Below are 72089 nucleotides of genomic sequence, written 5' to 3'. Positions count from 1 at the left end.
ACTCTTAGGTACCACATCTCTCCTGTCAGATTGGCTAAAATGACAAAATGGGAAAATTATAAATGCTGGAGAGGATGTGTGAAAATTGGAACATTGTTACGTTGTTGGTGGAGTTGTGAACTGATCCAGCCATTCTGGAGCAATTTGGAACTATGCCCAAAGGGCTATAAAAATGTTCATACCCTTTGACCCAGAAATACCCCTTCTAGGGTTGTATCCCAAAGAGATCACACAAGTGGGGAAAGCACCCATATGTACAAAAATATTTATAGCCGCTCTTTTTGTAGTACCTAAGAATTGAAAATCAAGGGGATGCCCATCAATTGGGGAATGGCTGAACAAGTTGTGGTATATGAAGGTAATGGAATACTATTATGCTATAAGAAATGGGGATGATACAGACTTCATAACAACCTGGAAAAACCTACATGACATAATGCTGAGTGAGCAGAGCAGAACCAGGAGAACATTATACACAACCACAGATATATGGATTCCGTGAGAACCAACCCTGACAGACTTTGCTCTTCTCAGCAACACAAGGTGCAAAGACAACTCCAAAGGACTCACAATGGAGAATGCTATCTACATCCAGAGAAAGAACTATGAAGTATGAATGCAGATTGAGGCACACTTTATACTCGTCTTTTTCCCCCTTTTTTTCCTCTCTTTTGTTTTTGTTTTTGGGTGGTTTTTTTTTGGTTGTTTCTTCTTTCTCCTGATTCATCCCATTGGTCATAATTCTTCTTCACAACTTGACTAGTGTGAAAATAAGTTCAATGTGAAGTTATATGTAGAAGATATATCATATTCCATGCCGTCTTGGGGAGGGGTAGGGGGGGGAAGGAAGAAAATCTGAAACTCAAAATTATGTAGAACTGAGTGTTGTAAGCTAAAAAAAAAAATTAAAAATATAGTACCCCCTCCAAAAAACAGTCAAGCGAATTTTTACCAAGACTTGATTGGTTCAAGAGATAAGAACCAAGTTCTTAATGCATTTTCCTGGTCCCCTAAGGAAATAAAAGGGACAGTTCATGAGCAGGGAGGGTCCTTCAGACTTTGCAAATGTTCCATGGCAAAACAACATGACCACCATTAATAAATTAATAAATACAACTAGGAGCTAGTTTTTTTTTTAAATAGCTAAACCATTAGTTAATTTGATTTCATAAAAGACAGCAGAAAATAATATTATCAGTATCAAAAAGGAAAAAGGAAAACTCATAAAAATGAAGAAATAAAGGAAATTATTAGAAAATATTTTTCTCAACTATATGTTAACCAAACTAACAATTTAACTGAAATGGATAAATATGTACAAGAATATGAAATGGTCAGATTAACAGAATAAGAAACATACAATTAAAATAATTCGATCTCAGAAAAAGAAATTTAAAAAGCATTTATTAAATACCTACCAAATGCCAGACACTGTGCTAAGTGCTGAAATTGAAAAAGAAACAATTGAAGGAAAAAAAGGAGTTGAAAAAAAAAGAAACTTAACAGGACACAAATGAACTCCCAAAAGAAAAAAAAAATTTCTGTGCCAGATGGATCTATGAGCAAATGCTTTCGAATATTGAAAGAACAATTAATTGCAATATTATATAAACTGTAAAAATAAAAAAGAGAAACTCTAAGTAATTCTTTCCCTGATACAAACATATCCTGAATACCTAAACAAGGGAAAGTTGAAAGGAGAAATAAAACTAGACCAAGATCCCTAATGGATATTGATGCAAAAAAATTGAATAAAAATGTTAGCAAAGAAATTATAACATATCAAAAAGATTGTTCTCTATGACCAGTTATGATTTATACTAGAAATGCAAAGTTGGTTCAATACTAGGGAAATGATTATATACATAATAAACAATATTAATAACAAAATCAAAACCACATTAATATATCAATAGATATAGGAATAGTTTTTGAGACAATAGATCCATTTCTGGTAAAAAGAAAAAACCACTAAAAATCATACAGATAAGTACATCTTTCCTTAATATTATAAACAGCATCTGTATGAAACCAAGAATCCACATTATATTTACTAGAGAAAAGCTAGAACCCTACGTTTTGGAAAAGATTGGTCTTACAGCATAAAAAAGCAAATGTTCAATAAACCTAAAGACCCCTACTTCTGGGATTGAGACAATAAAGAATGGTAAGAAAACTAGAAAACAATCAGGCAAAAATTAGTTTTAGACAAAGTTCTCACATCATATACCATAATGAGGTATGAAAGGATATTTAAAAACCACATCATAAACAAATTAGAGAAAGAATGAAGAAAGTGCCTTTTGTAACTGTGGATAGGGGATGAGTTCATAACCAAACAACACACACAAAGATTCATGGTAGGTTAAATAAACACTTTTGATATTATATAAAATTGGAAAGTTTTCATGCAAAAAATTCTATGTAGTTAATATTAGAATGAAATGAGTTAACTGGAGAAAATATTTGTAGGAAATTTCTCTGATAAAGGGCTAATATTAAAGATGCATAAAGAATCATTTCTGACGGAAAAGTATAACAGCTGTTCCCCAGTAAATAATGGTCAATGGATACAAAAAAGCAATTCTCAAAGGAAGAAATCCAGGTTGTCAACAGTTGTATGAAAACATTCTCTGAACCACTAGTATGCAAATGAAAAAATTTTGAAGTTACATTTTATACCTGTCAGCGTAGCAAAAAGTGAAAAAAAAGAAAAGGAAGAATTGCAGTTGTTGGTGGGTCTGTGGGAGGATAGGCACATTAATGCACTATTGGTGGCGCTATAAATAGGCCTATTTATTTTTTTGGAAAGCAACTTGGAAATATGCCCCAAAAGTCAATAAACTGACATATCCTTTGATATACCAAGCCCACTCCTGGTTCTATTCTCTGAAAAGATCAGAAAAAAAATAGAAATGACCTACATGTATTAAAAATATTTGTTGTAGCTCCTTTTGTTTTAGCAAAGAACTGAAAATTGTGGGAGTGCCAATTAATTTTGGGAACTTGATAAATATGTTATAGTTCTCTTACTAAATGTAATGGAATACTATTATATGGTAAGAAATGATGAAAAGGATGATTTCAAAAAAATCTGGGAAGACTTACATGAACGGGCACAAAATAAATGATCAGAACCAGGAGAGCAATACATACAACAACATTATCAGGAAGAACAACTTGAAAAGACTTAAGATCTCTGATTAATGACATGACCAACCATGACTCCAAAGGACCTATAATGAAGGATTTTAGCTACGTCCTTATAGAAGGGGAATACACTAGAGGCATAGAATGAGACTTTTTTGGACATGGTAATGGGCAAATTTATTTGTTTGGCTATGATTATTTGCTCAAGGATTTTCTTTTTCTTTGACTGGGAGTGGGGAAGTGGAGAGAGATTCTTGGAATAGTGTTGCCCAAAAAAGGAAGAAGAAAAGAATAAATGGGGTCATTGAAGAATTTTTTTTAAATGCACAGAAGAAAGCAGAAGGAAAATCAGAAGGAAATACAAACAATACAGCTTTGAAAATAATATGATGAATTTATAACAAGTTATATATAATAGGGATTGTGATTTCACATACAGTCCTCTTTTTCTGTTCTACTTTATATATGGAAATGTTGCTGACTATTTTTGTTTGTTAAGCTTGGGGAAAAACGACATTTTAAAAAATGACTGGTGATGAAATATATTTCCCACCTCTTAGCAGAGAAACGATTCATTAAAGGTCCAGAAAGAGACGTGTGGTCTCAGACATGACCAATGCATAGGTATGAGGTGGGTGTGTGGTTGTGGGCATGGGTGAAATTTGTGTATGTGTACTTTAAACGAGGGAGGACTTCTAATTGGCAATGGGGGAAGCTATGTTAATGAACATTCTTAAATATGAAAAAATAACATCAATAAAAAATTTTTAAGTGCACAGAAGAAAAAATGCAGAAGGGATACTAGTAGAACTATTTGTTGTACTTAGTGTATGTGTGAGTGTGCATGTGCTCATGTGTGCATGTGCACACACACGCACATATATATATATATACTTAAATTATGATATATATGTATATAAATTCTTATCCTGTTTTCTCAAATACTTCCATGCCTTTTATCTCTATGCTTATATTGTCTCTCATACCTGTAATGATAGGCAGCATAGAATCTTTGCTAGCTGTCAGACCTTGGACAATTTTTAAAAAGATAGATTGTGTATGTATGTGTACACACACATATATATGCATATGTATGTATGTGTATATATTTATATTTATTATATATACACAAATGTTTTACGTATACACACATACTCTATCTTTTTTAAAGGGCTCTATATGTTCTATTTTTATATAGTACTCTTCCTTGTTATTGACATGCCTTTTTGTTAATGATGAAAAATTAATATTTCTTAAAGATTAAATATAATGTCTCTGCTCACAAGGAGCTAAATTCTAACAAGACTATAAGTATCAAGACTAAATGCCAAGAAAAGAGAAGAATTATTTACGTTGAATATGTAATTGGAATGATCCTTATCCCAGGGACCATTACTAAGACATCCTCCCTTCCCTTGACCCTACTACCACCTCAAGCTATAAGCCTATCTCTCTCCTTCCATTCACTGCCAGAATTATAGAAAAAGTAATCTCTACTTGCTGACTCCATTTCCTTTCCACCCATGTTGGCCTCAGATTCCTTGGAATCTGGCTTTCATTCCCACCACTCCAGTGAAACTTTCCTTTGGAAATCTCCAATCTCCTTATCACCAAATACAATGGCTTTTGTTTCACTCATCCTCCTTCTTGATCCCTCTGTAGTATTTGACACTGTCCAGTACCATAACTTGATATACTCTCCTCCCTTGGAGCACATGACTCAAAACTTTAATGATACTCTTCCCATTTCTTTGACCTACTTTTTTCTCCTTCCTTAGCTCTTCTTCCTTCTCTCATTTCCTAAACCTTGGACGTCTTTTTCTTCTCATTACTTACACTCTCTTTCTTGGCCATGGAGTGTACTTACATTGCTTCAATTATCACAAAATATGTAGTAGCTCGAGACTCATATCTAATTGATATAGATGTTCATTGTTTGTTGTAAATCTCTACCTAGTTAAGTCCTACCTATTGCCTCAAATTCACTAACTTCTAAACCGAGCTCATAATATTTTTAAAAATACTTTCACTTGGGGCTGCTAGGTGGTGCAGTGAGTAGAGCACTGGCCCTGGAGTCAGGAGGACCTGAGTTCAAATGTGGCCTCAGACACTTGACACATATACTAGCTGTGTGACCTTGGACGAGTCACTTAACCCCAATTGCCCTGCCAAAAAAGCAAAAATAAATAAAAAAATAAATATTTTTAAAAAATACTTTCACTTTTTGGTTAAGCTCAAAACATCATAGTTATCTTCCTTTCTCCCTTGAATTGTACATCTTAATTCATTGTGAAGTCCTGTCAATTCCTCTGAAATCTATCTATTCTTTCCTTTCTAATTCTATGGCTCTATTGTTCAGAACCTCACTTATTTCAATTTAACAAACATTACCTAACACAGATACTAGGTGCCTGGCACCCTGGATACAAAGACAAAAGATGAAAGAGCCTCTGCCCTCAAGGAGTTTGCATTTACTGAGCTGAGTCAGCATGTATAGAGCTTCATATAATAAAATAACTTTAGGAGAGAAAGAGCAGTAGCAAATCAGAAGAACTGGAAAAGTTTCTTCTAGATGATGCCAAACTGACCCTTGAAGGAACCTTGAGACTCTAAAGATGAAGAGAATTGAGAGTACATTCTACACATGGGAGACAGTCTGTATCAAAGCATATAAATGGGGGAAGAAATGTTGAATTCAGTTAATAAGTAACGTGATTAGCTTGAACATAAGTGTATGGAAAGGAGAAATTTGAAATAGGAATGGAAAGATAGGTGGTAGTCAGATGGAAGAGGACTTTAGTGCTAGAAAAAGAAATTTTTATTTTATGATACAGGCAAAGGGGAGCTATTGAAGATTTTTGAGTAAGTGAATGACATGATCAGTTTTCTCAGGTGTGAGAGTACTTATAGGACCTATCTCACCAGATAATTTTGAGAAAAGAACTTTTTTTTACAATTATTGATGAATTGTACCTGTCTCTGGGCAGAGAGAAAAAGATAAAATTTGGAATTCAAAACCTTCTTTCTAAATGTTAAAAAATTGCATTTATGTGTAATGGGTTGGGAGGTGAGGCCAGGACTTCCAGAAGCCAAGATAGCAGAGTAAGCAGTAAATCACTGTAACTCTCCTATAGTCACCCCCAAACAATCATAAAATAGCACCCCAAAATAAATCCTGGTTAAAGCAGAAACAGCAAAATGATAGCATAAAACAATCTCTTAGCCCATGAAACTTGGAAGATTCACAAGAAAGGTTTGTCTCATTCTGGTAAAAGAGGAACACAGTCCAGGACAGGAAGCTTCCCAGCAAATCAGCAGCAAGCCCCACTTCAGCAAACCAGTGGGAGATCTTGAGCCCCAGGAAAACACCAAAACCAGGACCCCTCCATGTGCCAGAGGATAACCAGGGGGACTAGCAGACTCCAGCTCAAAGAACCATCACATGCTTCAGCACAGCCCCAGGCAAACAGGCAGCCTCCATAGGTGAGACTGCCATGTCCTTCACATAGCCCAGGGAAACACAGAAACACCACCCCCCACCCAGCCTCAGCACAAGCCATGAGTAGGACCCCACCTCCACCTCAGCACCAGGACCCCTATGGCCTCCAGCAGCAACAGCCACCCCCCAGCCTGCCCCCTCTGCAGAGTACTAGATGTGAGGGTCCTCTGTGGGCCTCAGGGCAATATTAGCACAGCACCAGGTAAACAGCCAGGGCCTGCAGCCACTAGCCCAAGAAGCCTGAGACAGTGCCCCTTCCACCCTAGGAGCAGAGCTCAAATTTAAAAAAAAAGAAAAGGGAAAAAGTCCCCCCCACCCAAAATGAGCAAAACAACAATAACAAAAAAAAGAATCTGACCATAGAAAGTTATTGTGGTGACAGGGAAGATCAAGACACAAACTCAGAAGGGGACAGCAATGTCAAAACACCTATGGGAAAAACCTCAAAGAAAAACAGAAAGTGATCTCAAGCCCAGAAAGAACTCATGGAAGAACTCAAAAAGGAGGTTAAAAATCATATAAGAGAGGTAGAAGCAAAGTTGGGAAAAGAAATGAGAGTGATGCAAGAGAATTATAAAAAAAGAGTCAATATATATTTCACTGCAGCCTTTTACCTTTACCCTGTGTGTATCCCCCTGTTTCAAATGTGTTTCTTGTAAATAGCATATTGTAGGATTATGGTTTTTAATTCATTCTGCTATCTGCTTCCATTTTATGGGAGAGTTTATCCCATTCACAACTAAACACAACTAAAAAATTTTTTAAAAAGAGTCAATAACTTGGAAAAAGAAGTCTACCGCTTAAAAAGTAGAATTGGCCAATTGGAAAAGGAGATACAAAAATCCACTGAAGAAAACAACTACCTAAAAAGTATAATTGGCCAAATGGAAAAAGATGTACAAAAGCTAACTGGAGAAAACAACTTCTTAAAAGTTAGAATTGGGCAATGCAAAGCTAATGTATCTATGAGACATCAAGAATCAATCAAAAAAATAGAAGAAAATGGAAAATACCTCATTAGAAAAACAACTGATCTAGAAAATATATCCAGGAGAGACAATGTCAGAATCATTGGACTACCTGAAAGCCATAATCAAAAGGAGGACCTGGCTAGCATCTTTCAAGAAATTATCAAGGAAAACTGCCCTGATATAATGGAACCAGTGGGAGAAACAGACATTGAAAGAATCCACCAATCACCTCAGGAAAGAGATCCCAAAATAAAAAAAAAAAAATCCAAGGAACATTATAGCTAAATTACAGAACTGCCAGCTCAAGATAAAAATACTACAAGTGGCCAGAAAGAAATAATTCAAATATTGGGTAGCTACAGTCAGGATTACACAGGACTTAGCAGCTTCAACATTAAAGGATCAGTGGTTATGGAACATGATATTCTGGAAGGCGAAGTAGCTAAGAGTACAACCAAGAATCACCCACTCAGTGAAATTAATACTCCAAAAGAAAAAAAATGGTCATTCAATGAAATAGAAGGATTTCCAGCTTTCATAAGGAGAAGATCAGAATTTTTTAAAAAATGAGCTCCAATATCAAGACCCAAAAGAAGCCTAAAAAGGTAAAAAGGGGAAAGAAAATATAAGGGATTCAATGGAGCTGAACTGTATATATCCCTACATGGTAAGATGATACTTGTAATTCTTAAAAATTGTGCCACTAATAGTACAGCTAGAAGGAATATACATAGACAGAAAGTACTAGTATAAAGTGAATTTGAGAAAATAATTAAGGGATGAGAAAGAAGAGTACACTAGGTACAGAAGGAAGGGAGAGGTAGAACAGAGTAAATTATTTCAGGTGAAGAAGTATGAAAGATCTACTACAATGGAGGGGAAGATGGGAGGGTAGATGATGGGAATTGCTTGAACCTTGCTCTCATCAGTATTGGTTCAAAGACAGAACAAGATAGAAAGATCAGTTGAATGTAGAAATCTATATTACCTGACAAAAAAGAAGGAAGGGAGAAGAACAGCCCAGAGGAGATGGTAGACAGAAGCAAAACACTGTTGAGGAGGGAAAGGGTGAAAGGAGAGAGAGGATGAACCAGAGTAAAAATAAGACAGAGGGAAATAGATGGTTAGTAACTAGAACTGTGAAAGTGAACAGGATAAAATTACCCAGAAAAAGAAATGGATAGCAGGGTGGATAAAAGGCCAGAATCCTATAATATGCTGTTTACAAGAAACACACTTAATGAAGAGGCACACATGCAGAGTAAAGGTAAGGGACTGGAGCAGAATCTATTATGCTTCAGCTAAAGTAAAAAAAAAAAACACAGAGGGAGCAATCTTGATTTCAGACAAAGTAGAAACAAGAATAGACCTAATTAAAAGAGATAAGGAAGAAAACTATATCTTGTTAAAAGGTATGACAGACAATGAAGTAATATCAATACTAAACATATATGCACCAAGTGGTATAGCATCCACATTCTTAAAGGAGAATTTAAGTGAGTTACAGGTTCATGACCAAACAAGAGATAGAGAGCATTATGAAATGTAAGATAGATAATTGGGATTATATTACATTTAAAAGCTTCTGCACAAACAAAACCAATGCAACCAAGATTAGAAGGAAAGCAGAAAGCTGGGAAACAATCTTTATAACAAGCATCCCTGACAAAGGCCTCATTTCTCAAATATATATTTGAACTATATTCTGTCTACCACCTACTCTGGGCTGTTCTTCTCCCTTCCTACTTTTTTGTCAGTGAAGATAGATGTCTACATTCAACTGATTTTTCTCTCTTCCTCTCCACTGCAATAGGTCTTTCATGCCTCTTTATGGGAAATAATTTAATCCATTCTACCTCTCCTCCCCTTCTTTCTACACCCAGTCAAATTTATAAGAATATAAGCCATTCCTTAACTGATAAATAGTCAAAGGGTATGAACAGGCAATTTTCAGATAAAGAACTCAAAGCTATCTATAGGCACATGAAATCACTTTTGCTTAGAGAAAAGCAAATTAAAAAACAACTCTGAGGTACCACCTCACACCTATCAGGTTGGCTAATATGACCCAAAAAAAGGAAAATGATAAATGTTGCAGATGATGTGGGAAAATTGGGACACTAGTGCACTGTTGTTGAAATTTTGAACTGATCCAAACATTCTGGAGAGCAATTTGGAACTATGCCCAAAGGGCAACCAAACTGTGCATATCCTTTGATCCAGCAATACCACTACTAAGTCTGCATCCCAAAGAGATCATAAAAGGGGGAAAAGCCTTACATATGCAAAAATATTTGTAGCAGCTCTTTTTGTGGCAAAATACTGGAAATTGAGGGGTGCCCATCAATTGGGGAATGACTAAACAAGCTGTGATATATGAATGTGATGAACTACTATTGTACAATAAGAAATGATGAACAGGCAGATTTCATAAAAACCTGGAAAACCTTGTACAAAATGATATAAAGTGAAATGAACAGAGCCAGGCAAACATTGTACACAGTGTCAGCAATGTTATATGATGATCAACTATGAATAACTCAGCTATTCTCAGCAACACAACAATCCAAGACAAGTAGAAAGAACTCACAAAGGAAAATACTATTCCGTATAAAAAATTGATGGACTCTGAATGCAGATCAAAACATAATTTTCCCACTTACTTTATTCTTTGTGTGTGTGTGTGTGTGTGTGTGTGTGTGTGTGTGTTTTGATCTGTTTCTTTTGGTATAACTGTGACTAATGTTGAAATATGTTTTACATGATAGCACATGCATAACTTATATCAAATTGATTATCATTTTAGGAAAGGGGGAGTGGAGGGAGGGAGAAAAATTTGGAACTCAAAATCTTGCAAAAATGAATGCTAAAAATTGTCTTGATACATAATTGGGGGAAAAGTACTATTGTGATCACCCCAAAAACATGTAATTGGGGGAAAAATGAATTATTATTTTTTAAAAAAACTTGAATTGAGCAAGTGGAAGCTAATGACTCCATGAGACATCAAGAAATAATAAAACAAAGTCAAACTTAAATAAAAAAGAAGCAAAATAAAAAAATAAAAAATAAATAAAAGAAACAAATGTGAAATATCTCATTGAAAAACAACTGACCTGAAAAATAGATTGAGGAGAGATAATTTAAGAATTGCTGGACTACTTGAAAGCCATGATGAAAAACAGAGACTAGACATTATTGTTCAAGAAATTATCAAGGAAAGCTGCCCTGATATGTTAGGTCCAGAAGGTAAAATAAAATTTGAAAGAATTTACCAATCACCTCCTGAAAGAAATCCCCAAATGAAAATTTCCAGATATTTCATAGCAAAATCCCAGAGTTACCAGTTCAAGAAGAAAATATTGTAAGCAGCAAAAAAGGAACAATTCAAATATCATGGAGCCACAGTCAGTATAACACAAGATTTAGCAGCTTTCACATTAAAGAAGTGGAAGGCTTGGAATATGATATTCCAGAAGGCAAAGGAGCTAGGATTACAACCAAGAATAGGTTGTCTAGCAAAACTGAGTATAATCCTTCAGGGGAGAAAAAAAATGGATATTTAATGAAATGGAGGATCCCCAGGCATTTCTGATGAAAAGACCAGAGCTGACTAGAAAATCTGACATTCAAACACAAGACTCAAGAGAAGCATAAAGAGGAAAACATGGAAGAGTAATTATAAGGAACTCAGTAAAGACACACACATACACACACACATACATACACTCAATTGAGTATAGAAATCTATCTTACTTTATGGGATAATAGGAGGGGAAGAGGCTAAGAAATATTGACTGGGGTAGATGATAAAAGGGAGGGCAGATTAAGGGAGGAAATAGTCAAAAACAAAAGAGACTTTTGAGAAGGGACAGGATAGAAAGAGAAGGATAGACAAAAGAAAATAGGATGGATGGAAATGCACAGTTAGTCAACATAAATGTGAATGTGAATGGGATGAACTTACCCATAAAATGGAAATGGGTAGCAGTATGGATTAAAAACCCAAATGCAACAATATATTGTTTACAAGAGACAATTATGATCTCAGACAAAGGAAAAGCAAAAATAACCCTAATTAAAAGAGAGAATCAAGGAAACTACATTTTGCTAAAAGATGCAATAAACAATGAAGTAATATAATCAATTTTTACAGTGAGTTTCTTTGATAAAGGTCTCATTTCTCAAATATGTAGGGAACTGAATCAAATTCATATGAAAAGATGGTTTTCAGAAGAAATCAAAGATATCTATAATCATATAGAAATGCTCTGCATCACTATTAGAGAAATACAAATGAAAATAACTCTGAGGTACCACTTCACACCCTCAGAAATGACAAATGGTGGAGGGGATGAGGGGAAATAGGTACACTAATAAAATGCTGGTGGAATTGTGAACTAATCCAACCATTCACAGAACAATTTGGAACTATGCCCAAAGAGCTATAAAACTGTGTATACCCTTTGACCTACTACAAGGTCTATATCCCAAAAAGATAAGAAAAGAAAAAGAAAAAGAACATATATGGACAAAAATACTTATAGCAGCTCTTTTTGTGGTGGCAAAGAGTTAGAAATCTGGAAACTCCCATCAGTTGGAGAATGGCTGACAAGTTGTGGCACATGACAGAGTACACTTGTGCTATAAGAGATGATGAGGGGGTGGTTTTAGAAAAAAAAAACATGGCAAGATCATTATGCACATTGACAGCAATGTTATAATTATGGTCAACTGTAAAAGACTTGACTACCTTGATCAGTACGATGATTTAAGACAATTCCAAAAGCACATGATGAAAAAATGCTCTCTACCTCCAGAGAGAGAATTGATGAACTCTGAGTGCTAAATGAAGTATGATTTTCTTGCTTTATTTTTGTTTTTTTTCGTGTGTGTGTGTGTGTGTGTGTGTGTGTGTGTGTGTGTGTGTGTGTATGGCAATATGACTAAAATGGAAATATGTTTTGCATGGCTTCATGTGTATAATTAATAGTATCTTGCTTACCTTCACAGTGTGTGGGGGGGAGGGATGGACAGGTAGGGGGAGGGAGAAAATTTGGAACTCAAAATTTAAAAAGAAAAGAATGTTAAAAATAAATTAGCGATAAATTTGCAGAAATATTTCATGTTCTGTTAAATTGAATATTTTGTATTTTATACAATATTCTCCATTTCTTATAAATTCTCAGATTTGTTTAGAGGCAATTGTGTGAAACCAGTTATTTCTAATCTGTTTTTATTTCCTTTTGTTCATTTTAAATTTCATTTGATTTTTAAATTTTTAAAATTTTATTCATTTGATTTTCCTGTCTTTTCTTGATCAGGTTCATTAAAAGTTTGTTAATCATCTTGCTTTTCAAAGAAGCAGCTTTTTGTTTTATAATTTTGATAGTATTTTTGCTTTGTACTTTATATATGCTTTTTTTGTTTATTTTATTTTAATTGCATACTTTATTAATCCCTTCTTTTGTATTTTGTTAATTTTTGTTTTGTTAATTTTTAATTTTTTGTTGAGGACTGCTTTAGTGGCATATTAAATATTCTAGCATGCCACATCATCATTACAAATTCTTTCCTTATTGTTATTAATTGATATGATTTAAATTTTTACATACTCATTTTTCAAGATGTCATCATTATTTTTCCATTTAGGTCTGTATTTTTACTTCTGTTCTCTGCCTCACCTGCCATTTGATTACATCATGCTCTGCAAATGTTGTGTTGAGTATTTCTGTCTTTTTACAGTTATTTATAATTTTACTATGCCCTTGCATAGCAAACAAGATCAATTATTGTAAATGTATCCAGTGGTGTTAAAGAATATGTACATATTTTTAATGTTACATTCAGAAGATACTGAGTCTTTCAGATCTAACTTTTCTAACAGTTGTTTCAGTTCTACATTTTCTTTTTTTAATCTTTGTTAAATTTTTCTAAATTTGAGAGAAGAATATTAAAGTCCTCAATAATTTTTGTGTTATTACCTTTATCTTTTTGCAATTCAGTTAACTTTTCTTTTATGAATTTATGTTTTGCAATTTAGCAAATATTTAGGATTAATATTGCTTCATTATCTATGTTATCTTTTAGTATAATTTAGTTTCCTTGTCTTCTCTCAATATTATATATATATGTACATATATATATATTTGCTTTGTCTCTTAACATGATTGCAACTCTTGCCTTTTTCAAAATAACTGACACGTAATTTTTTTCAGGATCTCATTTTTATTCTCTATACATTTTTGTTTTATAAGTGTATTTCTTGCACATAGCAAATTGATGGAGCTTGCTTTGTTATCCATGTGGTCACTTTAATTTTCTTGGATTGTTTAATTCACTTACATTTACAATTCTGACATTTATTCTTGTGTTTGTTGCTATGTACTACTTTTATAATGGTTTTTAGGAAGAAAAGGGACAAAGAATTTCTATCTCTTTTAAATTAGCACTTTATGCCTGTGACTAGTTTTGTTGCTAATCTATTAGTCTAAGAACTCTTCATTGCAACTTTCTACCTGCTCCTTTTTATCTACCCTGTCCCAAGTTCCTTGCTTTTACTTAAAATGTTAACATCTTTTCCCCTCTCATTTATTTGTTTATTCATTCGTTTATTTTGTGCCTTCTGATTTTTTTTAATTCCTTGACCAGTTGAGCATTAAGATCAAGAACTGGCTCCCCTCTCCTGTTTCAAAATCTTAAATTACATTCTTTGGCTAAACTCTTTTCAAAAGAGATTTTTCATTGCTTTGTCCTCTTTATTTCCTTCTAGTCTATTTTAAATTCTGTTTTCCAATTTGTGGGCTATACCCTTGCTTGTATGTTCCATATTTCATCTGTCCCTCATGTATATAGAGTTTCTGGAATATCATATTTGTTAATTACACTCCACCCTATCTTTTTCCCATTGTACTTCACTCCAAGAAATATTAATTCATGATGGAAGCAGTGGCAAATGGAAGCGATGCTGTGTGGTGGGAATCAGTTTGTATTCCAAGTGATGAGGTCCAGCCCTATCACTTGCCTGTACCATCATCACTTATCACTCCTAAGCTTAGGTTATCCTATCTCTGATTCTATATCTCCTGTAGGACACAGTGTCCTGGCTTGCCTTGGTTACTCACATATTACTTTCCCTAAGTAGAATGTAACTTGGTGAAGTTCAACCCTTTCTAAAAGGTGGTGTTGCAGTTTGCAAATTCCTTCAAGATTAAATCTATTATAAGTCAAGTCCCAGGCTCTGGCCACATACGCATACCCCTTCCCCCACCCCCCACCACGGGAATGTTAATTAGCAACACCCTTTCTTTGCCATCCTAAACAGGACACTCCTTTCTCACCTTCTTCCTAGTTCCTCCCCTACATTCCTTTTATCTTTTTTCCAACAATTTCCACTCTTGTTGACAGAATGGAAAATTTACTATGAATTCCATATTCATCTATGGACTATGATAAGGGTGAATTCTCAGTTTCCCACTCTCTTACAGTCCCTCTTCCCATTTGTGAATCTTCCCACTACTCAATTCTTCCCACAAATGATATTGATTTACTCATAGGGTATCATAGAATTTGTCCCATGAAGAATTCATCTCTTTCCTCTTTCTTTCTGATTCTTCATCTTCCTTTTAAATCTTTGACCATATAGGTCCTTTATGTCTCTTGTTAATCCCTTTTTGCTTTGTCTTTTAGCCCTAAAATACAGCCTTTAAAAATAGTCTATAAACACTTGAGTGTATTTTATTAGTCTTCCCTTGATAATCATACTTATTTACATACCTTCTGTTTCTTTTGTTTAAGATATTTGCAAGTCAAATATCCTGTTTTCCTCTGTTTGGTTGTGTTTTTTTTTTCCAGAAATGCCTCAAATGCCTCTGTTTTGGTGAATATCCATATTTTTCATTGATGATTAGTTTCAGTTCTTCTAGGACATATTATTTTAAGTTGTGGCTTGAGCTTCTTTGCCTTTTGGAAAAGACGATTCCATTCTCTTCTTCAAGTTTGCATGACTACAAACTTAAAAAATTTGAATACTGCCTATTCAAATTCCTTTCTTTTATATTTGAACATCTCCTGACTGTCTGAAAAATTTATTGTTTGTTATTGAAATTGTGAAATTTAGTCACAATATGTTTTGAATTTTCAAACACCCCTAAGGGTTGTCTCTGGTGGTGATCTGTGGATTTGATCAATAAATGCCTTACTGTGTGTATTCAAAAGCTCTGGACAGTCTTCTTTTATTTTTTACTGCCTGTACTATGCTATTCAAATTTGTTTATTTGTCATGTTATTCTTGGAAAACTATTAACATGTATGTCTGTGTGTTTCCCAACTTCAAGGTAGGGTTTTTTTTTATTTCCATAAAATTCATGTGTTATTTTAAAGCTATGCCTTTTCAGTCAGGAAGAACAGCATCTGAGTACATCCTCTAACATATACTAGATATCTGACTTTGAGTGAGTCAAGTAACTTCTTGGTGACCCTAGGCACTTCTAGACTGTAAGTTGGAGAACCATTACAGACCTTTGTGAATAGAGGGAAGTTTCCTCATCAGTTGTTCGATAAGTATTCGTTAAATTCTTACTATCTACAAAGAAAGGCAAAAATGGCACTTGCTTTCAAGGAATTCACATTTGAATTGGGGAGATAATAATAATTAGTATTTGTATATCACTTTAAGGTTTGCAAGGTACTTGACAAATATCGACTCATTTTATAAATAAGTAGGTATAGCTGCAAGTCACTTTACCCTGTTTGCCTCAGTTTCCTCATCTGTAAAATGAATTGGAGAAGGAAATGGCAAACCACCCCAGTATCTCTGCCAAGGAAATCCTCAAAGGAGGGGTTACAATGAGTTAGAAATGACTGAAAAATGACTAAACCGCAACACGGAGCAGATAGTAGGTGGAAGACAATTTCAGAGAGGAAAGCACTAGTAGCTTTGAGGAGTTAAGGGGAACTATATCAGAAGGTGAGATTTAGTGCTTACACAGTACCTGGAACATTATCAGTGCTTCAAACAATGTTTATTCATTGATTGCTATGAACTGAGTCTTGAAGGAATCCAGGAAAAGCAGCAGAGATGAGGAGGGTTTCTTATCTATACCAATGAAATCACAGATTCATTTCCTTTACCCTTCCCCCAGTCCCCTGAAAAAAAAATTAGCTCATTTTTCAAGGATCTTTCTAGTTCTTGATCAGTATTCAACATTTCCCTTTGAGTCTTAAATATTCATACTATGAATTAACTAAGCCTTTTGGGTGCCAAAAGTGAGAACTGTCTTTTCCATTCTCATCATTTCTAGCACAATCTCAAATTAATTTGAATGTGTTGTTTGTGTAGACTATGATCAAATACCCCTAGTATTTTCTTCTGTGGAGAGCTATGATTTCCTTGATGTGGGTGAGCCCTGGTTGAGAAAATTCCCTGTACCAAGTACAAACTGACAGCTATCCAATCAGTCAGCTAACTAGCATTTATTAAGTATCTACTGTAAGCCAGGCACTTTGCTGGGTTCTGGGCTATAAGGACCAAAAAGAAAGAAACTCCCTACCCTCAAGAAGCTTACATTCTGTTAAGGGAAACAAAGTGGATTTATATAAGATGTACTCTTAGAAAGTTGTCTGGGATGCTAAGAGGTTTTAATTTGCCTGGGTCATGTAACTATTATGTGTCAGAAGCTAGACTTGAACACATGTTGTCTTGTTTCCCAGTCCACCCCTCTGTATCTCCACTGTCTCTACCCTACTGTATACTTTCTAATTTCATAGTTCATGGATCTTAGAATTAGAAGTGACCTCAAGAAATCATCATCTAATTGAAAGCAGCTACCAGTTTCAAATGTAATTTAGCATAGGGTCTGTGGGTGAAAACTAGATTGTTTTTAAGCATGAAAAAATATGCATATGCTTTCAAGAATTTTTTGTAGCCTTGAAGTTTCCTTTCGTGTGTTATCTTCCCCCATTGGAATGGAAGCTCCTTGGAGACAGGGACTGTTTCTTTTTGCTTCTATTTGTATCTCCAGCACAGTGACTGGCACACAGTAAGTGCTTAATAAGTACTTGTTTCCTTCCTTCCTTATATAATAAATGGATAGTTATATATTTCAAATTATTTTGGAGTGTAATAATTATTCATTTATATTGTGGAGAAATAAGAAATTCACATTTCTTTTTCTTATATGACTATAAGGTTCTACCCAAAGAGAAAAGGAAAATTACATGATGTTTAATTTCAAGGTTGTCTTTATCATTACCTTTACAATAATTAAATTTTCCTTTCGTAAGTAGCTTCATTTTGTGCAACATACATGTTTCTAAGATATTGAGTGTGAATTGAGTCACATTTAACCTCCATTAGAGGACTTCAATGGTCATATAGCCATGACTTTTGTAAAGCAATGGTTTCTTTAGCAATGGAAAAAATCATCCCTTATTCCTGATTCTTTTTTTGTGGGATATCTTTATTCACCCCAAGGGGAAGTTTTAGCACAATAATAATTACTTTTTAAATTATTTATTTCATTTTTAATTTATGAAATAAAACACCCATTCCCCTAACATAGTATTGATTGCACATGAAACAGCAAATCTCTTATATATAATTTTCTATTTTAAAAAATATATAATAAAGTTATCATGTACATCAGGGCTGTCCAACCTTAGGTTATCTTAGGGCCGCATTAAAATAAAATAATTATTTGAGGGCCACACCCAGAATAAAAAATACAGTACACTAATAGGAAGTAGGGGAATGCACATTAACAATATGACAGGCAAAGGTGCAAAGCGTGAAAGCAAACACAAAGTGACAACACAATAGTGTAAAGTAGGTGCATACTGACTAGTCCTGGTCACACAGATAGATTGAAAATTCTGTGAGATATGTTCCATCCGTAACACTGCTTAAAAAAAAAAACAAAGAAAATGAACATCAACAAGATTATTTATTAGTGATGGAGTTAAAAAATCTAATACACATTCCATGCAATTTATTTTTTTTCGCTCATTTTGGACAGCCCTGATGTACATTTTTTTTTCTTTTCTTTTTTTTTCTTCCCTGTGCCCTAGAGATGGCTACCATTAGACACAAGTGTAACATATATATATATATACATATATATATATATACATGTGTGTATACACACACATATATATAATATATATGTATGTGTGTGTGTAAAAATCATTCTATATATACTTCTATTTATCAGTTCTTTCTTTGAATGCAGATAGCATATTCCTTCATATGTCCTTTGTAGTTAATTTGGATGTTTATAATAGCCAAATGACTTATTCACTCAAAGTTGTTCTTAAAGCAATAATGAACCAAAATTAGAACATGACAGATGAATTGTATGGGGTATATGGACAAAGAGTTAGGGTAGGGGGAGTGTAAGGCATAGTAAAGAAGTAGGACATGTTGCAAAACCAAGGAAATGATTTTTATTAGCTCAGTGAATATTCCCCACACTTTAAATGGTTCTTATATAGGACTTCACTGCTGTAGATGTAGAGAATTCTTTCTATTGATGCAGATTGGCCACTCATCTGTAACTTATAGTCTTAGATTATTTCTAAGTAACTCCTTCATGATCACCCAACAAATGTTTGTCTGAGGCTGGACTTGAAACCAGGCATTCCTGACTCTAAGGCTAGGCCTCTGGTCACTGCAAGGACCATTTTGGCCTTTCTTGGTAATCCCAGCATTTTTTGTGGTCCCTGATACATAGTGAGTTCTTAGTTAAGATTTGTTAATAAATAATTGATCTTTTAGCCTTTCATTCTAGCCATGTCATTTTTAAAGTTTTTTTTTTCTTTTTGAAATTGGGTCTTGCTATCTCACCCTGGCTGGAAATACACAGGCTACTCATGGCGCAGTCCCACTAGAAAGGGAGTTTTCACCTGCCCCATTTCATACATGGACCCAGTTGTCCTTCCTTAGGCAACCTCCGGCTTACCATATTAATGCTCAACTTAGTGCAGAAATATGATTGTCTTAGCTCACTTCAGCTCAGAACTCCTGCACTCAAGAGATCCACCAGCCTCAGCCTTTCCCATAGTAGAGATTAGAGGTAATAGATGACACACCTGGCAGGATTTCTTTTCATATGACTCAATAGGGAAGTAAAAGAAATTTCTCAAGAAAACTGTTGGATCTTAGATGTTTCGAATGCTCTTGGAAGATTCTTTTAAATATATTAATTCGTTGACCAAACAGTTACTAAGGATCTACCATTACTGAGTATTGTCCTAGACATTGGGAGAAACTCAAAGTTTCAATAAGATGGCATCTGCATTTATAGAGCTTAGAGTCAGATATATAATCTTCACACTGATTATATCTAGATGCGGCTATTGATGCAAACTGAAGTAGAATCAACTGAATCTGATAGTCAGAAATAATCTCCTAGTAATCTGACCAAGCATACCATCAACAACAACCCCAACACGTGATCAATTCAGCTTGAAGATTTCCTTTAAGGCAGAACCCACCAACTACTTGGGCAGACCATTGCACTTTAGGATTTAGATTCCTGGGAATTTTTTTTCCTGACATCAAGCCTAAATCTGCCTTTTTCTATCCTCCATCCATTGCTCTTAGATTTAGCCTATGGGGCTAAGTAGAACAATTTTAGTTCTTCTTTCACATATTTCAAATATTCTTTCAAATATTTGAAGACAGCTACCCTGTCCCCCTCAAGCCTTCTCTTCTCCAGGCTAAATATTCCACATTACTTCAACTTATCTTCACATGATTCGTTCTCTAGTCATCATACCAACCAATCAATAAGCATTTATTAAATGCCTACTATGTGCCAGGCACTTGTTGGCCCTCTCCTGAACATAGTCCAGATTTTTCTATATTTTTCTAAAGTGCAGTGCCCAGAGCTAAAAACAAAATGCCAGATGTGGCCTGACCAGGGCAGAGTATATATATATATATATATATGTGTGTGTGTGTGTGTGTGTGTGTGTGTGTGTGTGTGTGTATGTATATGTGTGTGTATGTATGTATGTGTATATGCATGTGTGTGTGTATATATAAATATATATGTGTGTACATGTGTGTACATAGAGAGAGAGAGGGAGGGAGGAAGGGAGATATTAATTACTTCCCTTATTCTTGATGTTATTTCTCTTAATGCAACTCAGGAGAGCATTTTTTTTGGTCTGTTTTGCCATACTTATATTGAACTTGTGGTCCATTAAAAACTCCAAATCATTTTCAGAACAACCATTATCTCGTCTCATTTCATCCACTCTGTACTTGTGAAGCTAATTGTTTGTAGCCTAGTATAGAGTTTTACATTTATCTCTATTAAATAATATCTTATTAATGCAGTCAAATTTTCTAATTTGTCAACATTGTTTTGCATTGTCATGAAATATGTTAGTTATCCCTCTAACCTTAATGTTATCTGCAGTTTTTTGAGAAATATGCCAGCTATACCTTCCTTTAAGCTATTGATAAAAATGTTTAACAACACATAGATAATAATTTTTTTGCTTGAGATATTTCACTATAGCTATTCCTCCAAGTTGAAATTGACCCAAGTTGAACTGATGCATTCATGACTATGGATTAGGTCTGGTTATTCAACTAGTTTTCAATACATGTAACTGTGCCTTTATTTACTCCCTACTTTGCCATATTATCAACAAAGATAGCATGATAGTCTTTGTTAAGTTACTTGTGGAAATTGAGACATCATGGTGTAGATTGGAGTTGAATTAAAGAGAGACCTTGGTTTTAAATACTATCTCAAACATTTAAACTTGTGAAATCATAACAGGTCACTAAACTTCTGAGCATAGTTTCTTCACCTATTTTCTCATCTGTAAAATGAGGGTATTAATTGTACCTATCTCTCAGGGTTGTTGGGAGGATCAAGTGAGATACTATTAGTAAAACTTGAAATCCTATGTAATTTTAAAATTATAATTTGTTGTTGTCATCTCCTCAAAGAGTTGTTGTGAGGAAGAACATATGTAAATGTGATATCTTAGGAATCTAACTATTTTAAGTCTAGGGCATCCCCTTGATGTGTTTCCAAATTTTGGCAGTGGTAGAAATGGAGTACAAGGTTCTATAGTTTGCATATCCTATATTCTTCCCTTTTTTTGAAAATCAAGACAAAAATTGCCTTCCTCCAATCGTATTATACCTCTCCTATCTTCCACGGTCTTTTAAGGATCACCAACAGCAATTACATTTGTCAGTTCTCTCAGTTCTTTGGTGTCTGATGACTTGAACCATTGAGGAGCATAAGAAATTTTCTAGTTGAGTATTTCAGTTTTCTTACAGTCAACTACCCTTCATTCAATTTTGCTTTTGCCCCAGTATAGCTAAACATAACTCTTTTTTTTATACTTAGCATCCATCTCCAGTCTCAGGTCATTCTGGGCTTTAATGCTCCTGCTACAATTCTTAAAGGACCAAACTCTTCTTTTGGATTCATCTTCAGTTACTTGTCCTTCATTTCATCTCCTACACATGTCTTTTTAAATCTCAGTTAATTTATGAGTTCCTTGTGCATTCCAATTAATGCCTTTAGACAGCTTTAGACAGCATCCCTTTATCTTGCATACTAGAATCATTTTTACAGAATTTTACCCTTGAGAACTTTCCATCTTTCTGGAGCAATTTCTCCCTCAGGATATTTCATCTTGTCTAAACTTTTCTTGATCTCTTTGAAATCTGCTCTCCTCCAATCTGAGAAGCATGATATATTATGCCCAGCTTATTTCTCACTCTCTACCACAGATTTTATAGTGGAAATGTCTCTTAATCCTAAGGTTTCTATCATTTTTATTCCAACAATCAGTTCTCCCTTGTACAAAAGAATTAGGTCAAGAGAAAACTGTTTCTCCTTGTTTCTTCCTTCATCCTTTTAAGGATGACATTACTGTCAAAGATGTCACACTCTTATCAGCTGTTCTACTTTTAGTATTATCTATTAAGTTGATGTTCTTTTTAAATTTAGTATGACCTATTAAATTGACACCATCTATCCCTTCGTTATCATACTGTTGTTGCAGGTTGTGATCTATTTCTCAAAATCATTTTTCTTCTTTGTATGTAATCTACAGTGTGTCTCCAAAAGAATATTCCTCTGTTTCTCCTTTCATGAGGAAGGCATCTCGGTGGAATAGTGGATAGGGGGCTGGGCTTGGAGTCCTGAAGATCTGTATTCAAATTCAGCCTCAGACACTTACTAACCATGTGACTTTGAGCAAATCACTTAATCTGTTATTCCCATCTGTAAAATGGGATTAATGATAGCACCTACTTCCCAGGGTTGTTGTGAGAATAAAGTGAGATGGTATTTATAAAGTGCTTTGCAAACTGCAGTCTTATGGACATACTAGCTGTTATTAATCTTTACCAAAATGTTCACTATGCTCCTCCAAATCCTGTGTTGGTAGATTTCTTAGCCTCAATATATCTTCTTAACTTGTGGAGCAGGTACAGCTCTGCATTAGCACAGGAAGTTTTCTCATTGGAAGTTCTCTATTCTAATAAAATCAGAGGTCCAGTCCAAATGTTCTTGATTTACAATGCTATTCCCCCTCAGCAATTATCTAGCATGGTCTTTCTGAATAAGTCATTCTCCTAGAGCAGCATCCCATATAAAAGTCCTAGCCTACCAGGCTTCAGTTATATTTGTTAGATCAACTTTTCCTCCTTGCAACAGGATATCTGGTTCCTTCTGTTTATTACCCATACTTTGTGCATTTATATATAGATGTCCAATGCAGTAGGGTTTACTGCTCTCTCTCTCTTCTCTCTCCTTTGAGTCACTGACCTTCAGCTGCTATTCTTGTTCTCCTTGTGTCCTGCTACTCTCTATGCTTTGCAAAACCCACACAGACACTCTTGTCCTTACCTCTTCCATTTCAGTTTAAATCCTGGTTGATTATATTTACAAGAGTCCAAGCAAAGAATTTTTTTATCATTTTTGGTCAAGTATGACCCATTATTCCTGTACTGTATATTAAACTATGATCCAGAAATAAAAATTCTTATAAAATGCTATCTTTTTAGCCAGCTCTTTACTTCTGAAGCCTTTATCCTGTTTTTTAAAAATTAATTTATTTATTTTTAGTTTTCAACATTTGCTTCCATAAGATTTTTGAGTTTTAAATTTTTCCCCCTCCTTCCCCTCCACCCTCTCCAAGACAGCATGCAATCTAGGCTCTACAAATACATTCATAGTAAATATATTTTGACATTACTCATGTTGTAAAGAAGAATTAGAACCAAGGGGAGTTACCATGAGAAAGAAGAAACAAAAAAAGAGAGCAAATTATATGCTTTGATCTGCATTCAGACTCCATAGTTCTTTCTCTGGATGTGGATGGCATTTTCCATCATGAGAAGCCTTTCTCTTCTGAACCCCCCTGCTCCCAATTGGCAATACTGTTGAAAACATGACCAGTGACCCCAAAGTCTTCAATTTTTTTTTAACCCAGGTCTTTATACTTCTTAGGTTTCAAGTGTCTGGTGGCATCATTATTCCCAACATAAGTAGCAAGAAATGACTAATAGTCATTAGGATTGACAATTCTTCAGAAGTTATCTGTCTCAATTCATATTAATGCCCAAGAAAAAGTAAAAACAGTCCCTGCCCCCAAAGAGCCCACATTCTAATGAGGGAGACAATGTGTAAATGGATACATACTTAGCGAGTAGATGGAAAGCTGTTGTTGCTCATCATTCTAGTAGAGGACAAATGACATCACAAGGCTGATGTCTTGACTTTTGCTTGTGGATTGGATTAAGTGAGGCAGAGCTGCCCAGTCACTCTCTCTCCTCATTCTCTCCTCCAGAGTCATTGAAGTCCAGTGACAAGGCAGAAGTCAAGACTACTGGCAATGAGGGATTGGAAAAGTCATCCTGCAGAGGGGGGCATTGGAAGAAATCCAGAGATTCTAACAGAGGTTAGGAGGATGAACATTTTGGGCATCAGGGACACAGGGACAAGAAGTAGAGTATCAGGTCTGAGAAACAGCAAGTAGTCTAGTATGTCCGTATAACAGAATGTGGGGAGCAAAATGTGAGAAGACTTGAGACTATAGGAAGGGATTGGGTTGTGAAGAAATCTAAAGGACAAACAAAGGGCTTAGTCTTTAATCATGAGTGGAATAAGGGAGCCACTGTGTGGGAAAGGGAGAGGCCAGAGAATGGTCAGAACTATGTGATAGAGATATCATATTGGCAACTATGTGGACAATAGATTGGAGTGAGTGAAAGGAGGCAGGGATACCAGTTAAAAGACTATGGAAATAGTTGAGGTGAAGAAGTAGGATAAGCCTGAACTAGGGTGATGGTTTTTATGAACAGAGAGAAGGGAATGTGTATAAGAGATGTTGTTGGGGTAGAAAGACAAGATTAGGCAACTGATTAGCTATATGGGGTGAGTGTTAGAAGTCAAGGACAGGAGGAAGGCTATGAATCTGGATGATTCCACTCTCCATCTGCAGAGATGCCTGGTTTCAACTCCACAGAATAAGATGCCCCTCCCAGGATAAATTGATCACTTCTAACCTCATCACCATGATGCTAACTCAAGTCTTGGATACCACATTCCTCCATCTCCTTTCTCATCTGATTGAAGCTCTGGAGGGTATGGTACTAAATCCTCCCAAATCCCACTATTGATCAATATGGGACTTTGACCTGCTCCATTTCCATTCTGGGTCAGTTTGCCCTTTGTAGGCAAAACTGGTGCCCTCTCCCCCACTCCACAGGCTCACAATATTAATGCCAAACTTAGTTGAGACATCTGATCAGCTTAGCCTTCTGCAGCTCAGAACTCTCAGGCTCAGATAACCCAACATCTCAGCTTCTTCAGTATCTGGGTTTACAGATGTGTGCCACCATACCCAACTATGACTTGTCTTAGAAATTCTTAGAAGGAAGTCTCCTGGTTCTGAGATTTTGGAACTAGGAATCAGGAGGAACCCTTCACTGGGCTCTCAGTATAAAAGAAGTATGTGACATAGCTCATGCTTTAAATTTGCTTACAAGAAGGGGACAACATGTGCTGGACTCAGATTCAGGAAAGCCCTGGGTTCTTGCCTTTGACACTGATTAACTTTGTGACTACAGACAAATCACTTAACCCTTCAGAGCTTCATTTTCTAATTCTGGAAATTGGGAACAATAACTCTTGTAGTACATACATCATAGGGCTATTGTAAAGATATTGAGAATGTATATTTACAAAAAACCAAGAACACCTTTGAAAAGCTTGAAACTCCATATGTCAGCCATTACTAAGAAATACACATGTGTAATAATTAGTGAAGGGAACAGCATTACAACTTGGTAGAATTAAATGGTTCTAATTAAATGGCTAAATGGTTCAGCTAAGACAATTGGAGAGTAGGGTAATATATAGTGCTAACTGAACGGTTTAGACAACATGAACAAAAAGTGTTAAAGGGGCCATTGGGAAAGGATTCATGGAGGAATTAAATCCTAAGCTAGAGCCTTGAGGGACAGGTAGGATGTGGACAAATGCAGTTGGAGGAGGGCATTCCTGACAAGACCAAGAGTTGGGGAATGTGAAGGTTTGTTGTTCTTTTATCTTAAGCTAAAGATCTAAGAGAGAGAAATGTATCAGAGTGTTTCTTAAACCCACTTCAGTGATTTCGCTTTAATAAAAAACATACACAAGTGCACCAGTTTTATGAAAAAAAAAAAGCCAAGGGCCTCATATAATTTCAGAGCTTGAAATAAAAATACGTTTATTTACATATTGAAAATATATGTAAACTTGAAATAATTCTTAGGGATTGTTTCCAAATAATTGAAAACACAATGCAAAATGATTTAGACTAAATATGATGCAATGAAATTTGTTTCATATCCTTGTTGCAGTAAATTTTGGAATAGAGAAAAGTTTGACACAAAATGACAATGGCCTAAAAATAGACAGCTGGCATTTTTCTCTGGTTTTTCTGTGCTTTTCTCAGTCCCAGGTCATTGCAGGGATTTAGTGGCAGAAGGAAAGCATCAGAGTCCCCTTCTTATCTGCCACCTTAGCAACACATTTTTTTTCAGCTCATTATGAATTTCTCTGACTCTCTTTTCCCTTTTTAAAGAAGAAAATACCCCCATAACTAAGCACTAAGACATTGTATCAGCTTCAAGATGCTTCCTGACTTGAATCCCTGGTAACCTTTTTCCCTACTCATTCTTAACATCCATCAGACAAAAAATAAGCACACTTGTATATATGTGTACAAATGTGCACACCACAGTACAAATCTATGTCCATATTCAAATGTACAAATTTTGGTATTGCAAAATGTTATTGGAATAGTTAAAACTGCAGCCCCAGTAGTGTAAAGGTAGAGGAAATGGCTTTGAATCTATTAGAGGAATCCCTCAGATAAAGCTTCCATCTTTCCAGCCAAGTTCTGAGCCTTTGGTTCCTATCAAATCTTTCCTCAGTCAGCTGTTGGACTCACAATTGAGTGATGTGAGGCACTCCCTTTCAATCAGGGCTAAGTATTCCCAGATCCGTGCAGAAAATCCTGGGTTCTTTCTTGGATACAGCTGAATTCTCAGTTCAGCAATGGGCAACCAAAAAAAATTTCAAAATTAAAATGCTAACCAATCAGTATTGAAATGTATTTTTAAGACATTTCGATATGCTTGCAGTGTACATAACGAAGAGGTAAATTTTATGGTGATACAGCTATGGCTGGAAATTGCTTTTTATTCCAGTATGGTCTGGGACTTTGAAAAATAGCCATATCTTTCCTGTGTTAAAACTTCATGCTTGTTATCAACCCAAAGGTAATTTGGGGTGGGGGGGGGATGATATGGGAAAAGCTGAGCCTAATTGTTTCCGAAGATTTTCTGCTATTTAAGGATGAAAAATGGAGAATTCTCCCCCTCTTTAAAAACGGACTTTGACCTTTGGGGTGTTCACATAATTCAAAAACCGTCTAAGCTATAAACTTAAGGCTTGGCAGCATTGGAGTTTTCACTGAGAAAACAGAGTCAAGACACATTGAAGGAAGTGCTTAAGTATTTTAAGTCCTCCGAAGTCCTCCAAGAGTGTGGCTGACCATTCCTTCCTGGTTCTTAGGTAGGGGTTTCCACTTGGGGCACCCAAGCCGGTTGTGCACTGCGGCGCCGCAGCAAGACAAACTTACCCCTCTGTTCCATTCTTTCTTGGAGAAAAGTTTCCCCCTAAAAAAGCTCATTCAACCATTAAAGATCATCATTTTTAGCCTCTAATCGATTACCGGTATCATGCGTTTTTTCATTCCTCTTTTTTTTTTTTTTTCCAATTCATTCGGACCTGACACTTTCAAGCAGCGAAAGAGCTGTCCTAAATCGTTTTTGTTTTGTTTTGCTTTACATAATTGAGATCCAGGTAACCCCGCTTTTCCTCTCGGCTAGTGTTCAGACACAAGTCCGGCGATTTGGGGCCGGGTTTAATTTCTCTTTTCTTTCACAAGCCAGTTTTGAGTTCCGTTCCTAGGACACTGGGATTCCCTATTCTACTCCCTTTAAACCAGGGTCTGGAGTGGGGCATGAACGGTCCAGAACACGTGAGTGTGTCTCCGTATGGAACATGTGCTGTGCCTCCCCACTGCTGCTGTATTTCTAATGTTTTCTCTGGCCTAGGTCCAACCCCCATCTCTAGTTTGTGTGTGTGTGTGAGTGTGTGCGTGTGTGTGTTCCACCCTGCCTCTTCTTTGCACCCCCCTGTTCCTTCTATCTCCCACCCCACTCCGTCCAAGACCCCCGGCCCTTCCTATTTTAGCGGTCCGTGCCGGAGGTGGGCACTATCCACTCCCTCCCCTTGGCGCATCCTAGTTGAGTACTTGGGCAGGGCTCACCGAGTATTCGATGCCCGGGCAGCGCAGCGAGCACACGGACTGAGGGAGACTCTGGGGCTCTCAGTCTCGGTCTTCTCCGCCCCCTACCCCATCCCGCTCGGATTTGTTTTCAATGAGAGCTCTTGTGCTTCAGCAGCCGCTCCCGCCGCCAGAGACACCCGCAGCCTCGCAGCTTTCCTGAAACACTCGCTCCTTTTCCATGCCTTATTTGACTTGGTTCTGACCCGATCTGAGGGCGACAGCACTCTGAGCCCCCAAGCTCCTTCCCCAGCTTGCTTTCCATCTGCAGGAGGTCTCCCCCACCCCCTTTAAAAATTATTGTGAAGGAGGCGAGTTGGGGGGCGGGGAGTGTAGAGAAAGGGACATCCCGCTTAACATCGCAAACGACACAATTAGCTAAAGGCTGCTACTTCCTCAGAGTGGCTTCTGAATTGCTCCTCGTAGCCACGATCCCCTGCATTTAAACTGCCAATAGAAGAGATTCTCCCCCCACCCATTCAGTCCTCCCCCTCTTCCCTTTCCATCTCCTCCTCCTCCCCTCCTCCTCCTTTCTTCCTCCTCCTCTCCTCTTCCTCCTCCTCCTCCTCCTCCTCCTCTACCACCACTACCACCACCATCACCCTCTTTTCTCCTCTCCTCTCTTTTTTTTGGCAGCACCAGGACGTCCGGTGCGAATGGTGGCAGCAACAGCCGCATCAGCACGAGCAGCAGCAGCAACAGATCTTGTCTAAACCTGCCCCCCCTTTCCCTCACGCCCCTATCCCCCACCTCCTCCTGAAAGGTGCTGGGAGGATTTTTTGGAGCTGAGGAGGAGCGGCTGCAGCAGCAGCAGCGGCAGCAGCAGCGGAGGCGGCAAACAGCAGCAGCGGCAGCGGCAGCAGCGCCAGCAGCGTCAGCGGCAGCAGCAGCAGCAGGAGCAGCAGCAGGAGCGGCGACAAACAGCAGCAGCGGCGGCCGCGGCGGGAGCAGCAACAGGAGTCAGAATGAGTACACGAGGCGAAGGAGCCGGTCAGCCTTCCACTTCCACCCAGGGACAACCTGCCGCCCCAGCGCCTCAGAAGAGAGGACGAGGTCGACCCAGGAAGCAGCAACAAGTCAGTGGGGGCGGGGGTGGGGGCAATAAACCCAAATCCACCTAACCCTGATCCAACTCTTATACACCTCGTGTGCTGGACCCAGAAATCCAGACAGATAGAGTCTCCAGACTGAGAGCCGGGAAGATAGAATTAGGTGACCGGCGCAGAGCCCTGAAGTTCCGCCCTCTGCTCTGTCTTGGAGCCTGGGGGAATCGAGCGGGCGGCCGAGTCTGGAAGAGGGTGTAAGGGACAGAAAAGCCCTCCGGGTGACGGCTGGCTCCTCTGCTTATGGGAGAGGCGCGCGGGGGGCTCTGGGGGATGAGGAGAGGGAGAGTCAGGAGGAGAAAGGGGGCCTCCGGGAGCACATCTAGGGCTGGGTGCGGAGGGTAGGGAAGCACTGGGGAGAGGGAATAAGGAAGGTGAAGAGGTATTTTTAGGGAAAGCGTCTCCCTTGAACTTTCGCTATTGTGCCAGGCTTTGCTGCGTCTGGGGCTTCCCCACGTAAATCTGTAACCCGGAGCCTCCCAGAGCCGACCAACCAGCGCTCTTGGGCTCGTTTCGAGCTGATTTTGAAATTGCAAGAAGAGAAGGAGGTGGCAGTGGTGGTGGCGAGAAGGGACTGAAGGGCTTCCCAGGGCTGTCTCTCTCCCGGCTCAGTGCGGGCTGCCCTTGAGTCCGGGCGCTTAGAGACAGAGAGAGGAAGAGTTCCGCACTCTCCATCCCAAAGACCCGGAGGGGAGCTGGAAACGAAAAGCAGCCCTGTTGCACCCCCTCCTCCCTCCTGCCCCCCGCCCAAGTCACCTCTGCCTCCCACTCCCCACCCCCAGTGGCCTGATTCCATTCACCTCCCTCCTTACAAAGAATGAGTAGGGACCGAACTGGCGCTGGGGAATCTGCAGTCTCCTCTCTGTTTCCAAGAGCTCTTTAATAAGGCGGCCAGACTCACCAGGTTGTAGGGGCCTGCAAGGGTTAAGGTGACCCCAGGAAGTTGCTACAGGGGAAGCCCCCTCACGCCCCGGCAAGGTCCTAAGACCAAGGACAGAATTGAAAAGGGCCTTTTTATAAACTTAAGAAGGTTCAAAGTTATTAGGTTGATTTCCCTGCCTTCTCCCCCCGCCCCATTAACCTTTCCTCCCCCCCAGTCCCTAACCCACTTTGCGCAGAAATGCATAAATTAGATCTTGCTTTTCCAGAGTAAATCGGTGGGGGGTGGGGAAGGGGCGAGAGAGTGGTGACTGGGAATCTAAGCACAGTTGATGGGTTTTGTCTGCGGATGCAACCAATTAAGCGTGCAGCTTTGCTGGGCGTCGTGGAGAGGAGAGGGCTAGAGGTTTTGTTTGCTGCAATTTCCATGCTTTGCAAGTAACGATTGGAAGGGAAGATGCCCGAGGCATCCTAAGATCCCGAACTTTAAAACGCTTAACTTGGTAAATTCTCTGGAAACCCATTCGAATGGCAAATCGAACGAGGAGAAAATATTCTGCTCATAGCAACCCGAAGACCCTTTCTCAAGGTGGGGAAAGTAAACGGTTTTTGCCCTCTTTCTGTTCTACTTCCGAAAAACGTAGAGAATACCCTTTAGAAATCGAAAAAGCAGAAGCAAAGATGGAAACCGCACAGCCCCTTCCCCACCTCCATGTTTTCCCCGCCCCGTCCTAAGAGAACTTTAGGGGTCTGTTTTACACCTCACAAGAAGTTTCCTTTCTGTGCCCCCAATTTCAATCTTATTTTTTCCCATACACCCACCCACACAATTCTCCACTTGTAATTTCCTAGGGGACAAAAGTCCGAAACTTTGAGCGAGATCTGGGAATGTTGATATTTTAACTTTGTATTAATCCAAGTTCTCCCCCCCAAAAAAGAAAAGGAAAAGAAAGAAAAGAAAAGAAAAAAAGAGAAATGTATGTCTCAAAATCTACATGTGCCTACTATCGCTCCAGTACTCTATTGAATTTTGGAAGCATCCCTTCCCAGTTTCCCTAAATATACACATGCAAATTTAAAAGACTTTTAGTCCGATTTAATTTAACCACGGGCCACCCTTAATCAGTCATGCCACCTAATCTGAATGAAATGTTCACTATTCAGGACCAGAAGAGTTTCCTAGACTTGATGATTCACTGGATAAATATTTATGATCTGTACTATTCAGAATTCATATACCATTAATGAGTTGATTAGTTACTATAAACTAGAAACCTTAAAAAAATTTAAATGGATAGGGATATTTTTGTTGTTGTTTTTTTTTTTTTTACTCTATGGTATCCCAGGCCCCTTTCTGTCTCACAATCCCTACTCTTCAAACTATCTCCATAAGGAATTTCCTAGGAGGAAAGTTTCCTAAAGAAAATGTGTTGTTTACTTTCTAACAAAAGACAGATTTTCAAAAGACTATGCCAACTATCCGAAGGAAATGGAGAATTGAAGCAACTATCCCGATATTTCAAACACCCACCTACCCCACCCCCACACAAACTGCCTTAATTATCTGGACATTTCAGGAAAAAGGATTATTTTGACCTGAAAAATCTAGCTAATTGCTCCAATCCTTCCCAGTGAACGTGCAAGTTGGATTGTAGTGAAAATAGTATGAATGTAAGTTGTAAGTATGAAAACAACTAATTTGTAGTCTGTAAGAAAAACCCAACTAAAAACTGCCTTTCAGTTTTTCAGAATGGGGTTATAATATGAGCTGCATATTTCTGTTATATGATGTGTATGTAAAATGGATAACTGATATTTGTGTTAAATGATTTCATTTTCAAGAGTTACCAGTGCAGGATTGCGAGAAGTCAACATCTTCAAGCACTTAGGACATGCCACCAAGTCATTCCTTTGTTAACTTTTAGAGTTGAAATGACGTCTTGTTTTCATATGCAAAGCAGAATTTCCTCTTTAAACACTTAGGTTCTATGTATAGTTATTTCCTCTTTCTGTAAACTCTGTATCATCATTCATTTACACATGAACTGCATGTGGTCTAAAAGTTCAGTTGAGCAGTTCAGGTTGATAATAGAATTGGAGGGAAATTTACTTTAGACTTTCTTGCCACAACAATATATTTCTCTGTGTTTAGGAGCCAACAGGTGAGCCCTCTCCTAAAAGGCCCAGAGGAAGACCTAAAGGAAGCAAAAACAAGAGTCCCTCAAAAGCTGCCCAAAAGGTGAGATTTCCAGGGAAATATCTCCCGATACTATCATTTTCTCAGCAGCAACAGTTTCCTTGTTATCTCAATCATTCAAGGTCCAAACCTGAGGATTTGTTCCATTTGGATAACCCAAGATACATTTTTCAGGTTTTACGTTAGTAAGATATAAGATGGGAGTTAACCTTGTTTTTCCCCCAGGAAGAATCTAAGGACAAAACATATGAAGACAAATTGGTTATTTTTTGTATTTCTTATCTATCAATCAATCTATTTATCTATACAATAGTAGACTATCAAAAAGGAGAAAAGATTTCAGTGTAATTATTAAGATCTATATTAATTAAGGTAATTAAAAAAACAAATTAAACATTTTGCTCTGTTCTGGAATTTAAATTTTTTTCCTTAGAAAGAAATGAAGATTAATTTCCTGTATCCTTATTTACAATACCACTTCAAACCAAATCCCTCTATTAAAGCTAAGTGCTTTGTCAAACATGTGGCAATTCAAAGTAAATCCAATTATGTGTTGATGGAAATAAGTGTATTTCTTGAAATTTACAGCTTTAAAATGTGATGATAATGTAAACTGATTGTGGGTTACAACCATGGTGACTTACAATGGATATTGTTGGATAATCTATTTCAAAGAGCTTCCTTATTTTTTTTTTGTTTTAAATGATGATTGGGACACTTTAACCATTTCAATAAATTTTAACAAATACAATTTGCTGCAATTCAGAAGTCCATTTAATAATTTGTGATGTAGTACAGTGCAGAACCCAGTGAAGTCTAAGATTCAGAATCCCTTAATAAACTCTAAATGACAAGTTCAAACAATAGTTTCTTCCCATTGGCTGAGTTTGATTTGCAAAGATGATGCATTAGAGTCCATGCAATTGCACTGCATGTTAGAGAACTTTGGATGAACAGAATGAGTTGTGTGCAGCCTTGAAAATAAATACAAGAGTCAGGTTTCTGTAGCATGTAACACTAAAAGGTCAGGGCTAGTCTCCTAACTTAGAGGTATGAAGAGTACTTGAAAATAAAAGCTCAGTATGTTTAGGAATAAGTTATGATACTTGATGTAGGTAGCTATCTGTCTCCAGTAGATCTCTGAAGACTGAATGAGAAAAAGAGAGAGAGAGAGAGAGACAGAGACAGAGACAGAGACAGAGACAGAGATAGACAGACAGGGACAGAGACAGAGAAACAAAGAGACAGAGAGAGAGTTGGAAAAGAACTAGGGATTCATGTCAATGTGGTTCATTTTTCTGTGTGGTTTACTTTGTGCCTGTGGGCATTGACCATGTCATATGTGATAGTTTCAATGTTATACATTTCCATAGCAACTTGTGATAAATATTAAGTTATTGAGGGGGCAAATATGGTTTCATGTCTGTTTTATTTTTAACTGTTTTGAATAGCTAGATGAGGGATCATATTTATAGTATGTGTGTTTAAATTCACATTTGTTTCCCAGAATCTAGATAAAGAGTGAGCCATGTTTTGATCAATAGATCTGAAAGTGACTGATGATGCAAGTTCTCATAATTTATATTGAAAACTAAGAAAGAATAGGTTGATAACTTGAAAGAATTAATTTTCTTTTAGTTACATTTTATTTGACATTAATGAAAATTAATTTTAGAAAAAAAAATTTTAAACAAAAAGACACTTTAATTTTATAAATAATAAGTCTAATGAAATGGGATGCTATACCTTGCTATGTTTGCAACAAAGGATTAAATTTTGAAGCAATTGTGTGCTTTAAAAAAATCACTGTGAAATCCTCCAGGAAGAAATCTTTACATTTTTCCTACGTGAGTGATTTTAAAGTTCAATAGAGGGAGGGGTAATTTTTATTCCAAATCTGTTGGAATCAAAGTGGAATTAAAAAAAAAGGTTATTTCATGTTTTTGAATTGGAAGTATTCACCTGATAACTAAGAAAACTCAAAGCCCTGATTAAAAAGAAAACCAAGAGGCATATGCCTCATTTGCCTTTTTAAAAAACACACTAACAAAACAGTACTGTCTGTGCTCCTGAGTTATGTCTGACTTGCTTTTAGTTTCTTTCATGACAAGCCTTTTAAAATGGGCATACATCCTATGCTGTATTCACCAGTCTTTGGTCGATCTACAGATGTCTAGAAGAGTGGTTGAAATTTTCAGAATTGAAATATGTCTCCAAATGCAAATTTTTCTGCCTATTTTTCTAAAGAAAGTGTCCTCTTAAATCTTGTAATCTTACACTATCAATCCAAATTATACAATTATCCCACATAGTTCACCTATGAGAATTCTGATCATAAAGGTGAATCAGAAAACTTGCCTACAGGTTTTCTTATTTTAACTTGATCTCACAAATTGAGTTTTCATTGGAGGAAATATTTCCTTGTAATTTGTAAAATAATAAGTCACTGTGCTGAAACTTAAGGTTTTAACTGGCTGTAAAAACAGTATTTATTAATTTTTGTCAGATTCTTTACAAAGGAACTTAGTTGCTAAATGTATGGAGCCAAACTTTCTTGAAGAATAGTTGTGTTTTTCCAAGTAAATCCATTGAAATATACAGGAGAGTTCATACCATGTAAGGTATAGATAGACCACTAGAATTTACAGACCCTAACAGAAGGCTCTCACGATTAGCTACTTGGGCTGTGTGTGTGTGTGTGTGTGTGAACCATTGCACATCATCATGAAAAATATATCACAAAAACTGGTAGGGGATCTTAACAACCACACCAACTTTATAAATTATTATTATTATATTGTCAACAGTAAGTGCCCTTAAACTGGTGGAAGAAAAGCTTACACTAGGATTCTGATTGTGTTGAGTGTTTAAAAAATCTTGGGGCATGATGTTTCTCTACTTGTGGAGTTTGTGTTTGGTTGGGCTTAGTAAACTGGCCTTGGGGCATTTGAAAACAAACTGTTCTTGTTAGGAAATTAGCAATGTGAAACTTGACAATGCATGCAGAATGTTGCAAGACCAATTGGACAACCCATAAAGTAGCAATTACTATAATTTCAGGTCAGGCACATATAAAAATTGACTTAAACATAACAAATAAAACTTGTTCAGAAATAAACAAATACAACTTATAATTTTGACTACTGAGGAGAGGGAGAGAAAAGAACAACTGATATCTGTTTTAAAAATGAAGGAAAAGAAAATGGCCACGTGTGTCTGGACTAGATGTATGCCAGTTTACAGTATGCTGATATCCCTCAAATAAGGGCTCAGGGTATTCTCCTGAGCAAATTTCATATTGGTACTATTTCAAATTAATCAGATGAAAAATGACTGAAACTGATTGTCTTCCTTTTTTAAACAAATAATAAGTAAGCAACAAAAAATATTGTGTTTTTAACTTTTTATTGTGGTTTTCATTTTTTAGACTGAGGGAATTAGTTTTCATTAGTTTTTCTCCCAATTCCCTTATAACTCTTCTGTGCCTCTCATGTTGGTACTTTATAGAAATACTGATATAATGTTTCCCTTGTTTAGAATGGAGAAAGCAATGTTCTTCAGAAGTTGGGGGGGGGGGGAGTTGGTTACTTTTTTAATCACAATAAAGAACATCAGACAGTCACTTGTAAATGTTGTATACAAATGAATGATTTTTTTAGATCAAAAGCTGATGGTCACTCCAGCATTTTTGAAAACCTTTCTCTAAGGTTGAATTAAATTTTATTTGGAGGGAAGGTAAATATTAAGGAGGCTTCAAGGTGAGAGAAACCAATTGGACTTTGATATTATAATCAGTTCTATTCTTTGGAGTGCAATGGAGAATGGAAGCCATGCTTATCCAGGTAAAATGTATGCTTTTTCTCTTTTGTAGAGTGTTTAGTACAGTGTCTGGCATGCAGTAGGTATTCCATAAATGCTTATTCCTTTCCTTTCCCCCTTTCCCTTGAATTGTCTATACAACTACCTATGTCCTGACTGCTAGTGTAGACTAAGCCCAAATATCAATTACACACTATAAAGTTAGACTTGTGCTTTTGGTTATTATTCATTCCACACTAATTCTAGATCTTGAACTGTCAGAATTTTATAAATCGCGGTATTTTATAAATTATTACCAACCCTGAAAAAATGTTTTAGGAGGACAGATTTTTTTTTCTTCCTAACTGGTCACTTCAGGCAAATCTTAAAATCTATTTGATTACTACAATCAGGGAATATTTCAAAGGATAGAGAGGCAAGCAGCAAAGAGAGAAGCCAGAATCTTGTTTGTTAACAAATTAAGAAAGATAACTTGGCACTTATAATAATTCTGTTCCATCCCCAAATATGGGTGCTGTGCTATTAAGAGTTTTAGTCTTATTCTTCCAGAAAGTATAGGGAATATTAATCTTACAGTGTGGGGGGGTGGGAGGGGAAATGGGGAGGCATTTCCATATCTTGGGCTGCATTTCCAGGGAAAAGGCCAGAATTTAAATCATTAAAGTCCCCAATGGGAACTTTATTGTTTGCACATTTTGGCATGAATTATTGTCACAATTGCTTTATAATAACTCCTTTTTGGGAATGTAGGCACATCTTCAATATACCACTAAGTCTAGTTGACACTCTCTTTACCTCACACCAGTTTCTATCTCTTAAACTAGAGATTGTGTTCAAACTAAGGAAGAAACAAATGCATTATCATTGTTTTAGAAAGTAACTAGTTGGGGGAAACCCAATTGCTCTATTTCTCTTCACTAGAGTTGACAGCAGCCTCTGTTCTGAAAGCTATCAATTACTCTGACTGACCTATACCACTGATACATTTTTATCTTGAGGTCTCGGCAGATCATTTTGCGGAGGAGATAGGGTATACAAGATTGCGATTATGTTGCATTTGGGTTCTTACTTGACAAGAGATCAATGCCAAAGAGCATTTTATGTCAGTTAAATTATTCATACCTGTGGTCTTGTCTTTGTTAATTGACTTAATGCTGTTTTAGAGCCCTCTTGGAACTGCATGGGTGGTAATGGGCCATACAAATTCCACTGGATTGTCTGCCCTTGGTTCCATGCTATCAGCCATGGATCTCTTTCCTGTTAGGAAGGAGCTAATGGTGAACAATGACTCATTAAATGGAGCATTAACTGTATTTTTTGACTGGTTTTTGTTTAAATGCCCCTTTCCAGGTTTTTGAATGATACTTTCTATTTGGTTTATTCAAGTGTGTGTGAACATTCTACTAGTTACATTCTAATCTCAGGGACTCTGCTTAGAAAGTTGCCTTTGAGAAATGTCATTATTATTCACTATTTTGTTGTTTTTTTAAGGTAGAGAGTAGAGGAGTTAGGTTAAAATTTTAATTCTGACCATCTTTTCTCTGACCATTCTCAATTTTGATCAACCTTTCTCTTTTCCTACTCAGGATTAAGTTTGATATTATTTTGATGATATATTGATATTACATCATGAAGCCAGATATATATATATATATATATATGTATGCACATATATGTATATATATATATCTGGCTTCATGATGTAAATGACCTATATGTATATGTATACACACACACTATGTTAGATGATAAGATATAAGCTTTTTTTTATACTGAAGGCTGACAATATTTTTTAAACATTAGATATAAAATTTAAGGAATGGTAAGGTGTTCTCAAAATTTACATCATAAAAGATGTGCTGGTTAACTTTCTGTGACATAAAGATTTATGCAACATTTAAATTATGTTGAGAAGTTGAATTGATCTAGGGGGTGAGAGGTGGGAAAGATAAGACTGGAGAAGAAAATGGTTAACAAAAGCAATAAAATTGTGTCTAACACCAGTTTAAAACAGTGATCCATTCAATATTTATTTTCTAGTTACGGTAATATTTTGCTTTAATACACAAATTAGGCTCTTTATATTTTAAAATGATTACCTGAGGGAGAAAGAAAATACCCTAGACTTTTCTACTGAATCTGCCTTTAAATATTTGTTGACATTACAGAAATGCTTTCATTTTGGCTATTATATTTCCCCAATGGAAATTCTTTTTTTTCTCCTATTATTTAATTCTAACATCTTTTTGATTAGAAATTTAATATTTTAAGATATGAGAGTACAGGACAAGCTTGAGAAAATGTTTAATAAGAGGTATGTAAGCAAGTATTATTATTTGTCTTTGAATTTCAGGTTAGGGTTTAAGATGTAGTCCTCTATCAGTTTATAGGAGTGGAGAGTAGGTTATCTGCAGCCCAGCTTCTTTCCTTCCTAAGTAAGAATAGAAAGTGTACTAGTTTTTTAAGAGGTTTTATTTCATTTCTTTTAATGAACAAGGATTTATTTTCTCTTTTTCCCTCTCTTCGTTGAAGAAGAGAAAAAGAAAATCCTTGTAATTAATATTAATTATGTGCTATAATTTATGGCCATATTCTAAAATGTAAGTCTTATTTTGAATCTTGAGTCTATCACCTTTCTGTCAGGAGGTGGATATCATGCTTCATCATGGGTCCCAAGAACCATGACTAGTCAATGCATTGACCAGAGTACTTATGTCTTTCAATGTTTGTCTTTTCAGAGTTAACATATTGTTTTTTCTGAAGTTCTAAGTTTCCTAATCTATAAAACCAAAAAGTTTGACCAGATGATCTCAAAGCTGCCTTTCCATTTTTACAAAATTTCCATCCATTCCAAGGAGAAAACAAGATTGGAAATGCTAACAATATGGTAATCAAAGAGATTAGTAACATGGTTTCAAATATTTACACATTAAAGACAAATTTGTCAGAATTTTATTTCTTAATCTATTGTTTTATGCACATTGTATCTTAGAACCTAGATTCCAAAAACTTCGTCTGGTATAATGCATTGTCGTTTCTTTTGTAGGTAGGTCCCTCTCCCCCAGACTTGCTTCCAAAAGCATTAAATTTTGAAGTGTAAAACAAAAAGAGAAAAACATGAAAAAAGATAAATAAAGGAGAAAGATATGTAAAGCAGAAGAATTCTAAAACTCCTAAAAATTTGATTCTTTAAAAGGCAAAATTCCCATTTCCCTTTCAAAAGAGGAAATCTGTATCATAGAAGTAAATGTAATTAAATGAGATGTTAGGGATATAGACTTAGTTGCTTAGCAAACAACATCATTTACCTCCCCTTTCTTGAAAAGTAATGTCTCTGGAAGCATTTGATGTGGCAATGAATCTGAGCTAGTCTTATGATAAGTTAGATTGCTAGTCATGTCTATTTGTAAATACCACTACTTTGGTGGCCCTTGTATAGCTTAGTTAGAATGACAAAAGGATAAAGGTTTCGAACCTCTAAAAGAGTTTGTCATAGAAGATAGCTAAAGTATTTCTTTTAAGAAGCAGTCTCAGGAGGGGGTTTCAATTTACATGTAACATTGGTCTGAACTACTAAAGAGCAAGTTTGCTTTTTTAACAAGTCTGAGTGATAATTTTGCCCTCCAGTTAGTGGTGTGAGTTTTATTTTTGAATAGGTTCATTGTCAATACAATTCTCACTTAAAAGTCATCATATTTGCCCAGATAAAGAAAGTCTGGCCTCAGTACTTCCCAGGTCAGGTCTTCTCTTTGTAGGGTTTGCTTTCTCAGACTCTAAAATACATCAAAACCCTTTTATAGCACAGTTCAATTATTACATGGATTCAGCTATACCAGGATAAAATCATCTGTAATTCTATGATTCTCTTAATGTCCCTTGAAAGATAACAACCACATTCAAAAACTCTTAGGACACATTTAGTCCTGGAACCCAGACATTATAAAACAGGTGCTTTAGTGCACATATCAGTGGAATTAGCCACTGGGTAAATTATGTAATTTGACAATTGCTTTGCTAGATTAAATCAGATACTATTTCTCTCTCAAGAATTTTAATACATGCTTGTAACTTAGTGGGTATTAGCCAAAAGACTTACTGAATGGTTCCTTTTTTTTCTTTTTGAAAATGCCACATGCATTCTATACATCCTGATACAAAATGAATTAACTTCAAAGAAAATTTGCCAATTGGTGTCTTAACCTGTAATGACATCAGGTGTCTCGAAGGGTTATATATGGTGTGAGTCAACTCTCGTTGAAGTGAGTCTATTTTCCTACCAGGTTCAATTCACACGTGGCTCTTAAATCTACGTCTTAAACATAGGAACATGTTTGTGGACAGCCAAATGCTACCATCACCAAAAGAACTCCACACAGTAGAGCCCAGTTTCAAAATATGAGAATAGAAGAGAAAGGTAAAAGGCTACTCAGTTATCCTCTTGCCACAAGAAACTAGTCCAGCTAGTGCATAATGGGACATTGGAAAATAATTCCTTGGAGTCGGAGTTAGATGCATGAATGTATGAGTTTGTAGATCATCATTTTTGCTTACTTGACAAAACCTCAAAGACAACTATACTAGGAGATTTTTTTGATTAGGAATTCAATGGTTATTTTGAAAATGAAAATTAAACTAAGTTGAAATTTTTAAAAAGTGTTACAAAATTAAAAGAAAAATTTCATGTTGTTTCATGGAGAGTTCAACCAAGTGATTCTAAGGCCCATTGGTCTAAGAACTATAACAACTGTTAAATCACTAGGCTTTTTTAAAATTATTTTTAATTTATGGAATAAAACAGGCATTTCCATAGCATAGTATAATAATAAAAAAAGATGATTAAGAATAAAGAAACCCTCACTGAAGTTCTACTTTGATGCATCATGGTGGTGAGGAAATAACCCTGGGTGACAGAAACAGAGTGGCATTATTCTGATTCATGATGCTTGATCTTCCTGCATGAATTCTTAAATGTTTAACATGATTTACAAGGTTTTCTTTATAGTTATTTTGATAATCAAGGATTCCCGATTTCCTCAGTGAGGGTAGATGATCCTCATGAATTTCTTTGGTATAAAAAAAAATTATCACCTAGTGTCCAGCCTTCTAGGGGTAGCTAGGCAGAGCAGTGAATAGAGTATCAGGCCTGGGTTCAAATTCAGCCCCAGACACTTACTTTCTGGGTGACCCTGGGCAAGCCACTTAACCCTGTTTGCCTCAGTTCCTCCTCTGTAAGATGAGCTGGAAAAGGAAGTGGCACACCACTCCAGTATCTCTGCCAAGAAAACTCCAAACAGGGTCATGAAGAGTTGGACATGTTTGAAACAACTGAACAACAACGAAGTCCAATTGTCCAGTCTTACTTCATCTGGTCCCATAACAGATATGCAAGAACGCCCTGGGTCTGGGCTTTGAAAGTCTTACTTGCTAGGTGGAACCCATAAGATTTTCTCTTCTACTTGATAAAGCCTTTGCCAATCTGGGATCACCACCGTACCAACCTTAGACATCAAAATCAGACTTTAGGACAGGTTCCTTTATCTAGAGGTGTAGCTAGGTGGTGTAATAGAGCACCAGGCCTGCAGTGAGGAAGACCTGAGTTCAAATCCAGCCTCAGACACTCACTAGCTGGGTGATCCTAGGCAAGTCACTTAGCCCTGTTTGCCTCAGTTTCCTCATCTATAAAATGAGCTGGAGAAGGAAATGGCAAACTACTTCAGTATCTTTGCCAAGAAAACCCTAAAAGGGGTCACAAAGTGTCAGACACAATTGAAAACAACTGAACAACAACCTTTATCTAGAAATGTATGTATGCACAAATAGAAAGGATATGTGGAAGCCTAATAGAAATTACTGATTGCTCAGCACCATGGAGGATGTCAAAAGTGTCATTTTCTTGTTATAAATACAGCATGCCTCACTTGTAAGGTGAAAATCATCTCAATCACTGCTTTAAAAAACAAAAGCTCACACTATATTCAAAGACCTGATAGAGTTCCAGAACTGATAGGGTGATGGAGAAAATCTAGGGCATAAGGCAAAAAAAAAAAAGAAAATTTGCCATGGGAAATTGATTTTATAGAAGATTCCTGGGACCATAGTCTGTCTTTAAAAAGGCAATTCCTCCCCAGGGAGTTGGAGTTAGATGTGAGATTCCTGATGATTTTCTAGCTGCATTTCACAGATGCTGGCATTCTTATGAATTTGGAAAAAGTATTTAGAATCATAGAGCAATTTCGAGTACTTGGAGATTTGGATTATATTAAGTTGGATAAAATAAATGGGGATAATTATTATTCATGGGCAATTGGCAAAACTACCTAATAGCTGTGAAATTAAAAGTGATAGCACAAACTATCTTTCCATGTAGATAGTGTTTAAGTGCATTCAAGTAGATTAATGTTAATCAGTTTAAATCAATTGCAGTAAGTTTTGTGTGTTACATTTTAGCTCATTAATTTTTTACATATTGGTGCTATGTTCATGAGCTACTTGCATTATAATTTTGGGAAAACATTCTAGACACATGGAAGAGTTGTTAGTATTTGAACATGATGCCAAAGATGTGATGTAGATGTAACATCAGGAAGTTAGATATTCTTTGATCTGAGTGCTATGATTGATTTAGGAATTAAAGGTACTAAGGTAGAAGAAACATTTGTCTAAGAGACAGTACTCTTCCTCTTGTTAATAATTTGCCTTAAGTATTTGAATGTATATGTTACTGTGTGCCTCAAGTTATTTTGTTTTTTTGTAAATAGTACAATAGACAATGGAAATTTGGAAATCCCATCAGAGAGCATGGTTTGAAAACACTACAGTTCCCAAAGACTAGGAATATTGGGAATGTAACCAAAATGTGAAATATTGTGTTTAAAATGATAAATTTGGTGATATTTAGACACCTGAACTCTACAGGACTATAACTTATCCAAATGACTTCCATCTTATTTTTAAGTTTGCTAAGTTACAGAAATTAATCTTTTTCTAAGAGCCTCAGATAGCCCCATGCAATTGCCTGCAGGCATCTTTCCTGAATGTTCCACATCCATGTATGTGAAGTTCTGAAAAGGCCTTGACTAATAATAATGATGATGATGATGATGATATAACTAACATTTTTATTGCACTTACAATGTGCTAGGCAATGTGCTAAGCACTTTACAAATATTATGTTAATTGATCCTTATAATAAGTCTGGGGGGGGTAAGTACTATTATCCCCATTTTACAGATGTGGAAACTGAGGCAACAGGGTCAAGTGATTTGCCCGAAGTTACAAAGCTTGTCAGGGTAGCTAGGTAGTGAAGTGGTTAGAGCTCTGGTCCTGGAGTCAGGAAGAACTCTGAATTCAAATATGGGCTCAGACACTTACTAGCTAGGTGACCCTGGGCAAGTCAGTTTCCTTATCTGTAAAATGAGCTGGAAAGGGAAATGCCAAACCACTCCAGTATCTTTGCCAAGAAAACCCCACAAGGGGTCACAAAGAGTCAGACAAGATGGAACAAGAATACACAACTAGTAGGTCTCCGAGACTGAATTTGAACTCCAGTCTTCCTGACTCCGTGTCCAGTCCTCTTATCAGCTGTGCCACCTCGCTCTCAGGCTTAGTCACTAGTTTCTATAGAAAGCTTTAAAGGCAGGAGACTGGGTTGGGAGAGTGAGTCACAAATTTCATGGCACAGACAAACATTGGTACCTTTGATTTTGTAGACTGAATGATATCTACATAGCAGGATTGCTCAGGAATACAATCCCAAGACATCCTGAAAATGACAAGGCAGTTATAGAATCGATGTAGACAGACTCCAGAGCAAAGGCTGAGGCCTTTGTCTTTGTACCCTGCAGGCAGAATAATTCCTATTTGATCTTACTTCTTCCTCTATTTGTATTAGCCAGTCCACAAGACCTTGCTTTTCTCCATGTCCAGCTCCTTTTTTTGCCTAAATTCATCCCTACCATATTCCTATGTTTGGCATAATGAACAGGAACAAAGGCAGACAGCTGGTTCTGCTGTAGTTAAAAACTGGTTTAGTAACCTCTACATTTTCCTTTAGTAATCGAAGAATAGTATTGTACCTTGTTGGAAAACCAGTCAAGAGAAAGGCAGTGATAAAGTGAAACTAATGTTACATATAGAGTCGGAGGACTTAGATTCTCCTCTCAATCCCTAAGACAAACCACTTCACTTTGGGGGAGCTCATTTTCCTTATCTTTTAAAAATGAATGGGGAACCTTTCTAGATGAGGGTCTAGGGTCCCTTCTAGCTCTAAAACAATAAGATCTTAGGATACTGTGATACCGGGAAGACGATCTATGAAAGAAAGGCAAATTCTCTTCATGTGCTTACGATTACATTTCATCCAGAATTGTACAGAATATTTGATGATAGTAAGGCTACTGATTAAGGCAGGTAGGTGGCACAGTGGACAGAGTGCCAGGTCTGGAGTCAGGAAGACCTGAGTTCAAATCCAGCCTCAGACACTTACTAGTTGGGTGATCCTGGGCAAGTCACTCAACACTGTTTGCCCCACTTTCCTTATCCATTAAAAAAAAGAGGTAAAGAAGGAAATGGAAAATGGCTCCAATATCTTTGTCAGGAAAACCCCAAATGGGGTCATGAAGAGTCAGACATGACTGAATAACTAAGGCTGCTGATGATATTACAGTTATTGCTTTTGTAAGTTAGCATTTACTAGGGTTCTGTTGTGTCCCTGTCTTAGGGAATGGCAATTTTCCTGTCAAGGAAACTAAGCGATTAGTTGGGGGCTCTTTTCTCTATCCTTGGGTCCTTAGAGTCTCCATTGGGTAGATTACATTGGCAAGAAATACAAAAACATACCTCATATAGTTTCAACAACATTTGCCTTTTGAAAGAAATGCTCATGTGTTTAATAAAAATAGCAGGCATTTATAGAGGGTTTTTTTTTTTAAAAAATAAAACACTACGTACATTAAGTCATCGGAGCCACAATAACCCAATGAAATAGGTGCTAGAGGAATCATTATCCCCATTTTACAGATGAGGAAACTGAGACTCAAAAAGTAAATTTGCTCATGGTCACTCATCTAGTCAACAATGGAATAAGAATTTCAACATGTCTTCCTGATTCCAAATTCAGAACTTGATCTACTATTACACAATGCCATGCTCTCTCTCTCCCCCTCGCTCTCTCCTTTTCTCTCTCCCCGCCTCACCTCTTCCCCCCATATATAGACATATACGCACATGTGTGTACTTGCACATATACATACATGTGCATTATACATGAATATATATGTTGCATGTCTCCTTATATTCATATCATGTGTCTAAATACTCCTAAACTACTATATGTACATATATACATATATATATGTGTGTGTGTGTGTGTGTGTGTGTGTGTGTGTATAAACTATCTTTTTCATATGTCTTTTTAAGTATCTATGGTTTGTTCAGTTAAGACTCTGGAGGAAAAATCTTGATGACTTAAGAAATATTTGATTTTGTAAATAAAGCAACCAAAGGTTTGAAGGAGAAACTTTTTCATTATGGATTGAGAAATAAGAGCCAAGCAGTATATGCTCAGTTGCTTTTACTTTGTTTCATTCACTTTAGGGAAGACCATAGTCTTTACATTTCATAACAGAGGTTCAAGTCTCTCTTGAACACTTTCTTTTGAAATGAGGGTAACTGGAATTTATTCAAAGATAAGTATTGGGGCAGAAAACAAAGAGCTTTTGAACCAGCCATTCAACTCATCAGTGAACATAGAATAACACTGGAAAACATGTCACATGTCCAAATACTACTAAACAGTGCCAGGATATTAACCATTTACTTGGATTCCATCCTTTTCCCTCCAGAAAGCAGAAGCCACTGGAGAAAAACGACCAAGAGGCCGACCCAGGAAATGGGTAAGTAATAAAATTCCAGTTCTATTTTCTCATCTTTTGACTTCTTAGAAAGAACTCTCTTCATTATCTTGTGTATGTTGGGCAATTGGCAGTGGGAGGAGATATAAATGGACTTATGTGGATTTCTACCCTTCATTTGTTTCTGACTTTGTGAATCTTTGAATGGGTTAAGGCAAAAGAGAAAATATCACAGACAAACTTCCTACCTTTAGTCTCTAGTGGGACTAAGGACACTGTTATTTTCTGAGAGTGATGACTTAATTATTTAATTTCTAGTGTTGCTTCTTGGAAAGCTGCTGCACATTTAAATACCTTTTGTGTTATTGACTATATGCAGATTTCTGGTTAGTGACACTCAAAATTCATTCAGTTCACTAAAGATTGTAGTGAATGAGGTGATTTCTCCCATAGGTCCTTATATTCCTTTGCAGTTGATATTTCCTGTATCTCCCCTTTCCATCTTTCTAATGGAATTAAGGAGACGTCACTGAAAATGTCGAAAGATCCATCACGTAATAAAGAAAATATAACTATGGTGTGTTTTGTAGTGACTTTTTCAAGATTTTCTTCATCCATCCTGGATTTTTTCTTTCTTCACCTGAACACTACCCTTTTCCAATTGGCAGTTTCTTATGTTATAGCATTTTATACACTTTATGTTACACCATTTTATACCAGTTTAATATCTTCATTGCTGTACTCTTCCTTTTGCTACCCTTTCAAGAAGTAAAACATGGAGTAATTTGTCTTAAAAGTTTCTTGCTGATATCTTGGACATAAAGATTCTGTGCCTCTGAAATCTTGACTTTTCTGATCTTCATGCTGGGTTAAGATTATCCAGGACTTTACATGTCATTGAAAGGCTTGTGTTGCAAGACTTTGTGAGAACGTCTGAACCATCCTTATTGACTTCAGCAAGATGTGGCTTCTTGTTGGCTAAGAATGGAAAGGATTATGTTGTAGATTATTGAAACTCAGTTTTGGTCCTTAAAGAGGAAATAAAAGGAAATTGTGCCTTTGTTTATAGACTGAGTACTTCAAGTTTATACTTCTTATACTGGCAAGAATATGGTGCCAGTAATAGTGAGAGATTAAATTCAGTGAAATCCTTTGATAAAAAGCTTTCTCTGAGAAGTAAATTATTGACTTTCCCATAGAAAACAGACTTGTATTTTATAGCAAACTTAATTCTTTCCAATAGTGTCATTCACTTATTTCCTTGAACATGTTTTAAAGTCACTAGATTTACTGGGCTCATAGTTTGGAAACCAATGTTTTCCCTTTTTATTCCTGCAGTGCTTATTAGGCCCATTTGCTTTTTAAAATATGTCCTATAAACGGTACGTAGTAATGGTTTAATGTAAGAGGATGGGTAGGAAGTGAATAGGGTTTCTTCACATGTGTCTTCTCTTCACCATTTTTGATTTGAGTTTCAAGTTTAGTCTTTTGATGCCCTAAATGTAATTCATATTACCTTTTATTGGTAGAGAAAATGTTAGTACTATTGTGAACTGCTTGAGATTAGAATTTTTTTGGTACGGAACTGACATGCATATTTATGATATTGCTTAAAAAATAAGTTGGACTACCTTCTATCCTTCCCTCAGAATGCAGTGAATGAAACTGCATTAAAGTCATTAACAGGTCTGTCTGGGTGGAATGGCAAAGGTAAGCCCCCAATTTTATGTTCTCTCTCTTTCCAGCTTGTACCATAAAGTATGTGGCCCTCTAGGTCCTCAAGTGTGGCCCTTTGACTGAATCTAAATTTCACAGAACAAATCCCCTTAATAAAAAGGCCTAAAGCACCACATGTGGCCTCCAGGACACAGGTTTCCCACCCCTGATCTAGGTTCAGTAAATCTGCTCTGAGTATCACTGAACATAAGAGTTATCAATTATAGCCAAATAGCTTAATTTCTCTTAGAACTGAAACAAGAAACATTTATATCTGATCATTATTTTCCCATGTTTACAATCCTTTCTAGTAAATGCAGAGGTTTTGTGTCATATGTTGTTCATCAAACTGAAAAACAGTAGTTTTGCTGTTTCCTTCAATATGGACATGCAAAGATGGACTGGTTAGCAGACTGCTGTAGAATTCCAGTAGCTAGAAGTTCTGCCGGTTCAAATTAGGCATTTAACCTTGGCCATTCTCAGTTTTTGCCTAGAAAAAGAATTCCATCTTGTGCTTTAATTAGTGATGCAGTGTGTTTAGAAATACTTCTATTGAGTATAGCCAAAGAGAAAAAAAATTGAGTGAAATTAAGAAAATGGTGGTCTAGCTTAACCAGCAGAATGTTATCACCAGATGCTGCTTTGCAAAAACAACTCATATTTTAAACTGAAAAGGCAATAGACAATGAATTCGTGGCAATAAGAGATGCTTTTCAATGCTTTGTGTGGAGCTTTTTCTTTTTTTAAGGCAAAGAAAATTAGTAATGATTAGAAGGCACTAGAAAATGCTCTTAAATTAGAATTTGGTGGTTTTTGATGGAAAAAATAGCAGTATAGAAGATACAAAGGTTGACCCAGAAACTGACCCAAAGGACTATAGTCTGAAGCTTAACTTCAGTCACTACAAAATTACTAACAAACCCCAGCTGCTTCCACAAGCTACTGCTCTCTCTTTATTTGGTGAATGGGTGTGTACTGTACGTCAATTTAAAAATATGCATTTCCATTACTTTTATTAGCAAGCATCTCTTTTTTTAGGGTCAGTTGTCCTTTCATTTGAGAGCTTGTGATACAGGAAGGTGATGTCATTTTATGTGGTAGTTAAACTTGTGAGGTTTCTTGATAAGGCAACAAGGAGTTTTTGTTTTTCCCTTTTTGCAGAAGTCCAGACTCTTGAGTGATATATGGGGAAGGGGGATGGGTAGAGGGGACTGAATAAGGAATTATAATGAAATCCATTGCAAACCAGTTAGATTGAAAAGTCCTGAAAATGTCACCAATGTGGTTCTCCTCCTAAAGGACTCAAGCTTCAGTTTTTTCGAGAAACTTAAAACCTGATTTTGAGGTTGGAGCCTCAAAAGTATATCTAGATTTTCATTTCTATTGTTTTTTTTCCCAGATGTTTGTTACCTTTCTTTCTTTTCTAACATTTTCTGATCTAACACCCACATTATTTAAACTTAGACATAGCTCTAGCCTTCAGAAAAGGCTATACAATGGTACTTCTTGCAGGTACTGTAGCATGGTAGCAGATTTACAAGTGAAGAGAACCAACTAGCAGTGGAGTGTGTAAAGGTGTGTAAAGTGTGTAGAGGTGAAGCCATTTTTCCCATTGGAAATGTAACAAAAACATGTTTGAAAAAGTGGTTCTCTTTAAAGCATAAGGCTTTCTAAGTAAACCACACAATGATTAAAATACCAATTCCTTAATGGATGTGATCAGTACCACAGAATAATGAAAGTAGCCATTTATATTCAGTCTTCTTTTTTGCAAAGCTTAATGATAAAACAATTCCTTGAAAACCCAATTCTAATCCTATAGGGACAGAATCTTTAAGAGGGTGCATGCATGTGTGTGTGTGCGCGCGTGCGTGTGTGTGTATAAAAATGGCCTGCTCATATATGTACTAAATCAGTCACTTAGAACTAGTATATTAAACAAGAAAACACAAATTCTACTCAGGATGTAAAAATTTAATTTGGCTTTCTTTGCACCCATGTAAAAGTTTATCTGTTTAAAAATATTAACCCTAAGATGCTTATTTTTTATGTTTTGAAAAACTTTTTAAAATTGAACAGTATCCTGGGTTGTTAAACTACTCATCCACTGCATTCCAATTTGTTTGACAATGGCCGAGTGATATCTAACAATAGAATTTTATGAAGGAAAGACCACATCAAGGACTGCTTTGGAAGGGATGCCATATTGCCACAACAGTTATGTGGTCTTTAAAAACCATAATTTTGTTAGAATATGTGTTGGCTGGTAGACTTGGTTTTGTTTTGTTTTTGCCACTGGTGGCTGGATAATAAATTGCTTTTAGAAAAGAAGTACTTCAGATAAATGTCCCAATTTGTTTTACAATGTCATCATCTCAACACAAATCTGGCAAAGGGATTTACTTATCTTTCTTTCTCTGTGTTGCCAATTACTAGCATTTTGAAATTTGTTAACTATTGTCAGGTAAATAGTATTCAAATTTTGCATGGTAGTTTTTTCCATGGACTTTGAGTATTTGAAAGGTAGCAATGAATTTTTTTTACAATAGTGAGGAGAACTATTGTACTATTTTTAAAGATAGCAAAATTTCATTTTGACTGTACTTTATACCCATTCACACCTATTTTACATCTCTATAATTCAACATGGATAATGAATTAAGAAATTAAAATTTCTTATTAAAATGAATTAAATATTTGACAATGGTCATTTTTTCTACCAATTAGTATTTCATGAAATTTAAATAATCATATTCAGAATTAGAACTAAAGAACAATCTGAATAGCTCAATTCCTTTGGATAAAGCAATGAATTTACTCATCTTTTCCTTTCTTCAGATTTAATAGGGAAAAAATAATACTGCCCTACTGAGCAAGAACATCCTATAGATAACTAATAGTTGTAAAGCACTTTGTGGTTGTAAAACATTTTTTTTAAAAAAGTTTTATTGCTACAACTAACTCAATTATCCAGGGACTGATTATTCAGTTTGTAGATTATCCAGTTCCTTCCATTCCTTTTCTCATCTCTCCTGTTGCCTGCCCTTTGGCTATCTCTCTACTCATTAGCACCTCTGCCAGATGGTTGGCAGGGTCAGGAATAGGAGATCAGGAAAACTCAAAATAATTTTACTGCTTGTTAGCAGCTCTGGTAAAAGATTTGCTGGGGAAACAGATTGACACAAATGCCATACAGGAGGTTTTCAGATTATCTGTAGATTTAATTTATCCAGACTACTCCAACTCTGTCACCATTTCTAGATTTTTAGCCTATTTGGTGACAAGTAATTTCAAACAACTCTGTGTGTGTGTACGTGCATATAGCTGTCTATGTATGTGTTACTTTTTTCTGGGACTTTTTAGTGAAATATGTTTTTCTGCTGTATATCTTCAGTGTTATTCAGATTTAGGTAGGAAGATCAGGATAGCGTTGTTGAGTAAAGAAGAAAAAGACAAGGCCTATTTAATATCGCCCATGTTCAAATTCCAAAGAATTTAATTAATTCTACTTTTGCTTTTAATGACATATTAATAAGATATTATTTATATTAATAAATCAACAAATGTATTAATAAAATATTAAAATTTATATTTATGTAGTTAGGATTTATATATATTCTCTCATTTGAAAATATAGTGAAAATATTTATTTATCGTGATATATATAATATGTAAACATTTATTTTATTTATTTATAGTTAAATTTATAATGAAAATAACTTATAGTGAGGCAGTCTAGCTTAATGGAAAGCATAGCATCTTTGGATTCATGAAGGAGGGAAGGCTTAATCTTATATTATGATCTTGGGTAAATCATTTCATCTTTTTGTACTATAGTTTCAACCAATTAAATAAAAAACAGTAATCAAGAACTTGCCTTCTTATAACAGTAATAATAGTAATTGGCATTTCTATCACACTTTAAAGTTTACAAAGAAGGTACCTTGTGTCTCCTGTCTCATTCAATCTGATGCCTCTGGTACTATGCAAAATGCTTTACGGATGGAATTAAGGAAACATCTCTCGCCTTCGAAATTTACCATTTAAGACAGACAACATCAGTGGGCATAGATACAAAAGATAGATACAAACAACAGGCATTGAACAACTACCTAAAATAAACCTGTCAAATTAGCAAAGTCAAAAGGACATAGCTTAGTAGTTATTCCATCTAGCCATCCAAATTCAATCCTGAGTCTTAAAGCTGAAGTGAATCTTGTATGTAAGTGCATCATGTTGTGGGGCCTTTGAGATCCCCATAACATTCAATATTTGTTCAGCAAACATTTATCAAGTGGCCCTTCTATGTGTAGAGTACCGTGTTATTGGGGAGGTAAATATTCCTTGTTGAATTTTTAGCAACCCTGGGGATTTTCAGGAAAATCTCCTGTGATCTTTTAAGTCTTGCCTCAGTCCCTTTCCCTGGTAGTTTCTAAGGCAGAATTCTAAAGTGCGCCCTTTCCCCCCCAACGTAGAATTTGTATATACCAGCAACTTTAGTTAAGTTTCCTAAAAGACCTAAGATTAAGGAATTCCTATGTAGTCAAGTTTTGAAGGTACAGATCAGAAATTCAGGCTCAGTGGGCTGTGGTTCTGCTAATTTAATTCAATAGAGGATAATCAGCCAAAGTAATGAGGGTCCTTTATAGATAAAGCCTAGATTAGGGAATCCTGAGACTCCCAAATATGAGTCAATGTATCTTTCTCTGTTGTTTGAATTTTTCCCCCACAATTAATTTGGTTATATAAGGGTATACTTAGTTTAGAACTTTAATGGATCCAGGATCTCATTAATACAGGTATTTCCTCTAATGGTACAGAAATCAACTCATCCATTCATTCTGTTTGATTTTCATTCATATAGTCCCGTAAATCTTCTATAAAGGATCCACCAATATGTTGGAGAACTTCTGGATCTTTGAACATTGGGTGACTACCAGGGCAGACCTTGGACTTTTATTCCTTTTGTTTCCCCTCTCACTACATGACTAGTCCATCCCCTTTTATGGAGGACCATAGATAGATTTCCTTACATTAAAGCTTTTTTTTTTTCACTTGAATTCTGGAGCTAGGATTCAGCTTTCTAAAGGAGCCCCATCCTATATCTTAAAGCATTTCAATGACAGAACTGACTTATTGAGGGTAGGAAGGAAGGGTTAAAATGAATTGATTTCATTAGGATTGATGTAAAGTCCTGCCCTGCAATCCAAATATCAGCAGTACATGTAGATGATAGGGAAGATGTGGCTTGACTTCTATGTTTTTCATGTGGAAAAGAGTTAGTAGTTTTGGTCAACTGCAAGTTAAATAAAGTCAATAGCATGATTTGGGTCTAAAAAAGTGCCTTAATAAAAATAAGCATAATGTGCAGAACAAGGAGGAATTATAGTCCCACTCTGCATTGGTTAGATAACCTGGGTGCCATGTTTTACAAGGAACAACAAAGAAACTGAAGGGTATTGATACCATATCGTTGAAGTATACTTGAAAGAACAGGGAATATTTGGATGACAAGATTTACAATGTACATGAGTGTCATCTTCAAATATTTCAAAGGCTACCCAATAGAAGAAGGATTAGGCTTATTTCCATGTTCCTCCAGAGGAAATATCTAGGAACATTAGGTAGGAGTTCTGAGAAGGCAGATCTTAGCTCAATATAAGAAAGACTTATTAAAAACTAAAATGGTTTGAAAATGCAATGAGTGGCCTTGTTAAAGATGTGAGCTCTCTATCACTGAGGTGTTTGAACAGAGATTGATTGGGTGGCCATTTATCAGGAATGTTGTTGAGGGAATTCCTGCTTTGAAGTGGGTGGGAATGTAAATTCCTACTAACATTCCTTCCAACTCCAAGATTCTATTATTCTGTTTCTCATGCCCTCAGAAAATGATTTTTACTGGTTTTGTTCCATATGTATAGAACACCTGTGTCTCAGTTTGATGGAAACAAGTACTTACCTTTGTTTCAAAGGCTCTTCTTTTTTAATATGAAGAATCGACTGGTGGGATTACATGAATATACATCAGGGAGCACAATACTATTCAAGGAATTAAAAAGCAGATTACACAGAGAGAGGGCAATGGGAAGGCACATCCTGGGTCTGAGTAATCTACAAAATGTAACAAGAAAAGGAAATCTGAACAACTCTAGTAAAGGATACTCCCAGAGAAATATATGGTTAAACAGATGGAAGAGAGGGTACATGTAGAAAGAGTGAGGAATAACAAGGGGACAGCCAGCTTGTTCCGCTGGTATCCTTGCATGTTAACAGAAAGGAAGGCCCAGAACATCTTGGGTGGCCCCTATAGTAAACTGATGGGAAGAAAGACGAGTTGCACAGGATAGGCAGGCATGGACAGGTTGTCCACATTGATGAGATCACTGATCCATGTGAGAATTACACAGTGGCCTACCCTGAATTGTTCATTTCTAGTCACATACCTGTGCAAAGCTTTCCTTTCATCCTGATTGGTTTGCTTTTAAATTAACAAATAAAAGACAAATATCTGTTGGCAATGGAACAAATAATTTTCTCTACTAGACTCCTTTTGAGAAATTTTCGTAGAACTTAAAGAACAGACAGCTAACCAATGGCACATGACTTGCTAATTTCACTTAAAATCTAACACTTCCTGTTTATTTCACAGAATGAATACATGTTCCACAATCTGAATAACAGAGCTTGTGGGCTAGGTCTCATAATTTAGAAGTTAAAGTATTAACATTACCAATAAAGGAAGAGAAGATCTGCCAAGTTCCTGGACAATCCAAATATTTTCAGTCTTTGGGGAGCACCCTATTATAGGAATCACGAAGGCTCAGTGAAGAGGTGAATGACTAAAAGAACAGCCATATGTGGAGGAATATGTAATCATATGACTATAGCTCATAATGTGTGTAAGCCTTTAAACATTATACAAATACTAGCTAAGGTTGTTTTTATTATACATTATTAATCTTTTGTTTTTCACTCTTCAAAATGATTCTGATTTTATAGAGGATTCGTATCCCCTTGGTTTGTGTTAGATGAAATATAATTTTCTTATTTGTAATAAGGAGGAACTGTCAATCTTCTCATTTTTGTCTTTGTTGTTGTTCACTCAGTTTGTCCAGTTCTAATGTGTCCTTGATTTCTTGATAGAAAAGTGACCTTTTTATTGTGCTTTGGAAGGCCTGGGGCCACTTGTAGTTGATAGATCTGAGGGGGAGGCCATGAGTTTATGACATGATCATCTGTGTGTTTCCTGGTTTTACCCCCTGGAGGCTGACATTTAGGTAAGTGACACTATTCACTATACGGAAGCATGAATTCGTGTGTCTTATGGTTCAACAATCAACTATGTACTTACAATTTTATTTTTCTTTTAAGAGAAGAAGCAGTCAGTTTTTCTCTTGCTCTCTAACTCTCCTCAATCCCTTACTTTCCCCACCCATTTTTAGACTTGTGAAGTTGGATATACTTCCCACATATATGGATGAAACTGTCTCTTTCCCAACCCTAACTCCCACCCCTTATAATTCCTTTCATAGCAATGGTATAGAGTTTAATGGTGTTTATTGTACATTTTTGACAATCTGTTTGGATTTTCCATTTTAAGTGTGTTCATTTCCAGACCGTCAAACTGGAGGAATGGTTGAGTTCTGTGTATTTTGTTTAATAACAGTCTTCCTGTGGTGGTAGCCTACTTTTGTGGCCATTAAAATTTATCAATGAATCAGCCAGGTTTAGGATTTTATGCTTTACATCCTGTCTGTTGAGAATAATTGCTGAGATACTCAAACCCATTAAAATCCATAGTTTCTTATAAACAATAAAATGGTGACTTTTTCCAATGTGTAACCTTAATCTGCTTTGACTGTTAGATCAATTATCCCAATAGAGATCAACCAGGCCTTTTTCACCTTGTAATACAAACACATATGTGAGCTTCACTATTATGATCTTATCATACTTGTCTGAACATTCTGGGGGTTTTCTCAGTATTCAGGGGAAACAAATTCATGCTGTAGTCACTTGCACTGCATTGTTTTCTGTTCATGATATTAAGTACCTTTAGAAATCAGATCTGTGAGTTGCTTTCCATAGCTGGCTTTTGTGGGACCTTTCAAGTGTTCAAAGCATTATATAGTATGAGCGATGAATGTCTGTGCTAATGTAGTATCAAACCATTTTTGTTTGTTTTTTTTCTGATTGGGTCAGATATTGTACCCTTTTAAAAGGCATGAAGTATTTAGCATGCTATTTTTTTAACTAAATGTTATTATGAAAATATTTAACAATGAAAGGAACTGAACCTTTACATTGCCATGACACTTTTTCCTAAGCATTTAAATGTATTTGAATAGATGTGCATAAACATATAATGTTTGATGGTACATAGAACCTTAGAGCCAGAAAGAATATAAATTTCATATAATGCAGATACATTGCTCATTCTGACAGAGACACGCTATGTATGTATATACTTATAGATAACATGTACAATGAACATATATATGTATATGTGTATAATATACATACACATAAATATAGATTTCATAGGTGTGTGCATATAATATATAAATTTTGTGTATTTGTATACACATACATACATACATACAAACACTCATATATTTCTCACTTTTTTGAGTCAGTTTCCATACTTATTAACTAAGGAGTTTTGACTAGATGTTCTCTAAGTTTCTTTCCAGCTTGATTTAACTATCATGTTTTAAAACCTCTCTTTGGAAGATGATTTCACAAGTACTCTTGATAATCAGTTCAGAGTTTAGCAACCTTTACCGTGAGATGGTTCTTTATATCTAACCAAAATCCCTCCTAATATAGTTTTGAGTCTGCTTCCTTTTGGTCTGTTCTTACAGAGACGGAGAACAGCTGGCTGCTAGCCTCTGTAAAATAAATCTTGGTATTTATGAAAATTTAGTAAGGCACTCCCTCAGCCTTCTCTTCTTCATGTTAACATTCCCAGCTTTTTAACCTTTTTCTCATACATTCTATTTTCCAAACTGTTAATCATCATTCCAAATATAGTCAACATTCTAAAGCATAATGGAAAATCTACAACACGTTATAAACCCACTTGAATTAAGGGGATCTGGTCACCTGTAGACGCTATGTAATATGAGTGGTCATTTTACAATATATCCCTCCTCCCAGAAATCTATCCCTTCTAAGTAGAAAAAAAGGGGGGAAGAAAGGTTCAGCAAAACTAAAGAACGTATTTGGGACTTTAGGTGGTTTTCCATAGCCATAGTCTGTCACTTCAGCAGAAAAAAAAAGCATTCTCATAGATCTTATTTGGGGACCAAACTTGGTCGTTATAATATCACAGCATTCAATTTGGATTTTTGCTGTTTTTGTCATTCGTTGCATTAAATCACCATAGTCATCATGTATATTGTTGTTTGGATCCTGCTAACTGCATTTTTGTCAGTTCATATACGTTTTTCCATGTTTCTCTGCAGTCTTCATATCCATAGTGTGCCAGAGTTTATTTGGCCAGTCCCCAATTGATGGGTATCTACTTTGTTTTCAATTATTTTCTACTGTAAAAAGTTGCTGTTCAGAAATTCTGATTCTAAAGAGAAGTCTTGTGTGTCAAAACTTTGCAAAAGACTATTTTGATAGAGACCATGAGGATTAATAAGAACAGGGCTGATCTTAGAGAAAAGCAGTTTTACAGTAGCTCTGAGCAACAGATAGCTCTGACCTGACTCTGACTGAGATTGTTGTAGAAACAAAAAATGTGGGGTACATTTTGGAGAGATCGAGAAAGTTAAAGCAGCAGATTTTTACACTGGATTACGTACTGCGTATGGGAAGAGAGGAAATTATGGTGGAATGTGGTATGGGGGAAATGGAGAAGAGGAAACAGAGTTTCCTATTTGAAATCACCTATCTACTATGAGCAAACGAGGGGGTAAGCAAGCCAAAGGAGAAACAGCAACGCTTTCATGCATTTTAAAAATGTGCTATGGTTTTTATAAAGCTACTAGATGTGTTCATATAAAGAGACTATGACTGTCAAGAGCCAATAGAGGTACATTTGCTTAGATTGAAAATGTATTAATCTTTTGGTTTTCATGATCCCTTTTCAATATTAATTGTAGAGCTCAAAGCATACAAGTTTCAATAGTGAAGAGTGATGTTTTCTAAGCACCGAACAATAGTCAAATGGCCAGGTTAATCATTTTATTGAAACAGGTAATATTAAATCTGATAGGAAGAAACTTGTTGCTGTTTTTAATGAAGGTGGGTGATTACTAGTGTATATTGTAGAATTGTGGAAATTGTGGAAAGGAACTGTGGAAACCTGAATTATAGTGAAGGAAATGGCCTATTGGCATATCTATCTGCTCTCTCTATCCCTCTCAGTGTGTTGTCCACTTCTTTCATTGTGCTTCTTCTCCCCAGTCCTGTTAATGTTTCCCTCTCTACCTACCTCTCTCAGGTCTGCTCAACATTTCTCTCAGATACTTCATTTTAAAATATCATCATTTTCTAAAATGGGAAATCCTTTTTTTCACCTCTAAGGGATGGATCTCTGAGAGATAGGATACCTTGTGAAATGAAGGTGATAGAAAAATAGAATACTTGTGTATCCTTTCCCCTTCTCAACAGAGTCCCTCTTTTGCTTTAAGATGCAGGTCAGGTACCATTTTCTGTATGGAACTTTCCTTGATCACTCCTTCCCACCCCAACTACTAACGCCTCCTTCTAAAACTACCTTGCATTTGACTACCTTGCATATATTTGTGTTTTTTCACTTTTCATTTTTGCTGTATATGGTCCTATCTCACCCATTAGAATGTAAGCTTTTTAGGAGTAGGGATTCTTTCATTCTTTGTATTTATACCCTCAGTATCTAGTACAGTGCCTGGCACATAGTAGGTACTTAATAAATACCTGTTGATTGGTTGGTTTTCAATAGCTTCACAATGTCACCCTTTGGTGTGTGTGTGTGTGTGTGTGTGTGTGTGTGTGTGTGTGTGTTGGGGGGGGTGCTTTGGTGTAAGGTGTTGTTACCATGGAAGAATTACAAAACAAATGTTTGAGGGTCAATGCACTGGATAATAGAATGAGTAAGCATTGTGTTTAGTCACCTAAAGGGGCATTCTTTTTCTTATGCCATTAGATTTCACAATTCAAGGCTCTCCCAGATCTACAGTTGTTCCTGGAAATCTCGGTCAACAGTCCATGTCCCCGTTTCCTTTTGCCACAAAGACGCGAAACCTCCTTTTTCAGATGTAGAAATGTTCTCAGTGTTCTCTGTTGTTTTATCCTCCAGGTTGGATTATCCCAGCTTCAGGATATAGCCTACATTCTGTCATTTGACCTTGGTCTACCTTGAGGAAATATTAAACAATGGGTGCTATTTTTAAATTCCTCAGCTATTTTCTGATTTTTTGGATACTGCCAATGATTTCTAAACATGCCCTCATTATTTTAATTATATCTGTTAAACTTCATCATTGATAGCATTTTGCAAAGGATGATAGTTCAAAAATGTAACTAGAAAACAAAGGAATGCCCTCTGCCCAGAATGGTACCTTGCACATGGTAGGTTCATAATAAATGCTAAATGGATATTATTTTATTGACTAAGAAGCATGAAGTATAATCTAGTATTGTTAGGAACAACTGTACTAATATTAATCTATAGTCTTGTAATAGTCTGCCCAATAGTTCCTTGAAAATATGATTATTCTCAAATTATGTCTACAAAACTAAAGGGGAAGCTAGCAATTGTTTTACTCTCGGTCATTAAGGAAGTTAGCATTATATCCGTCAATGCAGTGATAATGAGACCTGGCTGCTTCCAACCAACATGTCCCAGGGCAACCACCTGCCTTGGGAGATGAACTTTTTGATGGCTCATTTCCATTAAAGTAATTGAACCATTAACACCACTGGAGTGTGAAAATATATAAAGGTCACAGAGAATTACATGGAATTCAATGAACAATTTTTTAGTGTCTACTATTATACAAAGCATGAGAGAGAGAGAGAGAGAGAGAGAGAGAGAGAGAGAGAGAGAGAAGGAGACCTGAGAGAGAGAAGGAGAGAGAAAAAAAAAAGAGGAGACAGAGAGGGGAGAGAGAGAGAGAGAAAAGAGAAGACAGAGAGATAGAGGAAGGAGAGAGAGAGAAAGAGAGGGGAGAGAGAGAGAGAGAGAGAGAGAGAGAGAGAGAGAGATGAGAGGAGAGAGAGAGAGCCCATTGTGATGAAGTAAACAGAGATCTGAGCTCAGAGCTAAGGAAGATCTGTGTTCAAGTCTGCCTCTGACTCATACTGGTTGTGAGATCATGGCCAAGTCACTACAATGCTCTGGATAACTCTCTAGGACTCTTTAAGTTGTAGAGAAGGAACCAACCTGCATTAGCAGAAGAGGTTCCTCACCTGGGTTTTTCCTATATCAATAAAATTGCAGGTCCAGTCTTTATTCTTATGTTTAAGAAACTCTTTAAAACACAACAAACATGGAGACAAAAACAAACAAACAAACAAATCCAATCCCTGCCTTAAAGGAACTAAAATCTCCTGGGGGATCTACTAGATACAGAAATGTCAGTACAACTTAATTTGAGAAGGGTGACAGAGCATAAACAACCAGGGAATTAGGGGAGATTTCATGGAAGAGGTGGTGACTTAGGAAACTCTTTAGAGGGATCCTTTCATTTTTAAAAAATTACTTTATCTAAATTTGATTAAATAATTGAATTCTTCAAACATTTATTAAGACTCTACAGGTTGCTATGTTGTGTGCTAAGCACAGCAGCTGTAGAGTATAGATAACACTGCAGATGAGTCTCCACTCATGGAACTTACTGTCTAGAAATTGGGGATAACACTTCCTCCAAAATAAATATTAATAGTCAATATCCCCCTTCTTCTCTAGATCTAACAAATCCCTTTAAAGCTCAACTCAAATAGTACTTCTCCCATGGAACCTCTCTTGATTTACTAGTCGATCAAGATCATTCTCCCCCACCCCAAAAACTTTTGCACTGATCTAATACTCTTGGCGGTGGTAGAGTGGGTGGGTGGTGAGTTGGAGGGATCGAACTGATCAAATGAGATAATATTATTTGTAAAGTGCTTAGCACAGTGTCTGGCATACAGTAAGATCCATGCAAATGCTTATTCCCTCCCCTTTTCTCCTTCCCCCTTGGACTTGTGATTTCATTGGTATAGAGAATCTCAGTGAGGAAATTCTCTGAACCAGTGCAGATTGGAGCCTGTTCTGCACCTTGCAGAGCTGCCTGGGACACTGAGAGGTGAAGTCTTTCACCGAGGTTCATTACGGCCAGTGTCATTGACAGGCAGAATGTTCCTGACTCTTAACTCTGCTCTTTATGTACCATGCCTCCCTACCCTTATTGAGGTCAGGGATACAAAGACAAAAAAATAGCTCCTGCCCTCTAGAAGACAGGAAGCAATGGGCACAGTTAAAATAATTGGCTTTGATAGGGAGTCAAAGTCAAGTCAGTCACCATATATTTGGCCGTAACACAGAAAGGATACTCGGCCAAGATACAGCACTGCTTTGGGTAGGTAGGTACTATACTCATCTCCACCAAAAACAAACAAACCAAAAAGCATGCCTGGTTAGTCGTATGATATTGAGTATGACTCAAAGGGCAGTGGGAAATTTACCAAGTCTGAAAGATATTGGTTCCTCATGGGCTGGTCTTTTATGTTCTAGTCCAGATGATAAGGAAGTCACATCAACAGCTTGAGCCCAACTCCTCTGGACCAATAAAGTCTTAGGAACAGCTCCCTTACCTTTTGGAGTAAGGGTGGGAGGAGCTACAAGAACTAGTCTACCCTGCATGGTAGATATTGCTTCTGCCACGAAAGGAAGTATTCTTAAGGTTTAAAAATTGAACTGTGCGATGTATATTGTCTGAGAACAATTAATGTGGGAGAGCAGCCACAATAAATGGCAGCACAACAAATCTTTAGTATTTAAAGTGGATCCATTAGCATTCATGTCTAGCACAATCTTGCACTACCAACAAGATCATGGCATTATATATATGCTAGTAACTACACAAGCTAAGTTACTTTCATAGCATGTAGCAACACTCAGTCACTTCTTGAAGAAGTTTATAATGCAAACTCAAGAAATACATACGTTTAAAAAAATGAAACAACCACACCACAGTTAAATAGATAAATAAGATAACAGTGTATGTCATCAAAATCTCTGCAGGGTGAGGACCTATATTATTCATTGTGCACATAGTAGGCATTCAAGAAATATTAATGGAATGAATGAATGGCAGAAGCCACATATGATTAAGTGCCATGGGTAATACAGAGGGAGGTATGCAGAGGAAGAGGTCAGTGCAGGCTGGGGAGGTCAGCAAAGTTTTTAATAGAGGAGGTAAGGATTGAGCTGGACTTCAAAGGCAGGAATAAGTAAGATTTATAGAGGCAGAGAGGAAAGGGAAGGAAGGATTATGGGACCATTGATTTAGAACAGGGATTCTTCACTCTGTGTGTGTGTATGTATGTTTGTGTGTGTGTGTTACGAACACTTTTAGCAATCTGGTGAAGTCTACAGGATCCCTTCTCAAAATAATGTTTATTGCCCACATTTATAGCTGAAGGACCTACAGATTTCTTTTAGAGGTTAGTGGGGGAAAAAAATGTAATTTTTTTTCCTCTCCACATTCACAGACCCTATGGAATCTATCCCCAGGCCCTTCCAGGGACCTTTTTGCTTATCTAGCCCAGTGGTGTTTAACTCAAATAGAAACAGGGGGCATTAATCCATATGTAAAAATCCCTGCAGGCTGCATTTTGACTTAGTTTTAAAATGTAATGTTCTCTATGTTTTGTTGTATTTTTATTTATTTTGTTAAATACTTCCCAATTACATTTTGTTATAATTCAGACAGCACTCAGGAGCTGTGTGCTTGACACATCTCATCTAGACAAATCTCATTTATAAATGAAGAAACTGAAGCCCAGAGAGATTAAGTTACTTGTCTAATGTCACATAGATAGTAAAAGGTAGGATTTGAACCACTGTTGTCTGACTTCAGATCCAATGATCTTTCCACTGGAGCCACATTTCATCCTATAGAATTTATGCTTTGTCTTGGGGGAAGTGGGAAATAATCAAAAACAGGGGATCGATGTGAAGAAAGCAATGCTTTAGAAAGATCGATCTGGCATCTGTGTGCCAGGTGGGTGACCAAGAGTTGGGGGGGGGTGGCAGAGAGAAAACCAGAAAAACCTATTTGAAAAGGCTCTTGCAATAATCTAGGCATGAGGTGAGGTGAGCCCAGTGAACACACATAATGTGTCACTTTGGTGACACACTAATTCACAGAATTAGAGAATCTCAGAATTTGAAAGGACCCTTTAGACTATGTTTTTAATCCAGCCTCTATCTACAAGACCAAGACCAACATAGCCAGCAAGTAGATTATACAGCCTTGGCTTGAGATCTTTGAATAGGAAGCCATTACCTTCCCAGGGAATCTGTTCCACTTTTGTTGTTCAGTCATTTTCATCTGTGTCCAACTCTTTGTGATACAATTTGGAGTTTTCTTGGGAAAGATAGTGGAGTGATTTGTCATTTCCTTCTCCAGTTCATTTTACAGATGAAGAAACTGAGGCAAACAGAGTTAAGTGACTTGCCCAGTATCACACAGCTAGTAAGTATTTGAGGCTGGATTTGAACTCAAATCTTCCTGACCACCTTGCTACTCCCTGTTCCATTTTTAGATAGCTAAAATTAAGCCTGTTTGCCTCTTTCAAATTTTTGCACCTTGAACCTAGCTCTAGCTCCTGGGACCAAAGTACAATAAGTCTAATTTCTGTTCTACTGGGCAGCCCTTTCAGATACTTGAAGACAGCTATTATCTCACTCCCTTCACCTCCATTCTGCCCAAGTCTGTATTTCTGTTGGCTAATCATCCTCAGTTCCTTCAAATGATCCTCATGGGTCATAAACTCAAGGCCTTTCAGTACTCAGCTTGCCTCCTCTAGATACTCCAGCTTATTAGTGTTCTTAATCAGATTTATGGAATTTGATATCCTTATCAAATAAGAGATTTGTAAAATTATTTAGCACTGTCCCTGACACACGATAGGTCCTATATAATGCCCACAATGGTAAAAGATAGTCCAGATGTGGTCTGCTCAGGGACAAGAATCTCCCTAGTCCTGGACAATATTCATTTAATCAAGATCTAAGTTGTATTAATTTTTTTTGGCCTCTATGTCATGCTGTTGATTCATTTTTGAGATTACAATTCTTTAAAACTTTTTTTTCTGGAAAAGTTGTATAGCCATGCCTTTGCCATCTTGTACTTATAAAGTAGGGTTTTTTTTTCAAAAGCATGTGTAATATTTTATTTTTTCCCTATTAAATTTCATCTCATAGGAGTTACTCATTGTTCTAACCTATCAAGATTTTTTTTGAATCCTCATTCTGTCCTACAGTGTTGTCAGGAATCTCTCCTAGCTTTGTGCCATCTTTAGCTTTTAGTCAAATCACTGATAAAAAATGTCAGAAGGCTCAAGGCCATGCACAGATCCCTCAGGCCTCCATTGGAGACTATTTCCTTATGTATCTGGAGCACCAATTCCCTATTACCAATTTTTATTCTCTTTTTTTCTAGTCTATTGATAATTTTCCTTGGCAAGAAAAACAGAAGGAAAATCAGAATTAAGCATCTCTGCCTTCTCTTTGTCATGAGTTATCTCCCCATCCACCATGAGCAACAGTTCTAACCCTTCTTTGATTATCTACTTTGCCTTAATATGACTAAACATTTTTAAAACCCCTTTTTTATCTTTAGTTTTACTATCCAGTGTCAACTCATAAGATCATATCTCAGAGACTCAAGGATTTAGAGCTAGAAGGGAACATGGAGTCCAATGGAGTCCAATTCTTTCTTTTTTCAAAATTAGATACCTGAGGTCCAGGAAGGCTAAATGAGTCATACAGGTACTAAGCATCAGAGGCAGGATTTGAACTCAAATCTTACTGACTCCAAGTCCAGTGTTCTATCCACTACATCGCTTAGCTCATTATGAATGTTAGCTTTCCTGCTGCTATTTTTTTTTCAGGATTACCATGCTATTATATTCATTCTCCATTGTCTGCTTTTGCTTCCATCTGCTGTGAATATCTTTTTTTAAAAATCTAAGGTGTTTGGTGAATTCTCTGTGTATCTGCCTTGGTACTTTTAGATAGCTCCCTCTTTTCCTCTTCATCAGAATCATTTCCTTTTGGTGTCTTCGGATTTTTTTCCCTGAGAATTTCCTGTCATTCTTTGGCTGACTTTTCCTCTGGGATTTTAGACCACAGAGTCTCACCTATCCTTCCTCTAAAACCTTTAAAAATCTGTTCTCCAAAAATCAGGGGTGAATATCCAACTATTCCCAGGTTTCCTCTCCTCCATCACAAATTCTAAGATGGAATGGTCACTTCCTCCCCAGGTTCCCATCATTTCTACTGTAGCAATCAGTTCCTTCTTGTTGTTGAAAATTAGATCCAGAAGAGAATTTCCCCTCGGTTCTTCCACCTTTAGAAGGATAAAATTACATCAAGGCAAGTCAATATATTATTAACTGCTCTGCTTTTGGCAGAGAGATCACCAACAGGTGTCCAAATAGTTGAAGTCCCCCATCACTTTGTATTGTGACTTTGTGCCAGACCTGTGATCCATTTTCCAACATCTATTTCCTCTTTCTGTCTAGGTGGTCTGTAGTATATTCCAATGACAGTATCACTTGTATGTGTGTGTGTGTGTGTGTGTGTATGTGTGTGTGTGAGAGAGAGAGAGAGAGAGAGAGAGAGACAGAGAGACAGAGACAGAGAGAAGTTTTGAGGAGCAGTGGAAAGGAATTGAATTTGTAGTTAAACAACCTGACTTTTCGAACCCAGATCTGTTGCTTCCCACCTCTGTGACTGAGGCCAAGTCACTTTTCCTCCCTGGGCTTCATTTTCTTCATCTCTTCAATGAAAAAGGCTGTTAGATAAGAAGGGGTTAGAATAGCTAAAAGAGTCAACCAGATAAAAATGTAATTGGGAAATGTTTAACAAAATAAATAAAAATCAAAAGTAGTTATTTGTGGGTTTTCTAAATCAACACACGACCCCTAAGGATCATTATGTATGACTTCATGCCCTTGGTTTCTATTTGAGTTGGACATTTCTGGATTAGTTGACACCTCTAAGGATCTTTCAAGCTTTGTCTATGATCTTATGAACTGAATCACCAGTATAGAATTTTTCAATAAATAAAAGAAAATAGGACCCTCAGAAATAAGCAAGAGTTTTTCCCCCTCTTCAGGATACAGATGCACGTATTTGAAAGCAGAAAAAAAGTGGTAAGATTGAAGAGTTTTAGACATGGAGGAGATAATTGAGGAGAAAGTTTCTGTAGAAGAGGGGAAGGGGTGAGACAAAGAGCACAAATGATTGTTTTCCTTGGGAAACTGGAATAATATCTCCTCCACAGAAACAGAAGAGAAGGAAAGAATGAGACAATAGGTAAAAATATGCTGAGATGGAGAGCAGGGAGAAATGAAGGAGGTGATCTATTCTTAGAGCTCTCAACGGGTGATATCAGTTTTCTCAATGAAATAGGAGGGCCACCTCATGTTGATGCAGGGGGAATTTGCCAATAATGTAGTGAAGCTTTCTGCCACAGAGCTCAGTGGAGGAGACTAGTGAAGGGGCTTGCTGGGGTTCAGCAAGCATTTATTAAGCTCTAAGTACAAGATACTGGCTGGCATGAGGGCATAAATAGCATGCTTGTCAGTTTTGCAGATAACATGAGGCTCTGATGGACTATATCTAATAAGAAGAAATTTAATAAGGATAAATGGTAAGTTCCCTAACTGGGTACAGAAAAATCAGCTTCTTAAGTATAAGATGTAGTTGGTGTGGCTAATCATACCCAGTAGTTCATATGAAACCTGTCTTGAGGCTTTGGTAGACTGATGACTCAAAATCAGTGAGTTGTGTTACATGGCTACCAAAAAAAATCAATTAATGCTATCTTGGGATACATTTTTTAAAGCATTTTGTTCAGGATTAGGGAAATTACTGACCTATGCCAGGGGTGGGGAACCTGAGACATTGAGACCACATGTAGCTCTCTAGGTCCTCAAGTGCAGCCCTTTGACTGAATCCAAATTTCACAGAACAAAGCCCCTTAATAAAAAGATTTGTTCTGTAAAACTTGGACTCAGTCAAAGGGCCACACCCAAGGACCTAGAAAGCCACATGTGGCCACGAGGCCACAGGTTCCCCACCCCTGCTGGTCACATCATATTTGAACTATTGTTTTGCTGCATTTTAAGAAAGATGTTGATAAACTAGAGAGTCCAGAAGAGGGTAATAAAGATATTGGAAGGACTAGAGACCAAACCATGTAATAATTGACTACAAGAATCATGGGTCTTTTGTATGGAAAAAGAACAGAATTAATGGGAGGGATATAATAACTGCCTTCAAGAATTTTCATAGTTATCTCTGGAAGAGGGATTAGTCAACAATAATTCAAGTCAACAAGCATTTATTAAGTACCTGCTGTGTGTCAGGCACTGTGCTAAGTGCTGGAAAAGAAACAGAAAACAGAACTAAGAGCAAGCAACCAATCAATCTGTAAGCATTGATTGCATTGATGACATGTGCTAATCACTAGAAATATAAAGAAAGGCAAAAACATGACCTGATTTCAAGGATCTCATAGACTAGTGAGGGAGACAATGTGCACATAAGTGAGAAACATGGCACAAGGTCAATACTGAGCAGATGCAAGATAGTCTAAGGAAGGCACTAATAGTTGGGGTGCTGGAAAAGGTCTTCCTGGCTTAGGTTCCAGGAAGTGACACATGAACCAAGCCTTGAAGGAAAGCAGGGAATCTAAGATTTGGAGGTTAGGAGGGGGAGCTTTCCAGGTGTTAAGGTCCGCTAGGTCAAAGCTTGGAGTCAGGAGATGGAAGGTCACATGTGAGAAACAGCAAGATAGCCAGTGTGGCTGGACCACAGAGTTTGAGGAAGGGAGTCGCATGTGAAAAAGCTTTTTAAAAAATAGGAAGGGATCAGATTGTGAAGAGTTTTCAATGCCAAACAGAAGCTTTTATATTTGATCCTAGTGGTAATAGGGAGCCATGGGAATTTATTGAGAGGTGAAATGTTCAGACTTGAGCTTCAGGAGAATCACCTTAGTAGTTTGGGGACATATTGCAGTGGGTAGAGATTTGAGGCAGGACGTTCGAAGATGGCAGTGCCCTCAGCAGTCATTGGAAAGTTTGGAAGAGGGGTAGGTAGAAATTTCAGAGATTCTGTAGCTAGCAGTAAATAAAAAACTCCCTTACAACTGAAACTGGGCAAAAGTGGAATTGGCCACCTTGGGGAGGTTTTGAGCAGAAGGTGGGGAACCTGCAGTCTTGAGGCTGCATGTAGCCTTCTAGGTCCTTGGGTGTGACCTTTTGACTGAGTCCAAGTTTCACAGAACAAATCATTCTATTAAAGTCAAAGGGCCACACTTGAGTACCTAGAGGGCCACATGTGGCCTTGAGGCTGCAGGTTCCCCACCCTGGGTTGGGGGATTTTGTGGAAAGAGTTCTTGGTCTGGTGTGTGTTAAAATGGATAGCTCTAAGGTCCTTTCCAACTCCTAAGTTTCTGTTCTTGTGAGAAGAGAGGGGTTGGGAGGGTTTGAGCTTCACAGGAAAGAGAACTCAAAATAGATAGTAGAATTTTTTCATATCTATTTTTTGCTAAATTAATTATTTTGTTTTATCATTTCTCATAGGCCATAGGAACATCCTTGAGAGGTCTTCAGATCAGACCAACCTATTTCTATCCATGTGTCCTATAGGAAATAGTAAGGCAAAGTTATCCTAACAACACAACTCTTGAAAACATGGGGTTCATAGTTTAAAGTGCACTTAGACTTCATTTTATCCAAGTGTTCTTATTCTCTTCATTTTTGTGACTCACCTCAGACTTTGCTTCAAGGCACTAATAACTTCTCTGCGCTTCAGTGGAGAGCTTACTTCAGGCCATGAACAAATGATATTCCATTCACCAAGGTTCATCGATTGTGGAAAGAATATCTTTGAAAAAATATCCTGATACTTTCACTTTGTGCTAAATTTGTCATGTACTAAATGTGGAATGATAAAATTAGCTTGCTTGCCAAGCACCTGAAAAAATGGCTTTAAGAGAAGTTGGGTATAGAAAATCCTGTCCCCTGGATAGTTGAGCTTATTTAAAATGTGTGTGTGTGTGTGTGTGTGTGTGTGTGTGTGTGTGTGTGTGTGTAGGAGAGAAAGAGAGGGGGAGAGAGAAAGAGAGAGAGAGAGAGAGCCATTTCCTTCATTATTTGTTTCCTTTCTTAAAATTATTTTTGAATTCCAAATTCTCTCCCTTCTTCTCTTTCTTCCCTTCCCTCCCCTTTGAGAATTCAAGCAATATGATATAAATTATACGTGTGAAATTATGTAAAACATTTCCATGTTACCCATGCTGCAAAAAAGCAAGAAAAAATAAAGTGAAAAAAAATATATACTTCAATTTGTACTCAAAGTTCATTAGTTCTCTCTCTGGAGGTGGATAGCACTTTTTCACCCTGAGTCCTTTGGAACTGTCTTGAATCGCTGTATTGATCAGAGTAGCCAAGTCTTTCACAGTTGATCATCGTTACAGTATTGCTCTTACTGTGTCCAGTGATGTCCTGGTCCTGCTCACTTCACTGTGCATCAATTTGTATAAGTCTTCCAAGGTTTTTCTGAAGCCATCTCCCTTGTTGGAGCTTTATTTTTACATTGAGTATGCTACATGTTGATGGAGGAGTCGGTCTGGTTTAGTGCATGCTCTTTGGTAATTGGCTAATTAAATGATCACATTTCCCTTTAATATGCCAGATATTGTTTCTGAGTGTTAAGAAACTGGTCAAGTTCTTTAGATGTAATGTAACTTTCAGTTTTGTGCCTGCAAATTCTGACCACACACTTCCAATACTTATATCACCTTCAGTAGCTACCCCACTTCCTACATACACACAGGGGAAAACTTCAATAGAACTGAATGAATTTAATTTAACAAATATTTGTTAACTGCCTACTATGTGCAGGATGCTGTGCTAGGTGCTAGGGGGATAAACAGGCAAAAATCAAATAACCCCTGCCCTCAGAGTGCTTATAGTCTACTGTGCATATACATATTAATAAAGAAGTAAATGCAAAATTTATATAAATTAATTTTAAGGTGAGTGCTAATAACTAGGGGTATCAGGAAAGATCTCACGTAGGATGGAGCCCTTGACTTGAGCTTTGAAGGAAATGGTTCATCTGTTCAGTCTTGCTTACAATTATTTTTTTAATATCAGTGTCATTTCCTTTGTCTATAAAATACTTATTTTCTGTGCCTGATGATAATGCAAGTCCTAGATAAATTCCTAACAAATTAAAAGTTGTTGTATGATATTTTCCTTTAAATTTTTGAGTTGAGTTTTTAAAGCATGTTTTCTTAATAAAGACAAATTAAACTACATCTTCTATATGCCCTCCCCACTGCATCCTCCACCCCCCATTCTGACCTCCACCACCACTACCACTTCCCACCTAGATTTATTTGTATGGTGGAAGGAGTGATGAGAGGCAGGAAATATGTCCAGTGATTTCTTTCTGTGCCAATACAGTTAGCTGCTGGTTTCACATTCCCACATTCTTAAGGGCTGGCTGACCCAAGTAGAATCATAGGTGGGCTTGGCACACATCTTACTGACTGACTGGAGTAGTTAGGTTTGTGGTACATAACAGTTCTGCCCATGTGAGAGGCCAGAATGTAGGGAACTGGCTTGTGCATATGTGTGTGTATGTGTGTTACACACCTGCTTTGCCTGAGGCTACACACAACAGGCAGATGTGGATAAGCACCATTTTTCCTGGCACATGCCTCCCAAGGCCTGTGGTTGTACACACATGCCTATTGTTCTGAAAGAGCTTTGTCCTGTCATGGATTTTTAGATGTCCATACTGAGGAAACCACTCCATTAGCTGTATCTACACTGCCTGACTCATTCTTTAGGAAGTGCTATTCCAGAATAAGAGAATCTTAGAATCTGAGCAGGATGATCAGGTAACAAATGAAGGTTTTGTTATTTTTGGAAAAAAATGAAAATAATCTTCTGCCATGGTTCAAAAGATTATAAAAATTATAAGTAATAAGCAAAAGGTATGTGTCTGCCACCTTGGTGGGAGAATTTTAGCATTTTATTATTAGAAAGTCTGCACAGCTGTCCTCACCATCATGCTGCTCTGTCTTAAATTCTGACTATGTCTTGGTGAGTGAGAGATTCTTTTTTTCCCTTAGGACAAATATAACCCATGGTGGCTCATTAAAATCCTTGAAATATGAATGGCATTCTTTACTTTTGGCAACAGATTCGGCACTGTTTTACTAAAACAAAACACACTAACCCAAGAAATTCTAAGCACCTTAGAGATATCCAGAGAAAAGTTGTATTTTAAAGAAAAAGGAAAATGAAAGAATCCCTCCCCCTCAAAACACAAAAGCCTTAATATGTGCCCTGCAATTGTGGGGCTTTTGTTTCAAGACTAGTTTTATGAGCTGGGTTCACGGTTGTTACTGGTTACATGTATTCTATATGGAAACCTAAGGATCTACTTCCTGCCTCCTGCTATATTTCCAAAGTCATATCTACAAGATGTCAGAATAACTGGTTGAAAAGAGAAAATCCAGTCAGTCAACTAGGTGATTATTCTATAAACACCAAACTGACCTTTTTGATTTGAATTCTGCCCTTGTTTGGACAAAATCACCCCAGAAACCTGCAAAAAGAAAAAAGAATCATATGTTTTTAGAGCTAGAAAAGGAAATTTGGAGATTATCTATTTCAACCCTCTAACTTTATTGAAGAGAAAATTAAGGCACAGAGAAGATTTGTGATCTATCCATGGTAACGCAGCTAGTTTATTCCATGGATTTTTGTGCCTCTTTTTCCATTTGGACA

General features: G+C 36.8%; 1 protein-coding gene across 1 annotated transcript; it reads left to right on the top strand.

The window, feature by feature from the left end:
• Positions 1 to 29468: 29468 nt before the first annotated feature.
• Positions 29469 to 59321, top strand: HMGA2 (high mobility group AT-hook 2). The gene is made up of 5 exons (XM_036760739.1): positions 29469 to 29579; positions 32638 to 32724; positions 46344 to 46394; positions 48002 to 48062; positions 59206 to 59321. Exons 1-5 carry the CDS (start codon positions 29469 to 29471, stop codon positions 59319 to 59321), a joined length of 426 nt encoding a protein of 141 aa, XP_036616634.1.
• Positions 59322 to 72089: the final 12768 nt, after the last annotated feature.

This window comes from Trichosurus vulpecula, chromosome 5 (assembly GCF_011100635.1).
Source record: "Trichosurus vulpecula isolate mTriVul1 chromosome 5, mTriVul1.pri, whole genome shotgun sequence".
Lineage (NCBI taxonomy): Eukaryota > Metazoa > Chordata > Mammalia > Diprotodontia > Phalangeridae > Trichosurus > Trichosurus vulpecula.
This window is presented reverse-complemented; position numbering and strand designations above follow the sequence as displayed.

Excerpts from the sequence above, each read along its gene's own strand:
- HMGA2 (XM_036760739.1), top strand. The coding sequence starts at position 29,469 with ATGAGTACACGAGGCGAAGGAGCCGGTCAGCCTTCCACTTCCACCCAG. Across the intron at positions 46,395-48,001 it reads GAGGCCGACCCAGGAAATGG|AATGCAGTGAATGAAACTGC; the intron begins GTAAGTAATAAA and ends TCCTTCCCTCAG. Across the intron at positions 48,063-59,205 it reads GTCTGGGTGGAATGGCAAAG|ATTTCACAATTCAAGGCTCT; the intron begins GTAAGCCCCCAA and ends TTATGCCATTAG.